Source organism: Rattus norvegicus, chromosome 9 (assembly GCF_036323735.1).
Source record: "Rattus norvegicus strain BN/NHsdMcwi chromosome 9, GRCr8, whole genome shotgun sequence".
NCBI classification, from domain to species: Eukaryota; Metazoa; Chordata; class Mammalia; order Rodentia; family Muridae; genus Rattus; species Rattus norvegicus.
The window spans coordinates 36,240,973-36,313,061 of record NC_086027.1 but is presented as its reverse complement, the minus strand read 5'-3'; the positions used below and the strand labels follow the sequence as shown (position 1 = coordinate 36,313,061).

The 72,089-nt window shown below is 37.4% G+C and overlaps 1 pseudogene; it reads right to left on the bottom strand.

Moving 5' to 3' along the window:
- Positions 1 to 27,454: 27,454 nt before the first annotated feature.
- On the bottom strand, positions 27,455 to 42,970 carry Hsp90ab1-ps20 (heat shock protein 90 alpha family class B member 1, pseudogene 20; annotated as a pseudogene).
- Between the last annotated feature and the right edge of the window lie 29,119 nt (positions 42,971 to 72,089).

Here is a 72,089-nt window from a genome sequence, read left to right as displayed (position 1 = left end):
GAAACTAATACTTGGCATCAAGAATTCTATCCCTGTTCTGAGCTTTCTGGAAGGTAGTATGGCAACTAAACATCAGGATAGAGCTAGCGCCCATCATGTACTCGGAACTAATAATAGCAATGTTACTGATACAGCTAGTGGTAAAAGGCTCAATCAAGAAATTTATACAAATCTTTGAAATATGTTTAATGTTATACATCACCATAGATAATGAAGATGGTAGTACAACTTTATAAGCACATTTAAATTTACACAGTATTATCCACTGTCAGAGCAGATCTTCCTATAAAATAGTCATGCAAATGACAAGTATATAGAGGAGTTTTGCCTACTACTTTAAAAAACAAAGTAGTCCAGGGCTATGTGACCTGCAAGTCACACTCATTTCAGTATAACCATGAGCGTGGCTAACACATTAGTAAATGGTTACCTCATCTTGCAAAGTTTAAACATGCTTAAACGTTTGTAGAGTGGGCCAAAGAATAAAAACAATCAACACAATATTGAGAAGTAGGCATGGAACAGGTTCTGACAGGAAAGGTTTACTATCCAATTATTCGTTAGACAGCCAAAATGGTATTCCTGGAAGAATAGATATAAAGATCAAGTGAGCAAAGGTGAGCTTGAAAAAAATATGCCCACACGAATACAGGGACAAGCAAAGTTTACCAAGGGGAAGTGGATCCATTCAGTAAATGATAAAAACTAGACATACGTGTGTAAGAAACAAGAAAAAATAGGTACCACTCTGGATCATATACCTACATATAAAAGGTAAAGTATTTTAAAATCTAGAACATAGATATTATCCGTTAAAAGAAAAAGCATTATCTACCAAAAAGGTAATGGATAAGGCGAAGTCATTAAAATTTGGCTTCTACTTCTAGCAAGTGACAGGCACTTTATTTTGTTCTTGATTCTTTGTGACATTCATATAATGGGACTCAATGCTATTCATCTTTCTGTCCCTTTACATCTACTCTATACCCTTGTAACCTCCTTGTCAAAAAAAGACTTATAGGGGTTGGGGATTTAGCTCAGTGGTAGAGCGCTTGCCTAGCAAGAGCAAGGCCCTAGCAAGGCCCTGGGTTCGGTCCCCAGCTCCGAAAAAAAAAAAAGACTTATAGAAAATGAATAGTAATAAGCAAAAATGAAACAAAAATCTTGCCATGAAAACTGCAGTGTCACAGAGTGTCACACAGTATACCTTTTTGTCCCCCCATCTTTACTTGCACATGTTCATTCCAGTGAGTTATCGATGCGGTTTGAGGCCTCTTACTCCTGCTACCCTAGCAATCCTTACTCATCATCTAGGCTGCTCATAGGTATCGTGTTATTGTGCAACTTGGGATCTACAGGACTGACCCCTTCACCTGCTCCAACAGTTCATAGATGGTCTTATTATTGGGATGAACAAACTCGGAGCCCTGATGGAAGCTGAGTTAGTCAACCCAGCTGTCCTGTGCCTGTACCATCCGGGCCAGCTCTTCCCCTCTCATGCCCTCAGGGCCAGCTCTAATGTGCTGTCCAGGGGAGAAAAGAGACCCTGCTCTCCTGAGTACTGCTGCTGGTGAGAGGCAGTTCCAGCTCTCTCTCCCTCATCCCATCAGAGTCAGCTCTCCTACACTCATGCTAACAGAGTCAGCTCTCCTGTGATTCCCATGTGTTTGTGCCAGCTTTCCTGAGGGTGGTGACCAGTGATAGGCAAGACCAACACAGTGCTTGGACATCAACATGGCCTTAAATGACTGTCCAGACCAGTGACATCCACATTGTCATTGGTGTTAACACAGACCTCTTGCATCAACACAGACCGTGGATGTGATAGGATAATGGACCCAGACATGGCTCCCTAGAATTAAACATGGCTCCCAGTGGCAGCTTGGACCTTCAGTAACAGCCTCTCTGAAAAGAATTAAAATGTTTACCAGTAAAGCCAAAGAAGTTACTTAACATGTGTATGTTTAAGGGCTTAAATTTAAACTATGAATTATGAATTGGAAAATGGGTCCAGGCATATCACCCTAGAATATATGTAAAGTCAAGGAACATGTGAAAGGATGTAGAGAAGCATACATGATTAGGGACATTCTTCTAAAACAACCTCAGATATCTCTCTACAGCTTTTATGGTGACTATATCCCAAACACTGTGCAAACCAAATGTAAGTAGGTAAGACAGCAGAAAATCGCATTTACTTCTGATCAGAATGCAATTTGGAACCACTGCTTTGGTAGGCAGCGCAGAAGCTTCTTAAACTGCTAAAAATATATTTAGTACACGACGTGGCAGGATATCTTCAAGGTATTTTCCAGTAAAATATAGACTTGTATCCTGATCACAAACATTCAGAACAGCATCATATAAAACTACTAAAATTTGGAAGTATCATGCTATCCTTTGCTAGTGTAGGCATGGTCAAGTAGTACCACACACATTTGGAATATTATGCAGTGATAACAATAAATATTTTATCAGGCCACATAAACAGAAAGATAACTTAAATTCATATTTTAATTGAAAAAAACATTGGAAATGTTTACAATATCCTCGAGTCTCATTGTGTGGGATTATAGAGAGGGGAAATGGTGAGTACTTGCAGAAATAATTTTGTAGATGTGGGGCAAAGGACAGATGAACAAATAAGGTCTTGTCATTGTCAGAGCAGTGGAAACATCCCTATATTATTGTACTCATGGTTCCATGATATGCTCTTACCAAAGCTTCAAACAGCCCAACTCAGAGCCCATCCCAATATAAACAATCTGCACATTAGTTAACAGTATTTTAATATGAAAAAATTAGTTATATCAAATATAGCATACTAACACAGTATGTTAAAATTGGAGAAATGTGTGTCTGTGCAAATACATAGGACGCTGCTGAACTTTACCCTCAATTTTTCTATATGCGAAAGTGCTTACCTGAAAATAAAATTTAAAAAAAAATGTGGGTTGCAACAAAGTCCATGAATAAAATTTGGAATAGTGAAATAAACATAACCCAACTATGCAAATTATGGTAAAGGTAACAGGTCCTGTTAACAGGAAGTGACCAGGAGATAGTCAGTATGTAGCATCAATGTCATTGGAGAGTGTAAACTACTACAGCCATTGTGGAAAATAGTATAGGGCTCGTCAAAAAGGAGAGAAGTGCTATAAAGTAACCTTTTGTATATGACATAGCTGAGGCACTAACAAACAAACTCGGCTATGTTTACCTAAACTCTGCAAGATGAAGCCAATTCAAATTACAGAATTGTGTAGGGAGGAATCATGATGCTTCACCCCTTAGCTGAGAAGCCCTTTCTTGTGAGTGGCAGAGGGAATCATTTCTCTGCAAAAAATGTGGTCACTGGTAGGTTGACCATGCTCCTCCAGATGGTCATGCACATACATATATCCATAAGCTGAGTTGGTATACCATAAAAGGAATTAATATGAAGAAGAGAATGGAGCTGTATTTGAGAATGTTTGGAGTTGAGCAAAGAGAAGTGAGAAAACTTATAATCATATTAATATATTAAACATTAATGAAGAAGTCAGGAGGTGATGACGCAGGCATTTAATCCCAGTATTCAGAGGCAGGAGAATATTTAAGTTTAAGGTTAACCTCCCATACAGAGTTCAAGAATAGTCAAGGCTATATAGAGAAACATTGACTCAAAAAACCTAGAGAGGGGGAGGGAAGGGGGAAGGGGAGAGGGAGAGAAGGAAAGGGAGAAGAAGACGGAGAGGGAGAGGGAGAGGGAGAGGGAGAGGGAGAAGGAGAGGGAGAGGGAGAGGGAGAGGGAGAAAAACAGGAAATTGTGAGGAAGACATGTTGGGTGTGTTATGAACTGAGTCGAAAGTGGAGAAGAAAAATATGAACTAATAACAATGTGTCCATGTAGAGGATAAAAAATGAGAAATAAAACCAGCACGTGATTAGTAATCCATTCTTGGATATTAAACCACAAAAAAAATTATATGACTATGTCAAAGAAACCTATACCTTTCTATTTATAAAATCACTATTTGTAGTAACTAAAAGAAAGAAAACAACCTCCTTTCCACCAAAGGATAAGTGGATAAATAATATATAGTAAGAAAATGTGATACACATGTACATTGTTCACATACATGCACTCACGCATGCACGCACACACGCACGTGCCCCACTCCAAGCATCTGAGAACTATTTATTCATGAAAAAATAGAAAACTGTTAGTATATGCATAGAGGTTGTAGTCATATTACATAGAATCAGCCAGGTGTGATACGGGAAGATAATTAACATAGTGTTCACATCTGAAATCTGAAAAGTTTATATTATCAAAGTTAAGAGAAAAATAACTGACAGCAGGCACTAGAAAAGGTTGGCAGGGAAAAGTATGAATAGAGGTATTGACTCATGCAAGTTTCAGTCAGAGAGGAGAAGGGCTCCTCGAGTATTATTTAATAGGGTGGCTGTGGGAATCTGGACACCTAGTGTACTTCAAAATCCTTTTTACAAAAGAAATTTAGATGTTTAAACTAAAAATAAGTGAGAAGGTAAGTCTGTTTAACTTGAAATGAAGACCACACACATGAACACAGCAGAATGACCTATACCCCGATCCATGAACATTATAATTCCTAAGTTCTTAGTTCCCTTTTAAACTACTTACTTACATAATCTAAACGGTTCAGTGCATAGTTAGCCTCTTTGTATTAATTAGTTTGCTAATATTGTGAGGGATTCTTCTCTAATTACACATGGATTTCTAAATCAGTGAGCAAAATATCAAAAGAAAAAATAAATAAAACTAGAGCTAAAATGGTCCAATGAAATTTAAAATCCTCTTAGAATGTGGTGATAAGATCAGATATAATGAGGATTCTTTTTAATGAATAAAAAAGAGGCAGTCATTGCGAAAGAGCAAGCTCTAAGCATTTTCAAATTGTTGGACAGTTTGATTTTGAATACCCTGGCTTTGGAAGGGAAGTGACTTTGAAATGAAAGTATAAAATCCCTTCGCATCGAAGTCTTCAATTGTGTGCCTGAAAATATTTTGATTTCTTTGTGTAAGTGCTTTGGCATATCATTGCCTCTAACTACATGCTTACCACAGCATTTGAAAATTGAGCTGGCAATTTACATAGCATATCACAAGTGAAGCAAAGCAGGAGAATATTAAATGGTATGCAAATTGAGTCATGAATATGAATAGTATTCCAAGTTACAGATACTGTCATAACATCACAGAACTTAAAATGGGATTTTATTACAATGGCTTGATTTCTGTAGAATAAAGTATAGCAAATATGACTGATGATCCTAATGTGTAGAGTTCTTAAACGCTAGTTTTGTGAGACACAAACCATATGTTTTTTTAACTAGGTATTTTTAAATGAGAAAATGAAGTGGGCAGCACACAATAACAGAACCATGGCAGTTACAATTTCAAATACTTATTTGGTATGGTTAATACTTATTTGGTATGGTTAATAACCATTACATCATCTATATTCTGTGAATTACTGTAATGAAAATGTGTCATGGATTCTCTGGTACTGCCAGGTAATAAGACAGGGTCTGGTCCATCTATTTACATATAAGTAAATTTTAGCTTACAATATGTTTTTCAATTAAGAAATTTACACTTGCTTATGTATGCATGTATGCATGCATGTACACACATTCATGTGTGTGATGTGATGACATGCTGATTGGAAGAAGAAGACAAGACTCAGTAATCTTCTAAACGTTGTTTTCTTTGCTGTTTTCCAGGTTTGTTGAGTATCACTTGAGACATTGAACATTATTTGACTCTCTGACTGTGTCCTGGAGATTAAATTATGTGACTGTTTTCCTCCACACACGAGAAAGTCTATCAATCAGATCATTACTAAGAACACAGACAGACTGTGGACCCTGCTGAGGCCAGGGGCTATGTTGATACTTGTATCTCATCTTACCACTGAAGACCATTGAAGTCCCTGGTTTTTACTGCCACCTGAAGCCATGCTGATGTCTGTGGCCAGTGCTGTAGCCAGAAACCATGTAGAAATCCATGGTCAATGCTGTTACTGATGATAAATGGCAAGAAAGATTCTTTTTGCAGTCATATCAATGACTGCAGACTCAAAGTTGAGAATGACAGACACAGAAGGCATCTGTAACACCCCCATAACCCACAAAAGAGACAGTCTACACAGGAAGCCATTGATGAAAACTCTTCAACCGTGAGGGTGTTGAGGTGGAGTTCTTCACAGTTGATGGCTTCTGTCAGGGGTGAGTGTGGGGAAGGGCTCAGTTTTCTTTAACTTGCTGACCACTGGCATTTTGACCATGCTCCAGTGAATATAAGAACAAATTACACAACTTGGACTTATTTTCTGTTAGTTTATTTGTTTTGTTTTGTTTTGCTGGAAGTCACAAGGATGGCAGTGGGCCTGAGAGGACAGAGAAGTGAATGGTATAATTGGGGTGCATTATATAAAATTTCCAATAAAGATGCCATGTTACAATAAAAATTATAAATAAATAGCAGTCCCCTAAATAAATCAACAGTGTCCACAGGGAGGGGCAAATAGATATCTTAGAGGCCCCAGATCAGCTCCTTTCTGAAGGGAACATGTAGGTATCTTTGAGGCATCAGGAACCACCAAGAACATGAGAAAGTAGATCATACATTGTAATCATACAGTTGAGTGAGGAGCATGTGGCAAAAAGGAGCTGCAGTAGTTCCAGTATATTCTATGCCAGTCCCAGATTCCCACTGTGAGCAGCTTTCCCCATTGTGTCATTATATGTAGCTGAAAGTATTTAACTATTATGTAAATATGTCAAGGCCTCAACTCCCAGCTTCCATAAGCCTTCACAAACATAAATTTGCAACCAATAGAGGATCAAATTATTACACACAAATTTGAGATACTTTAGTCTGTGATTCTTTCTAATTCCAATCAAACACGTGAGGATGCTTACAAGCCTGCAGGCAATCACCCTCACTCTACACTGTAACTTCAGAAAGCCTAGAGTTCTTTCATTTGCCCTTCTTTCCCCACAAACCCTGCCCTTTCTATTTTTTTCATTGGAAATACTATATAAGATGAAAACCATCTCTCTTTTTCCTAGAGTTGTGACACAAAATGTCATGGCCAGTGAGATATGTAGGTACCCCACCACAGACACAGAGGCAGGCCTTGGATTTATTTCCTTGTGCATCAATCATTCGTTCTCTTCCACAGTCTGTCCACTACATTCCTCATGAAAATGACTGGGCACTATGTTCTGTAAGGAAAATGTCTCTAAGGCTTTTCCAGTGAAGGCCACTGTAGTCTTACCATAGCCTACAAGGAAAATGGCTGAACATTTGCTAGGAGTAGGGATTTCCATCAGCTATCTTTCCCAGTTTCTGAGTTTGCAGCCCCATTAGACCTTCAGTAGTTGGCCTCCACTCTTCTGGACTTCTTGCTGTTTCAGAAGCAAAATTGCTTTGTTAAAAAGTGACAGATAATTATACACTTTCAATATATAGGATATAATTTGCATTGGATATATACATTGTGGACTCGTTATTTCTATGTAATTAATAAACGCATTACCTCCCATAGTTAATCATTGTGCGGTTCAATTTGCTTTAAGGCTGCTTGTTTCCTGGTCTTTCTTTTCTACCTCTAATAGGATTGCCCTTTTGTTCCCAGCTCACCAAGAAACGTTGTACTTATGTCTGAAACTCAGTGCAATTGTCACTTTGTGTGGATAGCCTTTCACATCCCTCCTCTTTGTGCTGGAGCTGTCCTTTGTATATAATTCTATTATTGCACCTTTTCAATGCTATTGCCATTATTTGTTCTTGTGTCTAAACATGCCCGGTTTCATCTAGATGGTCTCTCTGGAAACAGTGAAATAGAGAGATACTTGAGTTCATAGGATCTTGGCCAGTTATTTTAATGAGATGACTTTTAAAATAAACATGAAAAAATTACTTAATGTCAAGCTGTCTGTGTTGGCAGGGGATGTGCATAATGGCAGATAATGTCACTTTTCCATTTAAGCTCATTCTAGTGTCTGAAGGGGAAGAGTCAGATGTAGGAAAATGACTAAACAGGTCATGTCAACAGGGTCATCTGGCCAAAGAAAACTGTGTCATAGAGGAATTGAGGACATTTTCCCACAAGAAAACATTAAACCTTGCGTCATATGTATGTGTGTTAGTGCTATGACAGTATTGAGTCAACATATATCACATACACCTCCTTATCTATAATATTTCTCACATGTTCCTTCAATATGTTCTATCCAAGCATGAAAATGTTAGAAGACTATCATTAACCAGAAATGAACTTAGAGAACTAAAACACACATGAAGGTTAAATGTACCAGGGATCTGTCATAGGCCAGAATTTGAAAAAAATATTTTTTCAATATTAGAGCTCTAAATATTATTAGACACTAGTCTAATCCCTCCTATGAAATTTTGGAAGCATGGCGGTACTGCATATTTATCTTTGTATTGTATCTGTACTGTGCTTTACAGATAAGAGTATGAGATATTTTCTTTTTCCCCATGGGAATAGTTTTGGCATCACTGTGAAAGAATACCTTAAAAACTATCATTTACAACATTGTTGCCTAGAAACAGAAACAATAGAAACTTTTACTTTCATTGCCTTAACTTGTGTTATTTCAAGATAAGATACAGCGAAATGCAGCTGGAATACTGGAGGGTAGCTATCAGGTCTAGGGCCTTCTACCTTGACTTTCATCTCTTGCAATGAGAATTACAATTGAGAATTGGTACAAACTGCTTTTATTTTCAAGCTCAAGTCCCCTACAATGTTGACAAAGCTGGTAATCAGGCACTCAGCTCAACTTCTGAGGAGGGTCAACTCAGTATTTGCTTTTAGTTTGTATATTCTAGTGGCAGCAGAATATTAATTTGTGCCCTCAAACTGTAAGCTTGATATTTTTCCTAGCTTCTCAGGCATGGAAATGGGGGGCAAGACATGATTGAAAACCATTCTAATGAAGGGAAAGGAAGATTTCAATGCCAAGTTGTATATAATTTATATTATACAGACTCATATGCTCTTGATTTTTATTTTCACCCAATAAATCCATATAAATTTTCCAAGATATAAAGGAGTCTCAATCTGTTCTCCTTACTGGCAGTCAAAATTAATAAAAAACAAATAGGTTTTCATTTGTTATATAAGGAATCTGTGAGTCAACAAATAACACATATTTATTGGGAAACACTTTTATGCCTATGAACCACAATTACCAGCTTGGGATGATAACTCTGAACTATAGCAGTGGCACAAATGAGTAGGCTTAGATTGTTTTCAAAACTTACTTTATTTAGGCTTCTTAAATGCTTCAACCTCTTTTCTAATACACTGCTACCAGTAGGAGAGAAAGAAGGTTAATAGAGAAAGAGAGTTGTGGGCCTCTTTGGAAGTAGTTTTGGAGAGCAGTTCCACTCTTACTTGTCATAATACCAGTGGTCCAATTCAATGGTAAACACCAACCAAGAATCAGTAGCAGATGCATGATCGAGTAGAAAGAGAAATCTAGCAAATCATCAAAATCAGGGAAAGCAGCCAAAAGCAGCAGAAATGCCATAAGATCTTTGGCATGTTTCTTACTATGGAGTGAAAACCAGCAAAGACCAGCAAAGAAGCTAAGCATTGTGCAACTTAGCAATGCAAGAATGTCCTCTCACTGTTTGTAGGCTTCTATGTATATTCTTTATAAACATCATGCACTCTTGCAAATGTCTGTTTGCAGAAAAATATTACATACCCTTTCACAAGACAGCTTCCAGAAAAACATTATATAACCCAATGGAGATGTTAAAGAAACCAGACATTTCCACTTCACACACACTTTGGTGGTAACCTACAGTACCCAAATTGGACGAAAATTCTGAACAACAACAGAGAAATACTTTTTGGTACTGGAAACATAGCCAACTGCCTAGATATAATGAAGTCTTGGATCTTAGAGAAGACCCTACAACTACCACTGTAATAAACCAGCATCATCCCTCTCTAACTGCATTAGAAATATTTGTCATTATAATACCCACAGGTAGTCTTATACCTCATCAATAAAATTTCTTTTTCCAACAGAATGAGGCCATTATAAAAAGCCACAAACAATCAGAATGTATAGTTGTAGAACATAATATGTGTGTGTGTGTGTGTGTGTGTGTGTGTGTGTGTGTGTGTGTGTGTGTGTGTGTAATACCTACATCTAAGGCTGAGGGAACAATTTGGAGGTGGAGGCAGGAAGGTTTTAAGAGCCTGGAAATCAGAAAGTTCATAGGAATACTGTGTCTCATAGAAGTTTCTGAAGCTATGCTCACATGGTGTCACAAATCTGATTGCATAAACATGTGCTAAATAAGGATGATATCAATAGACAAAGAAGGAGAGAAAAAGTTCATGAGGCTTCAACCCTACAGAAAGAACTACAGACAAATAAGGAGACTTAAAGAAAGTCTTCTCTAAGGAAGAAACACCAATTGGTTATCTACTAGCCAATGGTCAACTTTAAAAACATAGATATAAATAACACTATCCAGACTGAGAAGAAGATATTTACCTATTTAGGAAAATGTGCATATATACCTATGTTACATAGCAATGATTAATGAAAAACATGCTCAAAATTTGAAAGAGCGAGAAGCAATATATGTGAAGGCTTGGAGAGAGGAGAAGGCAAGAAAGATGATGTGATTATTTTATAACCTCAAAAGTAAAAGAAATAGTGGAGTTTTTTATTTTTTATGAGATATATTTCTTTACTTACATTTCAAACATTATTCCCCTTCCTGGTTTCCTGTTCATAAGCCCCTGTTCCCTCCCCTCCCCTTCCCCCATATGGGTATTCTCCCTATACATCCCTCTTATTGACCCCCCCATATTCCCCTGCACTGGGGGTCCAACCTTGGCAGAACCAAGGGCTTCCCCTACCACTGGTGCCCCAACAAGCCTATTCTCTGCTACGTATGAAGTTGGAGCCCTGGGTCAGTCCATGTTATAGTCTTTCGGTAGTGGTTTAGTCCCTGGAAGCTCTGGTTTGTTGGCACTGTTGTTTTTATGGGGTGGCAAGTTTCTTCAACTCTTGCAATCCTTCCTCTAATTCCCCCCAAGGAGGTCCTATTCTCAGTTCTGTGGCTACATGCATTATGATAAATGGTACTGAAAATATTTAAAATAATTGTCAAAAGAATGACCTTGAAGTTCAGGATTGCTTTAAAACATTTCTCCATTCCCTAAAGGTAATTACAATCACAAAGAGATCACACAGTACTGCCATCCCCCAGTTTCTCTTATTTTATGTTTTTTGACTGAAGTTATACTCCCTACATATTGAGACTTACTGTGATTGGCATTCTGACTCTTGTTTTTATCAAGAAAGTTTCAAAATTAAAGTTCTTTCCATATTATGCTGTCTACATATAGCTATACAACCTGAAAAATATGATTGCTTACACTCTGGGATGCAGTTCTCCCTCATACTTCTTAGTTTTCCACATTTTTCCAACAGATCTTCAAATTCTTTTGATTTCTTGGGTCACTTAGGTAAAGTTAGGAACTTTGTAGAAATGGTAGTAGGGCCTGAAAATAAAAACGATCTACACCTTCAAATATTAGTGTTACTAACAGATAAAACAACTACCTACAAGATTTTGCTCAGGTCTGTGGTTCAGACCTAGCATCCCAAATGAACTTGGATGTGATTTTTATGGTACATATGTAATTTGCTTCCGGTAAATTATTTTAACAAATGATAGATTTCAAAAGCCCAATCCCAATGAACATATCTACAAAACCTAAGGCCTAAAAAAGCCTACCTAAAGCCCAGGGAACATTGTGAAGAAGTGGGCAGAAATATTGTAGGAGGCAGAGGATCAGGAAGATTGCAGTGAGATTGTCTCTTAGGAATGTGAGATGATGTGCCTATAAATCTCAGAAACATGATTTCCCAAAGACCCTGAAAAGGACAACAATAACATAGCAAAATCGATACTGAAAAGCCCATGAAGACTGGGCCCTCAACAAAGACATACAGGCAACTAAGGAATGCTAAGAATAGAAGATATAGTCTATAGTCTTCCCCATGGAAGAGCACTCCAATTAATTGTCCAATACTCAATAGTCAGCACTGAAAACATATAAAGAAGGAACATGGGGTGGGTATATATATATATATATATATATATATATATATATATATATATAGAGAGAGAGAGAGAGAGAGAGAGGCACACACATATAAATCAATAAAGGAAGAGGCAATGAATTTGAAGGAGACTAGAGAGGAGTTAGTAGGAGTGTTTAGAGGGAGTAAAGGGGACGGAGACATTTTTAAATTACATTATAAGCTAATAGTTTAAAATGAAAAATAAAAAGTTGGAGAAATATTTAAAACTCTTGTTTGTCTCTGTGTGTGTCTGTGAATGAGTACGTGTTAGAGAGTGTGTGAGTGTATGTATGTGTAAGTCTGTAATTATATATGTGTATGAGTGTATATGTGAGTGTATGTGTGAGTACATGTGAGTATGTATTAGTGTGTGTAGATTGTGTATAGGTTAGTGTGTGAGTTTGTGTGTATAGATGTGTGTGTGTGTGTGTGTGTGTGTGTGTGTGTGTGAGAGAGAGAGAGAGAGAGAGAGAGAGAGAGAGTTTGTGAGTGTGTGTATAGAAAAGATCCTCTCTCTCAGTTTTCCCAGTACTGCGCTTGCAGGTACACACCACCACAAGAAACTAAGCTGGAGATTTAAATCAAGGTCCACATGCTTTTGTCACAAGGATTGATCAACTGAGTCATCTCTAAGCTTCCTTAAAACTGATATATAAGCTATGTAAAAGGCTGTTTCCTAGCATCAGAAAGAAAACAAGATCTGGTAGGCATGATGAAGAATGTTCTCTTCAGAGGCAGGGATCCTTGAGAGGGAGCAGATGAGAACAATTTTCAGAACATTATCTTCTATGTGTCTCAGGGATGGAATCGCAAGTATTTTACTTGAAAGTAAAATACTTCCCAAGAAAATACTTAGTCTTGGTCAGAAAATGAGAAATAAAGTAGTTGCCAAACTGACCTGGATTAGAAAGTCACTTTCTAACCCAAACATGAACTGCAGGCTGAAGAAGACTAGTATGTTTACACATTAAAATCTTCTTCTGAGGGTCGGTATGACCCAAACCATATTAGAGCAGCGAGCAGAATGAGCGGTGGCCATGCCAGCCCTGAGGAGCACAACCAGCCATTCACATACAGGGGAATTGGAGACAAAGAGCAGTCAATTGTTGACCATAAAGCCTTTGACCCACATCAAAGTCTAAAGAAAGGAATGGACTGTGGCTGCCTTATGAATCCCAACGAGAACCATCCAGTCAAGTGCAGGAGAACTGGAAGCCAGGAGCAGTCAGCTGCTGCTGCCCAGGGAGACTCTGGCCCAGATGAAATTAGAACAAAGAGTGGAAAGGAGTTCTGTCCACCTAGAAGCCCTGAGATGCATAGCCATTCACTCAGATACAGAGAAACTGGAGACAAACTGCAGCCATGCGTTAATGCCCAGAGAGTCTGTGACCACCATCCCTACAGTGTAAAGAGAATGGTCTTTGACCAACTCCCCACTCCCCAGGGAAACAACCATCCACACAGGTCCAGGGGAACTGGAGAGAAGCAGCAGTCAGGTCTTGCTGACCAGAGAACCTGTGACCCAGGTCAAATTAGGAGTAGTAGAATGGACTGCTACCCACATAGAAGCCCTGAGGAGTACCACCATTCATTCAGGTACAAAGAAAGTGGAGGCAAACAGCACCCAGGAATTGTCCATAGAGCCTGTGACCTACATCAAAGTACAAAGGAAGGAATGGGCTGTGGTCATCTTATGAGTCCCAAAGCGATTCATCCAATCAAGCACACAGGAACTAGACTCAAGGAGCAGTCAGATTTTGCTGCCCAGGGAGCCTCTGACCCCAGGTTCAGAAATACAGACCAGTATCACCAAGGAGTATGACAGCACTCAGACAGGCATGGCTTGGTGCAGGAGGAACTGATCTTCATTCGAAGATCATCCTCTAGAAGAAGAATGGCTTCCAAGGAGCTAGAATGAGGGTCTTACACCCACAATGACACAGTTCCTCCAACAAGGCCACATCAATTTCAACAAGGCCATACCTCCTAATAGTGCCACCCTCTGGGTCAAGCATATACAAACCATCATCTGATTACAGTTTCCCCTCACTCTACTCCTCCCAATTCCTCCCTGACCCCCTCCCACCCAGATTCACTTCCTTTCTGTCTCTCTTTAGAAATTCTATTCTGAGAGATAACAAACAAACATGACAAAATAAAATATAAAACAAACAAACAAACAAAAAAAACTGGAGTCCTTGCCAAGTGAAGCAAGGGCAGACGGCCCATAAAATCTCAGGGTGGAGGGTGGAGGGTGGAGGGTGGGGGTTAGGCGGTGGGGGTTGGGGGTGTTGAAATAGCATTTGAATCAGGCTCAGTCTGACTCCAGTTTAAATCAAAGTCCATTCAAAATTCCATTCAAGCTTGTTTCTTCCAACATCTTACAACTTTTTATTCATTATTATTGTTTTTATTTTAATTGCATTTTATTTACAATTTAAATGTTATCCCATTTCCTGCTTTCTCCTCCAGAAACCGCTATCCCAGTCCCCTGCTTCTATGTGCTCCCTCACCCACCCTCCCACTCCTTCCCACATTCCTGCCCTGACACGGCCCTAGAAAAGCAAGGAGAGACACACTCTATAGTTCTCATGGCTAACAAACATTAACTCAAATCAGAATTCAAGTACATCTCAGCAACAACTTCAAACATCCAGTAGGTATCCTGGAATCCTCACCCAAAAAGACGGAGTAAGGTGTTGAAGCCTTGACCCCACTTAAAGCACAGTTCCGAATATGTGTACTCTGACTTTGAAAGTCCAAGGCATACGTAGAGTGCAAAAGAAAAAAGATCTTTCCATTCTAATCCTTCAATCTGTGAAAGCTAAGAACACCACAGGAAGCAGCAAACAAATAATGACTTAATCCTTCCTAAGGGAGAAACAAATATAAAAAGTATAATATTTCTCAGAGTACCTCTATCCCTCAAGTGAAGGTGGACACCAGAAGGTTCCTATAAAGGGGGCCCATAGTGATAAGCCATTTTCTCAATAACATTAGCACAACCATTTAATCATGAATCAAATCTATGGGCTTTCAGCCCAGAACATGTTCATAGTTGGGCTTGATGGAATTTCCCTAAGGGTTCATGTTGGTAAATAATAATGAAAAAATTATTGAATTACACTGTGGACATCATAATTACACAGAAAAGTGTTTAAAACTGTATGTATCAAAGAGAGATAAGCAAAATCTAGCTTTTCTTACCAATCCAGTTTTGTAATTTCTATGAAATCCAACAACAAAAACTGTGACCAATCAGATACAAGTGGTTAATCCTTTTTAATATAAGGGAAACCTGTCAAAATTCATCTTAAGACCTAAATCATTTCATTTAATATTTCTTGGTTTCTATCATATAGACAGAGAACCTACAAAATAGTCCAAGCTAAGAGAATATTTTCAGTATCAAAGAAAACATCCAGATCTCAATGTGATTCCATATAAATTACAGGTTTTGCAAGAAGACCAATAAAGCGGCATAGTTATAGAATATATAAAATAATATATATATAAAATATATAACAATATCTCAAATTCCTAAAAATGTCCTCCTATATATTTCTGTTCCTCCTATCCTCAGTCAACTTAATAAACTTAACTGGGAATATTATTTAACAATCCATCATATTTTTCATTATAAGTAATATAAACATAAAACATTACTAAATATTCAGTAAATTACAAACAAAAGAAAATTCTTTACTACTAACTCCCAAAATAAATACTCGTAATTCCTTTGTGTTTTCTAACTACAATTCATACCTTTTAGAATTTCACTATTTTGCACGATTATAATCACACCTAGCCTATAATTTTATCAGTTGTTAATAATAATTAATCAATTATAAAATAAGTGGATTATAGAATTGATCTTGAAGACAAATATTGCTAGCACATTATTTTCCTCAAGTTAAAGTTTTTTTTTAAAAAATATCAGTTTTTTGATGAAGATTAGAAGATGGAGAGAGTAATTCTTATTTACTTAGTGATAAAAATGTTCCACATAAGGCTGGAGGGGATGCCCATGGTTAAGAGAACTTGATCTTACAGAAAACCCTGTTTTTGTTCTGAACATGCATAGAGTGGCTCAGAGTGATCCATAACTACAGTTCCTGGAAAGCCAATACCTTCTTCCAAATTTTGCAGTCTCCAGCTCTGACCATGGTGAACATAAATACATACATACATGTACATAAAAGATTCAAATGCTCTTATGTGTTTAATAAATAAACCCATGTATTTGATAAACAAATACTTCTAAAGAGGCATTTTTAAAAAGTGCCTTGCACAGATACACTCCCACGAAATTTTTATGAGAAAAGATTCGAAGAGGAAGTAAAAGAACATATATTCTCCCAGCATAATAACTTGCTTCAGTAAACGATGAAGTAGTCAGGTACTGGTTATATTCTGAAAGGTTTTATGTATGCCAATTAATGCATGTATAGACTTTAAAGAATGCATCATGAAGAATATATTCTCAGAATCGAAAGGAAGTTCTTCCTGAAGATCCAGCTATACCACTCTTGGACATATACCCAAAAGATGCCCCACATACCACAAAGACACATGGTCTACCATGTTGATAGCAGCCTTATTTGTAATAGCCAGGAGCTGAAAACAACTCAGATGTTCCTCAAATGAAGAATGGATACAGAAAATGTGTTTCATTTAAACAATGGAATATTATTCAGCTATTAAAATTAAGGACATAAAAAATTTTGCAGACAAATGGATGGAGCTAGAAAATAACATCCTGAGAGTGGTGATTCGGATCCAAAGGAACATGCATGGTATGTAGTCACTGATAAGTGGATATTGACCAAAAGTTACAGAATATGTAGGATGCAACCTACAGAAATATAGCAAGCAGAAAAGGCCTAGTGAGGAGTCTTCACAGAAGCAGAGAAGGAAATAATCATAGGAGGCAGAAGGAGGAAGGCACCTGGGTGAGAGAGGGGAGGGGGAGGAAAAAAGGGGAAGAGGATCAGAAATGGTCAGATATGGGGCGGGGCAGGAGAGAAGACCTGAGGCCAACAAAATGAAAGGAAATAAGCAGGCTTGGTGGTAGGAGGTGAAGGGACCTTATAGAAAGGATCAGAGAGCCAGAAGGTGATACGATTTCAGGACTCATTGGGGGTGACCTTAGACAAAATGACTAACATTGGTGAGAGGGAACCTGACAAGTCCACCTCCAGTAGGTATACAGGGCCTCAAGTGGAGGGACAGACTTACTAACCCACAATCAGCATTTCTTACCCAGAATTGTTCTGTCTAAAAGAACTGCAGGGACAAAAATGGAAAAGAGATTGAAGGAAAGGCAGATCAGTGACCGACCTAAGTTGGGATAAATCTCATGGGGGAATACCAAGACCAAACACTACTTTGTTATGATATGCTTACATACAGAAACTTGGCATGGTTGTCCTCTGAGAAGCTCTACCAGCAGTGGACATAGAAGAAGCAGATATCAACACCCAAATATTGGACTGAAGTTTGGGAACTCCTAATGTTGAATTAAGGGAAGAATTGAAGAATTTGAAGTTGGGCAACCCCATAGGAAGACTAGCATACTCAACTAACCAAGACTTCACGGAGCTTCCAGAGACTCAGCTACTAACAAGAGCCTACAGGGGCCAGTCTGAGATACCTGGCACATACATACATACATACACACACACACATACATACATCATACATACACACACACATACATACATACATCATACATACACACACACACACAAACTCTCCCTCTCTGTCACAAACACACACACACACACACACACACACATACATACATACATCATACATACACACACACACACACAAACTCTCTCTCTCTGTCACACACACACACATACATACATACATCATACCTACACACACATACATACATACATCATACATACACACACATACATACATACATCATACATACACACACATACATACATCATACATACACACACACAAACTCTCTCTCTGTCACACACACACATACATACATACATCATACATACACACACACACATCATACATACACACACACACAAACTCTCTCTCTCTGTCACACACACATACATACATACATCATACATACACACACACATACATACATCATACATACACACACACATACATACATCATACATACACACACATACATACATCATACATACACACACAAACTCTCTCTCTGTCACACACACACACATACATACATACATCATACATACACACACGCAAACTCTCTCTCTCTCTGTCACACACACATACACATACATACATACATCATACATACACACACATACATACATACATCATACATACACACACATACATACATACATCATACATACACACACACAAACTCTCTCTCTCTGTCACACACACATACATACATCATACATACACACACACACAAACTCTCTCTCTCTGTCACACACACACATACATACATACATCATACATACACACACATACATACATACAGCATACATACACATACATACATCATACATACACACACATACATACATCATACATACACACACAAACTCTCTCTCTGTCATACACACACACACACATACATACATACATCAAACATACACACACACACAAACTCTCTCTCTGTCTCACACACACACACACACACACACACACACACACACACACACACACACACATCAGAGGTCTGACTTGTCTGTCCTCAGTGGAAAAAGACTTGCTTAATCTTGCAGAGACTTGAGTCTCCAGGGAAAGGGGGTATCTTAGTAAGGAGGTAAGCCCCCTCTTAGAGGAAGGGGGAAGAGGAATGGGATGAAGAACTGTTGGAGTGACTGAGGGGGAAAACTGTAATATAAATAAATAAAATAATTAAGTAAAATTAAAGAAACTATGATCTCCTGAAGCATAAATCACAGTACTCACAGTACATTGCAATTACAACGTAAAGGAAGCACTCTAATCCTTCAAACTAAACCATGCCCTGCAGACATTTCTTCTTTAATGAGACATTGTCATCAAGTAATCTCACAGTACATTGGAATGTTCGCTATTCACGTATCTTAATTTGAAATATCTTTCTTCTTGACACATCAGCCCCTATAATCTATCATTGATTTCAGCACAATTCGTGTGAAAATTTCATCACATATATTCATGGCTTCCCTTGCTTTACTCTACCTTAACAATGCTAATTAGGATATGGTGTTGCTCAGTCTAGGGTAATTCTCCAACTTCAGGAAAAGCAACAATATCCCATACAATTGCCAAGGCTAAGGGCCAATTCTTATGCACTCTATCAGAAAAATACACCAGGAATAGTGAAACATTTTGCAGAAGAACCAATGATGCATGCAGCTCTATAGCTGACTGTGATCTCTCCTGCACGGGGTGTTTGTTTTGTTCATGTTTTTTGTTTGTTTGGTTGGTTGGTTACACAGATTTTAATGAAGAGTTCATTCAGTTCACATGAGTTCATCCATCTGTTCATCCATTCTTCCTATATAGCAAATAGGAACTAGGGCTATGGATAGGTAATTAAGGTGATGCATTTCCAAGATGTCCAGCTTTTTCTCACCCTCCTAACCTGAGACAAAAGCCTGGCAGTTTAAAACAAAGGCCTTGTAGGCTCTTGAATTCTACCAGCAGGCTACCTGCTGATTAACAGGCTCAATAAATTCAGGACCTGCTACCAGGACACATCATACAAATATTCTGAGCCAATGAAATATTCTAGCTTTCTTCAAAGTGACCAACCCCAAATTAGGGGGAAAAACTGCAGAAGCTTTAAAACCCCCAGACCATGAAAAATTACTAGATATTTTGACTCTCAGAGTTTAGCCACCACCACCACCACCACCACCCCAGTTAATTTAAAAGTACAATGAGAAAGTCCATTGACCCAAATCATCATGGCCAAATTAATTAAAGCAAGCAATTAAATATAAAAAAGCAAGCTCTTTTCACTGCTGTGAACAGGCTCTCTCCCTATAAAGCAGAGTTCAAGAGGTCAGCATTGGACATGGGACATGGTTAAAATAAAGTTTTTATAGCTCAGAATTGGGGGTTGTGGAAGGTTCAAATAGGTAATTTGGCAAGTAAATAGGTAGAGTTACAGGAGCAGAATATAAGCATAAATTGGTCATAACAACCTTCTGAAACAAAGACTTAATTGCAAGGTGATCATAAGGTTGTCATAACAACAAGTAGTCATAACAACAGTTAGTTATAGGAGGTCATATAACCTTTTGAAAGAAGGGCATGGTTGTAGTTTACTAGAACAGTATACAGTCCTTTGTGGTTGAGGTTACAGGTAGGCCATAGGCCTTTTTTTTTCTTTTGGAGAAACAAAAATTTAATCATAAACAGGAATGAACCTGGTCTATCTTTGCTATAAGATAGCTCTCAAGTCTAAGACAGGCTGTTTCATCAGAGATTGGTACAGTGTCATTTTCTTTATGTGCCTAATGTATGTGTGGATTTGTTTGTCCTCACCAAATGCTTTTCCTCAAATTTAGGTTCTGACTTCTGCTGCTACATGATGTGCTTCAGACTTTTCCTGAATTTTAATTAACTTGCAATATCTGTCTTTTTCATTCTATCCCCAAAGTCTTTCAAACACAGTATATACAAGCACACAAACATACACAAACTCTCTCTCTCTTTCTCTCTCTCTCTCTCTCTCTCTCTCTCTCTCTCTCTCTCTCACACACACACACACACACACACACATATGCACACACGCACTAAAATTCTTATGTTTTTCTTTTATTGAAAACAATTTTTTCATACCATATACATTCTTTATATTCTTCAATTAGCATAGTGCTAATTAGACTCCAAATACTTCATTAAATTGGTATAGGTAGAGTGGTCAACCATGTCTTGCTCCTGATTTTAGTGGAATTGGTTTGTGTCTCTATTATATAAATTGATGTTGGAGATGGGCTTTTGGTAAACTCCTTTCATTTTAATGTGGTATGTCCCCTTTATTCCTGGTCTCATCAAAATTTTATAATAAAGAGATGTTTGTTCTTTGTCAAAGGCTTTTTCTGCATCTGATGAGGTGATATAGTGATTTTTGTATTTCTGCATGCTTCTGTAATGGATGCTATTATTGATATATATATGTTGACCCATCCTTGCATCTCTTCAGTGAAGGCTACTTGGTCATGGTGGATGGTCTTGCTGATGTGTTCTTGAATTTGGTTTGCAAATATTTATGAGAAAATTTTGCATTTATGCTCATAATAGAAATTGGAACTTAGTTCTCTTTCCTTTTGGGTCTTTATATGCTTTGGGTATCAAAGTAACTGTGGCCTCATATAATAAGCTGTGAATATTTCTCTTGTTTTCATTTTATGAAAGAAATTGATGAATTTTGACATTATGCCTTCTTTGAAAGTCTCCAACTATTAGACACTAAAAGAATCTGACTCCATGCTTATTTTGGTTGGAAGATTTTCAAATTTCTACTTCACTAGGGTTTGAGTGTCTATTTAAACGTTTATCTAATCTTGGTTAAAATGTGATATGTGATATCTACACATAAAATTATCCCTTTCATGAAATGAGTCTCTAGGATTCTTTGAACTTTCTCAATGCATGTTGTTATGACCTCTTCACCTTAAGTTTTATTACTTTGAATCTTTTTCTCTCTGTCTTTTAGACAATTCAGCTAATGGTTTGTAAAATTATTAACTTAAAGATCTGACTCCATTTCAATGATATTGTTGCTTGTGTTGGCAGTGTTTTTATCTTATTGGTTTCATATCTGAATTTTATTATAATTTTTATTCACTTCCTATGACATTTCATCTATTTTTAGTTCTCAGGCATGCTAGAAAGTTACTGATATGACATCTCTTCAAAATTTGTTCTCTCTCTCTCTCTCTCTCTCTCTCTCTCTCTCTCTCTGTGTGTGTGTGTGTGTGTGTGTGTGTGTGTATGTGTGTGTATAGGCACTGAGTACTATATGCTCAACTCTTAAAACTTCCTTCATTGTATCCCCCTGTTTTGGGTATGGTTTGCTTTCATTTCCATTTAATTCTTGAAAGGTTTAATTACTTTCTGAATTACTGTCTTCACCCATTGTTATTCAGTAGTAGGTTGTTCGGTTTCCAATAATTTGTAAGCTTGTGTTGCTTATGTAGTTGTAGCTATCCGGTTTTCATCCATGGTGGTCATTGTTTTTGATAGATGAGTAGTACTTCATTGTGTAGATGTACCACAATTTCTGTATCCATTCCTCTGATGAAGGGCATCTGGGTTGTTTCCTATTTCTGGCTATTATAAATAAGGCTGCTCTGTACATAGTGGAACATGTGTCTTTGTTATATGTTGGAGCATCTTTTGGGTATATGCCCAGGAGAGGTATAGCTGGGTCCTCTGGTAGCACAATGTCCAATTTTCTGAGGAACCTCCAGACTGATTTCCAGAATGGTTGTACCAGTCTGCAATCCCACCATCAGTGGAGGAGTGTTCCTCTTTCTCCACATCCTCGCCAGCATTTGCTGTCACCTGAGTTTTTGATCTTAGCCATTCTGACTGGTGTGAGGTGAATTCTCAGTGTTGTTTTGATTTACATTTTTCCAGTGACTAAGGATGATGAACATTTCTTAAGGTATATCATGGCAAATCAGTATTTCTCAGTTGAGAATTCTTTGTTTAGCTCTGTATCCCATTTTTAACAGGGTTATTTGATCCTCTGGGGTCTAACTTCTTAAATTCTTTGTATATATTGGATATTAGCCTTCTATCAAATGAAGGATTAGTAAACATATTTTTTTCAATCTGTTGGTTGCTATTTCGTCCAAATGACAGTGTCTTTTGCCTTCCAGAAGTTTGCAATTTTATCATGTCCCATTTGTTGATTCTTGATCTTAGAGCATAAGTCAATGGTGGTCTCTTCAGGAAATTTTCCCCTGTGCCCATTTGTTCAAGGCTCTTTCAAACTTTCTCTTTGATTAGTTTCAGTAATCTGGTTGTATGTGGAGGTCCTTGATCCACCTGGACTTGAGCTTTGTACAAGGAGATAAGAATGGATAGATTTGTATTTTCTATATGCTGACAGCCAATTGAACTAACACAGGTGTGGAAAATGTTGTATTTTTTTCCCATTGGATGATTTTAGCTTCTTTGTCAAAGATCAAGTGACCATAGATGTTTGGGTTCCTTTCTGGGTCTTCAATTCTATACCACTGATCGACTTGCCTGTCTATGTACCAATACCATACAGTTTTTAGTGCTATTGCTCTGTAATACTGCTTGATCCTGGACTTTGTTATTCAAAATGAATTTGTAAATTGCTCTCTCTAACTCTATGAAGAATTGAATTGGAAATTTGATGGCGATTGCATTGAATCTGTAGATTGGTTTTGGCAAGGTGGCCATTTTTACTATATTAAACCTGTCAATCCATGAGCATGGGAGATCTTTCCATCTTCTGAGATCTTCAATTTCTTTCTTCAGAAACTTGAAATTCTTGTCATACAGATCTTCCACTTGCTTGGTTAAAGTCACACGGAAGTATTGTATATTATTTGGGACTATTGTGAAGGGTGTCATTTCCCTAGTTTCTTTCTCAGCCTGTTTATCATTTGAGTAGAGGAAGGCTACAGACTTGTTTAAGTTAATAGCATACACAGACACTTTGCTGAAGTTGTCAATCAGGTTTAGAATTTCTCTGGAAGAACATTTGGGGTCACTTAGGAAAATTATCATACCACCTGCAAATTGTGATATTTTGACTTCTTTCTTTCCAATTTGTATCCCCTTGACCTCCTTTTGTTGTCTAATTGCTCTGGCTAGGACTTTAAGTACTACAACCTATTCTCAACAAAACTGGAAACCCTGGATCAAATGGACAATTTTCTAGACAGATACCAGGTACCAAATTTAAATAAGGATCAGATAAACCATATAAACAGTTACATAACCCCTAAAGAATTAGAAGCATTCATTAAATGTCTCTCAACCAAAAAAAGCCCAGGAATAGATGATTTTAGTGCAGAATTCAAAGAAGACTTAATACCAATACTCTTCAAACTTCTACAAAATAGAAACAGAGGGAATACTACCCAATTTGTTCTATGAAGCCACAATCACAGTTATACCTAAACCACATAAATCCCCAACAAAGAAAGAGAACTTCAGATCAATTTCCCGTATGAATATGAATGTAAAAATAGTCAATTAAATTCCCTCAAACTGACTCCAAGATGATTATTCTTCATGATCAAATAGTCTTCATCCCAGGGATGCAGGGATGATTCAATATACAGGAAATCCTTCAATGTAATATATAAACAAACTCAAAGGAAGAAAAACAGATGATCATCTTATTAGACGCTGAGAAAGAATTTGGCAAAATCCAACACCATTCATGATAAAAGTGTTAGAAAGATCAAGAGTTCAAGGCCCATACACAAACATAGTAAAATCAATATACAGCAAACCAGTAGCCAAAATTAAGCCAAATGGAAAGAAACTTGAAGCAATTTCACTAAAATCAGGGACTAACAACTCCAATTTTTATTCAATACTTCTGGATGTGAAAACATCCACTGGAGTATAATTGACTTGTAAGTTGCTTTAATGATAAACACACACACACACACACACACACACACAGAGAGAGAGAGAGAGAGAGAGAGAGAGAGAGAGAGAGAGAGAGAGAGAGAGAGAAGGAGGGAGAGGGAGAGAGGGAGAAATAGAGACAGAGGAAGAGACAGAGACAGAGAGACAGTGAATTACATCTATTGTCTTGTCCATAGTTCCTCAGTGAGTGGAAGGAGGTCATGAACCTTCTCCCATCTATGCTAAAATTTTGACTTGCTTGATCTTGAGAGGTCATATGCAGACAACACAGCTTCTGTTAGTTCATGTGTATGGCAGTTATGTAAAGCCCAGGATACACTGTTTTATTTTTCTGAGTCTTAACTCTCTTTGGCTCTCACAATATTTTAGAACTTCTTCTACAATAGTCTCCAATCCTTGAGAGGGGTGTCATATAGATGTCTCATTGGTGGATGAGAACACAAACACAATCTCAGTATTTTGAATAGTTGTGTGTTTCTTCATTAGCCATCATTTACTCTAGAAAGAAAATCCTGTGATGATGTCTAGGCCTAATCTACACACACACACACACACACACACACACACACACACACACATGTACATACTCAAAAACACCATTTGTACTTCTGTACCAAAACCAAACATATGGAGAAAAAGTGAGGAAACAATCCATTCACAGTAACTTCCAATATAAAATATCTCAAACTAAATCTAACGCAGGAAGTGAATTTTTTACAGTAAAATCTTGAAGCACTGTAAAAATAATTTGAAGAAGATTCCAGAAAATTAAAAGACCTCCCATGGTCATGCACAGGTAAGTTAAGAAAATGCCATTAAATCATAAGCTACATATGGATTTAGTGCAATATCCATGAAAATTCCAGCAACTTTTTTATAGAAATAAAAAAAAACTTTTAAAATTCATATGAAAGCACAAAAAGTATCAACCCAAACAATCTTGAATAATAAAAACTCTGGGGGAGAGGTCACTAGACCCAATTTCAAGTTATATTTAAGAAACCATACCAGTAGAAACAACATTATACTGGTACAGAAACTGTCATTTCTATGATTGAAAGAAAATTGAGGTCCCGCATGAGTCTTTGCATGTACAAGTCCTACCTCAATTTTCATAAAGATGTCAAAAACATGCATTGCAGAAAGGTTGCATTTTTACAAATAATGTCGGGAAACCAGGATATTCATCTGTATATACCTACTTTAAAAAATAAAGCTGATTCCTCTTATTCACCCTGCACACTATCTAATTCCAAATAAATCACAGCTAGCAACATTATACCTGAGACTCTGAAACTTATGGAGGAAAGGGTCGGGAGTACACTTCCTGATATAGTCATAGGTCAGGATATCTAAATAGGAATATAGCCACCATCTGAATTTTTATGGCACTTGTAGTGAATCTATACATTGACTTCAGCATTACTGTCATTTCCATTGTATTAATTTTGGTAAGACATATGCAGGTATGGTCTTTTCCCCTTGAGTGTCTTCATATTTTTGTTTTTTCTCAAATGATGTATAGACACCCTTGCTTTCATTTTTTCAGATATTCATTATTTATTTATACAATATATTAATTGTTATGTGCTGATTTTTTCTCATGGGTACCTGCTAGAAAGTCATGGCTATCATTTTTCTGGTAGAGAGTTAGGGCCTTTTACTTTTTATCTTAAAAAATGCATAATATGGTAATTTCCTATATGTATGTTTTATTTATTTTTCTCGCTTTATTATTTTAGATAAAATTTCAAGTATTATATTGATTAACAATAAAGGGAGTGGATATTTTAACTCCATCTTGATTTGGAGTTAAAGAGAGTACTTTCTAGAGGACATAATTTAGGAAACCATACCAGTAGAAACAACATTATACTGGTACAAAATTAGCTTTTCCTTTTTTAATTAGTATAATGTTATTTATAGATTGGTACTACATGCTTTCATTATGTTATGGTATATTCTTGAATTACTAGTTTCTTTAGGCATTTATCATAAAAGGATTTAGGACTTCGCCAACGTTTTCTATATATTTAGATGAACATGTTCTTACAGTTCTTGATTCATATTATGATCTCTATTACATGTGTTGATTTGCAGTTTTGATCCAGAGTTGATTTGTGAAATGAAAATACTGGTGTCATACTTCAGGGACTTTCATGTATTTTCTTGATTTGCAAGCTCATAGATAATCTTTGTATATTATTTTCTCTTTATGGTATTTATAATAATTTTGCTGTCAAGATGATTTTCATAATATTTCAGGTAATACTTTCTTTTCTGTTATATGTGATTGTTTGAGAAGCTGAAGCTGTTCTTGATTTTTCATTTTTGGCTCTTTTTGTTTGGTCCAGGATCTCTACATGTATCAGATTTTTGTTGAGCATTATATATAGCACTATATTTTATCTCCAGGCCTGGTCTTAAACTCAAAGCAAATATTTTTGCTTTAATTTTCTTGTCCGAGAACAACAGAATGAACCATCATACCAGGCTGGTATTAGCATTTCTTTATTGGTCTGGTAGATTCCAATTGAAAAAATCTATGTAATATTGAGTCTTTCTTTTAAAAGAAACTGCATCTCCTTTATTTTGCAAACAAAAAACATAACCCACAATACCCAACCCCTGCTATGGGAGGGGATCTTCCTGCCTTAAGGCACTAGGACAGGATGGAAGAGATTCTTCTAGACATGATCATAGAGACAGGTGGATCAGGGCCAGGAAAGCTTGCAAGCCACAGTGAAGCTATACAGAGGGTATGGGCATTCCATAGGAGCCTGTAATCTGCTTCATCCATGTGAGAGGCATCCTCATTGTGCTCAAGTGGGACGATTTCATCAAGAAGAGAAGCACTTGGCTTCACTTCTGTCACCTCATCTTCAGCAATGCCCAAGCGTGATTGAATTATGCAGTAGATGCAAGTGGACTGAGATTGGGGATCCTCAAGCAAGAAACCAGAGAGAGGAACAGTTTCAAATAGCACCATCAACTGGTCCTTGAGAGCTTTGTCATTTTTGTCTGCCTCAGCCTTCACTGGCAGGGTCTCCACAATGGGGTGATCAGGATTGTTCTGTACGTGTTTATTTGACTGTCGTGTAGCCTACTGTAGAGTTGTTCTGCAGTGCCTGTGCCTTCATGATCTGTTCCGTGTTGACTGTCTATTTGTGCTTGTTATAATACAGCAGGGTAAAGACACAAGCCTACTGGAGGTTGGTACTTTTTTCACCACCCTTCTTGTCCAAGATCTCCTTCATGAGCTTGCAGTGATTCTCAAACTTTGCCTTTTTCTCCTCCATTTTCTTCCTCTCTTCCTCACCCTCTAGTAGTAAGGTCCTTCTTAGGCTCTGAGACTAGGCTCTTCCCGAAAATTCCTTCAGCTGCTGCATGCAGCACTCATCAGTAGGCTCAGTCATACACATCACCTCTAAGCCACACTCTCGTACATGATTCACAAAGGCAGGGTTGGCCACTTGATCTTTGCACTCGCCAGTGATATATTAGATAGACGACTGTGTCTCCTTCATGCAAGACACATACTTTGACAGGGAAGTCATCTCACCTCCAGACTGAGAGATGTGATACCGAAAGGAGCTCAGAGAGGCGGTGACAATTAGTGGAACCTTCATGGATTCGAACTTTTTTTTTTCAGTTCTTCTTCTTCTTCTTCTTCTTCTTCTTCTTCTTCTTCTTCTTCTTCTTCTTCTTCTTCTTCTTCTTCTTCTTCTTCTTCTTCTTCTTCTTCTTCTTCCTCTCCTTCTTCTTCTTCTTCTTCTTCTTCTTCTTCTTCTTCTTCTTCTTCTTCTTCTTCTTCTTCTTCTTCTTCTTCTTCTTCTTCTTCTTCTTCTTCTTCTTTCTCCTTCTCCTTCTCTTTCTCCTTCTCCTTCTCCTTCTCCTTCTCCTTCTCCTTCTCCTTCTCCTTCTCCTTCTCCTTCTCCTTCTCCTTCTCCTTCTCCTTCTCCTTCTCCTTCTCCTTCTCCTTCTCCTTCTTCTTCTTCTTCTTCTTCTTCTTCTTCTTCTTCTTCTTCTTCTTCTTCTTCTTCTTCTTAATAACTTGAGTATTTCATATTTACATTTCAAATGTTATTCCCTTTCCTGGTTTCCGGGCAAACATCCCCCTAATCCCTCCCCATCCTCTTCTTTACGGGTGTTCCCCTCCCTATCCTCCCCACATTGCCGCCCTCCCCACAACAATCATGTTCACTGAGGGTCCAGTCTTAGCAGGACCAAAGGCTTTCCCTTCCACTGCTGCTCTTACTAGAATATTCATTGCTACCTATGAGGTCAGAGTCCAGGGTCAGTCCATGTATAGTCTTTAGGTAGTGGCTTAGTCCCTGGAAGCTCTGGTTGATGGGCATTGTTGTTCATATGGGGTCTCAAGCCCCTTCAAGCTCTTCCAGTTCTTTCTCTGATTCCTTCAACGGAGGTCCTATTCTCAGTTCATTGGTTTCCGGTTGGCATTCGCCTCTGTATTTGCTGTATTCTGGCTGTGTCTCTCAGGAGAGATCTACATCCGGCTCCTGTCTGCCTGCACTTCTTTGCTTCATCCATCTTGTCTAATGCGGTGGCTGTATATGTATGGGCCACATGTGGGAAGGCTGGGAATGGGTATTCCTTCTGTGTCAGTTTTAATCTTTGCCTCTCTATTCCCTGCCAAGGATATTCTTGTTCCCCTTTTAAAGAAGGAGTGAAGCATTCACATTTTGATCATCCATCTTGAGTTTCATGTGTTCTATGCGTCTAGGGTAATTCAAGCATTAGGGCTAATAGCCACTTATCAATGAGTGCATACCATGTGTGTTTTTCTGTGATTGGGTTAGCTCACTCAGGATGATATTTTCCAGTTCCAATCATTTGTCTATGAATTTCATAAAGGCATTGTTTTTGATAGCTGAGTAATATTCCATTGGGTAGATGTACCCCACTTTCTGTATCCATTCCTCTCTAGAAGGGCATCTGGGTTCTTTCCAGCTTCTGGCTATTATAAATAAGGCTGCTATGAACATAGGGGAGCACGTGTCTTGGTTATATGTTGGGGCATCTTGTGGGTATATGCCCAAGAGAGGTATAGCTGGATCCTCAGGTAGTTCAATGTCCAATTTTCTGAGAAACCTCCAGACTGATTTCCAGAATGGTTTTACCAGTCTGCAATCCCACTAACAATGGAGGAGTGTTCCTCTTTCTCCACATCCTCGCCAGCATTTGATATCACCTGAGGTTTTGATCTTAGCCATTCTCACTGGTGTGAGGTGAAATCTCAGGGTTGTTTTGATTTGCATTTCCCATATGACTAAACATGTTGAACATTTCTTTAGGTGTTTCTCAGCTATTTGGCATTCCTCAGCTGTGAATTCTTTGTTTAGTTCTGAACCCCATTTTTAATAGGGTTATTTGTCTCCCTGCGTCTACCTTCTTGAGTTCTTTGTATAATTTGGATATAAGGCCTCTATCTGTTATAGGATTGGTAAAGATCTTTTCCCAATCTGTTGGTTGCCGTTTTGTCCTAACCACAGTGTCCTTTGCCTTACAGAAGCTTTGCAGTTTTATGAGATCCCATTTGTCGATTCTTGATCTTACAGCATAAGCCATTGGTGTTTTGTTCAGGAAATTTTTTCAAGTGCCCATGTGTTCGAGATGCTGCCTTAGTTTTTCTTCTATTAGTTTGAGTGTGTCTGGTTTGATGTGGAGGTCCTTGATCCACTTGGACTTAAGCTTTGTACAGGGTGATAAGCATGGATCGATTTTCATTCTTCTACATGTTGACCTCCAGTTGAACCAGCACCATTTGCTGAAAATGCTATCTTTTTTCCATTGGATGGTTTTGGCTCCTTTGTCAAAAATCAAGTGTCCATAGGTGTGTGTGTTCATTTCTGGGTCCTCAATTCTGTTCAACTGGTCTATCTGTCCGTCTCTGTACCAATACCATGAAGTTTTTATCACTATTGCTCTGTAATACTGCTTGAGTTCAAAAATAGTGATCCCCCCTGAAGTCCTTTTATTGTTGAGAAGAATTTTAGCTATCCTGGGTTTTTTGTTATTCCAGATGAATTTGCAAATTCTTCTGTCTAACTCTTGGAAGAATTGGATTGGTATTCTGATGGGGATTGCATTGAATCTGTAGATCGCTTTTGGTAAAATGGCCATTTTTACTATATTAAGCCTGCCAATCCATGAGCATGGGAGATTATTCCAACTTCTGAATTCTTCTTCAATTTCATTCTTCAGAGTCTTAAAGTTCTTATTGTACAGATCTTTTACTTGCTTGGTTAAAGTCACACTGAGGTCCTTTATATAGTTTGGGTCTATTATGAAGGGTGTCATTTCCTTAATTTCTTTCTCGGCTTGTTTTTCTTTTGTTTAGAGGAAGGCTACTGATTTATTTGAGTTAATTTTATACCCAGCCACTTTGCTGAAGTTGTTTATCAGCTTTAGTAGTTCTCTGGTGGAACTTTTGGATCACTTAAATATACTATCATATCATCTGCAAATAGTGATATTTTGACTTCTTCTTTTCCAATCTGTATCCCCTTGATTTCCTTTTGTTGTCTGATTGCTCTGGCTAGAAATTCAAGAACTATATTGAATAAGTAGGGCGAGAGTGAGCAGCCTTGTCTAGTCCCTGATTTTAGTGGGATTGCTTCAAGTTTCTCTCCATTTAGTTTAATGTTAGCAACTGGTTTGCTGTATATGGCTTTTACTATGTTTAGGTATTGGCCTTGAATTCCTATTCTTTCCAGGACTTTTATCATGAAGGGGTGTTGAATTTTGTCAAATGCTTTCTCAGCATTTAATAAGATGATCATGTGGTTTTGTTCTTTCAGTTTGTTTACATAATGGATCACATTGATGGTTTTCCGTATATTAAACCATCCCTGCATGCCTGGGAGGAAGCCTACTTGATCATGGTGGATGATTGTTTTGATATGCTCTTGGATTCGGTTTGCCAAAATTTTCTTGAGTATTTTTGCGTCGATATTCATAAGGGAAATTGGTCTGAAGTTCTCTTTCTTTGTTGGGTCTTTGTGTGGTTTAGGTATAAGAGTAATTGTGGATTCATAGAAGGAATTCGGTAGTGCTCCATCTGTTTCAATTTTGTGGAATAGTTTGGATAGTATTGGTATGAGGTCTTCTATGAAGGTCTGATAGAATTCTGCACTAAACCTGTCTGGACCTGGGCTCTTTTTGGTTGCGAGACCTTTAATGACTGCTTCTATTTCCTTAGGAGTTATGGGGTTGTTTAACTGGTTTATCTGGTCCTGATTTAACTTTGGTACCTGTATCTGTCTAGGAAATTGTCCATTTCCTGCAGATTTTCAAGTTTTATTGAATATAGGCTTTTATAATATCTGATGATTTTTTCAATTTCCTCTGAATCTGTAGTTATGTCTCCCTTTTCATTTCTGATTTTGTTAATTCGGAAACACTCTCTGTGTCCTCTCATTAGTCTGGTAAGGGTTTATCTATCTTGTTGATTTTCTCAAAGAACCAACTTTTGGTTCTGTTGATTCTTTCTATGGTCCTTTTTGTTTCTACTTGGCTGATTTCAGCTCAGAGTTTGATTATTTCCAGTCTTCTACTCCTCCTGGGTGTATTTGCTTCTTTTTGTTCTAGAGCTTTTAGGTGTGCTGTCAAGCTGCTGACATATGCTCTTTCCTGTTTCTTTCTGCAGGCACTCAGAGCTATGAGTTTTCCTCTTAGCACAGCTTTCATTGTGTCCCATAATTTTGGGTACGTTTTACCTTCATTTTCATTAAATTCTAAGAAGTCTTTAATTTCTTTCTTTATTTCTTCCTTGACCAGGTTATCGTTGAGTAGAGCATTGTTCAACTTACACGTATATGTTGGCGTTCTTCCCTTATTGTTATTGAAGACCAGCTTTAGGCAGTGGTGGTTTGATAGCACGCATGGGATTATTTCTATCTTTCTGTACCTGTTGAGGCCCGTTTTTTGACCAATTAAATGGTCAATTTTGGAGAAAGTACCATGAGGAGCTGAGAAGAAGGTATATCCTTTTGCTTTAGGATAGAATGTTCTATAAATATCTATTAAGTCCATTTGGTTCATGGCTACTCTTAGTCTGTCTACGTCTCTGCTTAATTTCTGTTTCCATGATCTGTCCATTGATGAGAGTGGGGTGTTGAAATCTCCTACTATTATTGTGTGAGGTGCAATGTGTGTTTTTAGCTTTAGTAAGGTTTCTTTTATGTATGTAGGTGCCCTTGTATTTGGGGCATAGATATTTAGGATTGAGAGTTCATCTTGGTGGATTTTTCCTTTGATGAAAATGAAGTGTCCTTCCTTATCTCTTTTGATGACTTTTAGTTGAAAATTGATTTTATTTGATATTAGAATGGCTACTCCAGCATGCTTGTTCCGACCATTAGGTTGAAAAGTTATTTTCCAGCCTTTCACTCTGAGGTAGTGTCTGTCTTTGTCTCTGAGGTGTGTTTCCTGTAGGCAGCAGAATGCAGGGTCCTCATTGTGTATCCAGTTTGTTAATCTATGTCTTTTTATTGGGGAGTTGAGATCATTGATATTGAGAGATATTAAGGAATAGTGATTATTGTTTCCTATTATATTCATATTTGGATGTGAGGTTATGTTTGTGTGCTTTTCTTCTCTTTGTTTTGTTGCCAAGATGATTAATTTCTTGCTTTTTCTAGGGTGTAGCTTGCCTCCTTATGTTGGGCTTTACCATTTATTATCCTTTGTAGTGCTGGATTTGTAGAAAGATATTATGTAAATTTGGTTTTGTCATGGAATATCTTGGTTTCTCCATCTATGTTAATTGAGAGTTTTGCAGGATACAGTAACCTGGGCTGGCATTTGTGTTCTCTTAGGGTCTGTATTACATCTGTCCAGGATCTTCTGACTTTCATAGTCTCTGGCGAAAACTCTGGTGTGATTGTGATAGGTCTGCCTTTATATGTTACTTAACCTTTTTCCCTTACTGCTTTTAATATTCTTTCTTTATTTTGTGCATTTGGTGTTTTGACTATTATATGATGGGAGGTGTTTCTTTTCTGGTCCAATCTATTTTGAGTTCTGTAGGCGTCTTGTATGCCTATGGGTATCTCTTTCTTTAGGTTAGGGACGTTTTCTTCTATGATTTTGTTGAGGATATTTACTTGTCCTTTGAGCTGGGAGTCTTCACTCTCTTCTATACCTATTATCCTTAGGTTTGATCTTCTCATTGAGTCCTAGATTTCCTGTATGTTTTGGACCAGTAGCTTTTTCTGCTTTTCATTATCTTTGACTGTTGAGTCGATGATTTCTATGGAATCTTCTGCTCCTGAGATTCTCTCTTCTATCTCTTGTATTCTGTTGGTGAAGCTTGTATCTACGGATCCTTGTCTCTTACTTTGGTTTTCTATATCCAGGGTTGTTTCCATGTGTTCTTCCTTGATTGCTTCTATTTCCATGTTTAATTCCTTCAACTGTTTGATTGTGTTTTCCTGGAATTCTTTCATGGATTTTTGTGATTCCTCTCTATAGGCTTCTACTTGTTTCTTTATGTTTTCCTGGAATTCTTTCGGGGATTTTTGTGATTCCTCTCTGTAGGCTTCTACTTGTTTATTAATGTTTTCCTGTGTTTCTCTAAGGGAGTTCTTCATGTCTTTCTTGAAGTCCTCCAGCATCATGATCAAATATGATTTTGAAACTAGATCTTGCTTTTCTGGTGTGTTTGGATATTCTGTGTTTGCTTTGGTGGGAGAATTGGGCTCCGATGATGCCCTGTAGTCTTGGTTTCTGTTGCTTGGGTTCCTGCGCTTGCCTCTCACCATCAGATTATCTCTAGTGTTACTTTGTTCTGCTATTTCTGACAGTGGCTAGATTGTTCTATAAGCCTGTGTGTCAGGAGTGCTGTAGACCTGTTTTCCTGTTTTCTTTCAGCCAGTTATGGGAACAGAGTGTTCTGCTTTTGGGCGTGTAGTTTTTCCTATCTACAGGTCTTCAGCTCTTCCTGTGGGCATGTGTCTTCAGTTCACCAGGCAGGTCCCTTGGAGCAGGAAGGTTTGTCTTACCTGTGGTCCCAAGGCTCAAGTTTGCTCAAGGGGTGTTGCTTATGAGCTCTCTGCGGGGGCAGCAACCAAGAAAATCTGCGCCGCCATTTCAGGGAGCTTCCGTGCACCAGGGTTCCAGATGGCGTTTGGTGTTTTCCTCTGGAATCAGTAATGTGGGTAAAGTGTAGTCTTTTCTGGTTTCCCAGGCGTGTCTGCCTCTCTGAAGGTTTAGCTCTCCCTCCCACGAGATTTGAGTCCAGAGAACTGTTTATCCAGTCGGTCCCTTCAGGTTCCGGTGGTGTCTCAGACCCAGGGGACCTGCTGCTCCTGTGCTCTTATCTCCAGGAACCCAGAGGCCATATACAGTTCCCTCTTGGGCCAGGGATGTGGGCAGGGGTGGGCAGTGTTGGTGGTCTCTTCCGCTCTGCAGTCTCAGGAGTGCCCACCTGTCTCTCCCACGGGGTTTGGGAGCTGTGAGCTGGAGGCAGGGAGCTCGAGATTAGGTCTCCCGCTAAAGGGATTTGAACTTTTAAATTCTTGGAGAATACCTCATAAATTTTCCTGTAGTTCTCTTTGTTTTCAGCCAACTCAGAAAGGAGCTCAAGGTTCTACTTCACAATGTTTTTATAGATGACTTTCAGGATCTTGCTATGCTGGAACATTTCTCATGAGGTGTGCAGGGCAGGTCCTTGGGGTCAACCACATCAAGGATAAATTAGATGTAATCAAGTATCAGTTCATCACCTCTGTCCATGATGAACATACAACATACATACATTTTGATCTTCCTCTTCCCTCTTCCCCCTCTTCCTTCTCTTCCCCCTCCCTCTCCTCCCTTCCTCCCCTCCTCCTCCTCCTTTTCCTCCTCCTTCTTCCTCCTCCCTCTTCCTCCTCTTCCTCCTCCTCTTCCTCCTCCACCTCCTCCTCTTCTTCTTCTTCTTTACTTCTTTTTCTCCTTCTCAGAAAGGACAAAGGAACCCCTCTGGAAGTGAAAAACAATGCCATGAATTCCAACTGATCTACAGAGAAGTGCTTGACTGCCAAATTTTCCTCTCAATCATTGATGAGGCACATAGAATTCCTCTTGAAGTGACATCATCTGAGTTTCTGTAGATACAAAGTTTCCTTTTAGAGCATCATGTCTCCGCAGATATTCAATCAATATGTTTTCATTTTTAATTAAATCAACCTTTGAATTATTGAATTTCCTTTCTGATTTCTTCAATAACCCACTTATAAACTTTCAGTATATTATTCAATTTCCATGTTTCTATAATTACTTTAGGTTTTTTGTTATTGATATTAACTTTACTGTACTAGGATATGATGAAATATATATCTAATTATCTAAATATTATCTAATTTAGATTTACTTTAGTGAAAGTTTCTAGGGCTACTGAGAGTTTTATTCTAAATCTCTTATTTAGACTAGTCTTTTGATTCAAGTAATTTGATCCTTTGTGTATGTTAGGTCTAAAGCTTATTTGTTTATTTAATTTTTAGTCTGGATTATGTAACAATTGATGGGTCACCTGTTATTAGTGTGCATGTGGCTCTCTTTTATTTTTCATTGTTGTCCATTTGTGAATTTGAAAAATCTAACCTTTGAAAAATATGTAATATTATATATAATTGATATACCATCTTGATAGAATACTCTCTTTAGTGAGTATGCTTCATCACTTCTGATAAGCTTTGCATTGGAATCTACTTCAACATAAATAAGTCACCTATGTCAATTCATTTGATCCATTTCCTTGGCATAATGACATCGATTCTTTAATTCTCTCTTCATCTCTACTTTTGCTACTGAAGAGCATTTTTTTTCTCAAAATAACAGATAGTTGGACCCTGCTTTTTCATCCCGTTAAGTCAGTCTTTGTTGTTAGTTGTCAATTTAAAACTATTTCCATTTCATAAACTCGTTGTTTTTGATAGCTGAGTAATATTCCATTGTGTAGATGTACCACATTTTCTGTATCCATTCCTCTGTTGAAGGGCATCTGGGTTCTTTCCATTTTCTGGCTATTATAAATAAGGCTGTGATGAACATAGTGGAGCACGTGTCTCTTTTATATGTTGAGGCATCTTTTGGGTATATGCCCAAGAGAGGTATAGCTGGATCCTCAGGCAGTTCAATGTCCAATTTTCTGAGGAACCTCCAGACTGATTTCCAGAATGGTTTTACCAGTCTGCAATCCCACCAACAATGGAGGAGTGTTCCTCTTTCTCCACATCCTCGCCAGCATCTGCTGTCACCTGAGTTTTTGATCTTAGCCATTCTCACTGGTGTGAGGTGAAATCTCAGGGTTGTTTTGATTTGCATTTCCCTTATGACTAAAGATGTTGAACATTTCTTTAGGTGTTTCTCAGCCATTCGGCATTCCTCAGCTGTGAATTCTTTGTTTAGCTCTGAACCCCATTTTTAAATAGGGTTATTTGTTTCCCTGCGGTCTACCTTCTTGAGTTCTTTGTATATTTTGGATATAAGGCCTCTATCTGTTGTAGGATTGGTAAAGATCTTTTCCCAATCTGTTGGTTGCCGTTTTGTCCTAACCACAGTGTCCTTTGCCTTACAGAAACTTTGCAGTAATGGTTGGAACTGGAAAATATCATCCTGAGTGAGCTAACCCAATCACAGAAAGACATACATGGTATGCACTCATTGATAAGTGGCTATTAGCCCAAATGCTTGAATTACCCTAGATCCCTAGAACAAACGAAACTCAAGACGGATGATCAAAATGTGAATGCTTCACTCCTTCTTTAAATGAGGAAAAAGAATACCCTTGGCTGGGAAGGGAGAGGCAAAGATTAAAACAGAGACTGAAGGAACACCCATTCAGAGCCTGCCCCACAGGTGGCCCATACATATACAGCCACCCAATTGGACAAGATGGATGAAGCAAAGAAGTGCAGACCGACAGGAGCCGGATGTAGATCGCTCCTGAGAGACACAGCCAGAATACAGCAAATACAGAGGCGAATGCCAGCAGCAAACCACTGAACTGAGAATAGGTCCCCCGTTGAAGGAATCAGAAAAGAACTGGAAGAGCTTGAAGGGGCTCAAGACCCCAAAAGTACAACAATGTCAAACAACCAGAGCTTCCAGGGACTAAGCCACTACCTAAAGACTATACATGGACTGACCCTGGACTCTGACCCCATAGGTAGCAATGAATATCCTAGTAAGAGCACCAGTGGAAGGGGAAGCCCTGGGTCCTGCTAAGACTGAACCCCCAGTGAACTAGACTATGGGGGGAGGGCGGCAATGGGGGAAGGGTTGGGAGGGGGCACCCATAAGGAAGGGGAGGGGGGAGGGGGATGTTTGCCCGGAAACCGGGAAAGGGAATAACACTTGAAATGTATATAAGAAATACTCAAGTTAATAAAAAGAAAGAAAAAAATTAATAAACAAGCTAGAAGCAGAAAAAAAATAAAACTATTTCCATTTAGGGCTACTCTTGAGAAATAATTACACATTCTAGTTATTGGTTGTTTCTTGTTGGCTGACTGCTTGAAGAAACTCATAATCTTCCTTGCGTCTTCCACATTCACAGTAGGGTTTGCTAGCTTACTAAATTGTCATAACTGATTATTTCCTTGTCTACCTGTACTCATCTATACTCTCAATCACTTTATTCTTTCTTGATCTCTCATAATTGATACTATCTTACTCCTTTTGATAGGAGTCCTTTGAGTGTTTTTTATGGCTTAGCATTCACAATTGCTCATTTGTTCTTGCTTTGAAATGTTCTTTTTTTCTCCAAGGTTAAAAGATTTCTTTGCTGGTTAGATGAATGTTGTTGTAAAAATAAAAAAATAAAAAATGTATTGTTGTCTTTTACCTTGCTAGATTCAGCACTGCAGTGCCCAAGATATCTGCTAGATATCTTGGCAGAAACACATCCCAACTCCATGGCGGCCCAGTTTCTCCAGGCACAGCACACTTTCCTACACTCAAACCGTCACATAAAAGAACACACAAGACAATAATTTTTGACCCAATTGGTAAGATATAATTGCCCACTTAAACATACAAATCCCGGTACCATCCACCCCTTAAGAACATTAATAACAACCTGTAAATACACAGAGCGGAATCTTAACATCTGCCTCCACTGTCCTGCCATGGCTTCTCTCCTTCTCCCCCCACCCCTCCTCCTTTTCATTCCAGTCTCCTCCTCTTCCTTCAGACTTCTCTCCTGCCCATCCTTCCTTCTCCTTCAATGACAGGCCTCCTTCTATTCTGTACCTGCCCCACAGCTGTATTTTACAAATTCAATGGGGAGAAGGTTCTGGTGAAGTCACCTGATTCCTGAGTAAGTGACTAGGCAGCTGTCCTTGGGGCAGTGGAATTAGCATCAAAATACAGGTAACTCCAGGGCAAACCACAACAGATGAATTTTCCGTGAATTATTTATTTGCAAAGTTTTGAATATATCATTATCTGTTTTATAGAACTCAGAGTCAATATTAAAGGTTTTAACATTCTGATGTATTTTTCTTTTGTGAGTCAACTGGAGTTATTTCCTAATAACTTATATATTTAATTTTGTAGTCTGGGGATTCTGATTATTATGACATGGAGAATTTAATCTGTTCATGACTAATTGAAGTGTTCTATGCCTCCATTTCTTTCCCTAGATTTAAAAGTCTATATATTATAAATTACATTGGGTTATTATTCCTTTAGTTTTTCTCAGCTTCTTCTTAAATATTGTGAATTCTTAATTTTTTTCTCTTGGATATAGCTCAGAAATTTTGGAACTATGGTCATGCTCATTGTTTTTATTTATTATCTAACCATAATTCTTGTTTGACCCTAACATGCATCATTGACATCTTTCTTCTGAAGTGCTTGTTTTATTTCTAAGGCTTTCAACTATGTCCATTGTCTGATTCATTGAATTTTTTACTACCAATATTTCTATTTATTTCATCCTGTCCAAATGTGCTGAGACCATTTTGGTTGCAATTCAATTGTTCAACATTGTTCTATTCACTCTAGAGTTAGTTTCCTTGGTGCATCAGAAGCCACTTTGGATCACCTAGAGTTTTAGAGACTATATACCAGGTAGTCTCACTCCGGATATTTTCCACACTGTGCACTTTGAGGTGACAAACTTCTAAAACAAAGCATGCATTCTGAGTTAGGATGTGGGGGAAGGAGCAAGAACAGTGAGATCTGTTATTACAGGGCTCAGTTCTGTGATTTGTGAGCCACTGGCTACAGATATTTTCACAGCTGGAATTTCCAGCTCTCTGAGCTCCTCAGCGTCTCTGCATTCAGTGCTGCCTTGATTCATGCAGTCTCCACACCCAGCCATTTCAGACCCATTGGTCTGAATAAGATGATGTAGGCTGCCTGAAATGAAATTGTCCCTTTTGTCATGCACTAGTACAGCTGAATCTTAAACAATAGTTTTCTCCCAAGAATCTGCCCAGTCACATTCTTCTGAGACTAGGGTATGACAGTACAGATAGCTTTACTACAGCTAACTAACATCAGAACAGTCGCCATTTCAACCAAGCCATGTCTTATTTGGGGCACAGGAGGGCAATGGCATTGTCCTCTAGCCAGGGCTGCAAATAAGTTTCACTATTTATGTTCATATTATAGATTAGATGAAGCATCTGTTTTCTCTCTTCCCAGTGGGGATCCACTTGGATGTGTGCTACTTCTAGTGTTTCATAGAGTACTCCTTCTGTTTCAACATCCTGGTCAGCAGTTCTATCACAACCTTTGCAATTTGCAATATCCACTCTTCTTCATTTTAAACAGAATTCAGTGTTTTCTAGGCATCCTACTTTCATCCACTGTGGCAAACAAAAATGCAGACTGTGTCCTTTCAACAGGCATCTCCCAAACTCTTTTACATGTTTAAAATTTGCAGTATTGCCAAGTATTGCCTTACACTAGAGAAATGTACATATGCTCATTAGCTGTAATACAATTCTAAGACCAAGTGCTATTTTATTATTGAGAGAAAAGTTACTATGAGAACCTTGGCATGCCATATATATATATATATATATATATATATATATATATATATATATATATACCTGTTCAAGTCACAGAGAAAACTCAATATTATTAAGACAGAAAACTACTTTTGTTTTTTACAGTAGGTAACAGCACGGAACAAGCCGTCATATTAATTTTTATTTGCTGACTATGGAATGAAATGCAAATGGAAATTGCATGTTGCACAAGCAATAGACACATTAGAATAAGAAATCAGAACTGGGAAACTTTAGAATTGATGATCTTTCAGCAGTTGAAGAAATTTCAGATTCAGGATGATAGCTTTTTGAATATATAGTCACGCATTCAACAATAAGTAAAACTATGCTTGAGGCTTTAAGTATGTAGGTAAAAGGCATTAAGTTTCACTACAATTCATACACTATGACAAAATACTTTTATGAAACTAGCACAAAAATTACTTTAAAAATTATTTATTTATTCACTTTACTTTCTTATCACAGCCCCCCATCCCTCCTCTCTTCCCAGTCACATCCTTACAAATTCTTCTCCCTATTATCCCCTCACCTTCTCCTCAGAGATGAGTGAGTGCCTTTGGTTTCCACCTCACCCTAGAACATCCATTTGCTTTAGGCCTAAATGCATTCTCTCCCACTGAGGACCAACTAGGTATTCCAGTTAAGGGAAAGGGATCCAATGGCAGGCAATTGAGTCAAAGACAGCCCCTGCTTCAATTATAAAGGAACCCATATTATGACCAATTTGCACATCTGCTACAAATGTGTAGGGGCCTAGGTCCAGCCCCTGCATAGCATTTTTTTGGTGGTTCAGTCTCTGTGAGTCCCCGATAGGCCCAGGCTAACTGACTCTGTTGGTATTTTTGTGGTGTCCTTGACCACTCCAGTTCTCTCAATTCTATTTCCCACTTTTCCACAAGAGTCACTGAGCATCACTTGATGTGTGTCTCTGCATTTATTCACTGCTGGATGAAGCTTCTTGGGAGACAGTTATGCCAGGCTCATGTCTGGACCAGAGAAGAGTATCATTAATAGTGTCAGGGGCTGCCTACCTTACAATGAGTGGGTTTCAAGTTGAGCCAGGCATTGGCTGGCTATTCCCTCAATCACTTTGCCATCTTTATCCCTGTGCATCTTGTAGGCAGGACAAATTTGGTATCGAAGGTTTTGTGGGTGGGTTAATGTCTCCATCCGTCCACTGGAACTTCCCCCTGACTACAGGAAGTGGTCACTTCAGTCTTGAGATCTCTGTCCCCTGCTAGTAGGAATCTCAGCTAGAATTTCTACAAGTGGTCTCCCTGGAACAACACCCTTCCCTGTTACAGGTTTCCAATTACATCTATTGATGCCCCCTGATCGATTTCAGTCCCCTCTCCCACACCCACCCATCCCCATTCACCTTATCAACCCATCTCCCTCAGTGCCTTCCCTTCAACCATCTGCAATGATTATGAAAAATAACATTTAAAACTCTGAAGACAAGTGATTCAGGTGTAGCACCAGAGAGAACAAATCCTCCCCCTTTCCTGTTGGTTCTTTCTGTGTTTTCAATATCACAACACTGATTTCACAGATTCAGATAGATGTCTTCACAGGCAAGTTTGAATATGGGAGACAAGGTTGAGCTCGAAAGAAAACCTGGTAAAGTAAATTGTGCTACTTTGTTTAACAGTATAAAATAACTTATTTTATTCTAATAGACAAGAGAAAAAAAGAACACTCCATCATATAAAGGGATGTGACTATGAATACAACTCAGGATTTATATAAATGGTATTCTCTTCTTATTTTGAAGAAGAAACGACAATTGTAAATGGAGAGAGGGGGAATGAGGGAGAAGGAGGGAGTGGAGAGAGAGAGGGAGAGAGAGAGAGAAAAGAATAAATATTGTTGTATTTGCCTGTTAGCAATATCGTAGCATGGAAAAAATTGCTGGATTCATATATTCTACTTGTTTTCCACAAGCAAACTTAGAATTCTTTCTCAATTTTGAGCCACTAGAGTGATAGGATTTACTTCAAGTAGTTGTTTCCGAAATTGTTTTCAATTACTTCAATAAGTGTGTTCCTCAGGCAGCTCAGAGTTTGACTTTCTGAAGGGGTGTATTTGTAGTAAATTGGCTCACCGATGCCTTTGCCTGAAAGATGATACAGCAACGTAGACATCGTCTCAGGGTTAACATGGTTGGGGGAATGAATGTTTTGGCTATTATAAAGCAAACACTTAGCGATACACAAACTCACTCTTTTAGTCCATGTTATTAATTCAGTAAGTCCATGATCAAATTGATCAAGCTTACTGTTAGGTAAACAGCAACACAAATAATTATATAGTATAAAAATTAAACCATAGGCATTTTCTTCAACACATAAAGAATACAATCATATAAGTTTCATATACAAGATTTTCTTATTTTTTTGATTTATAATCTTAATTATGAGAATAACTGAAAATAAAAAGTACTACAATATACCCTGTAGCTGAAAGGATACTACTTTATAAAGGAGACAATAAAGTCTTATGTCATGTGTCCTACTTATGTGATTAAAACTAACTTTGCAATTTGTTGTATTAAAGAAAATCCACAGTCCTACTTACTAATTTTGCCAGCATTTAATGTGATTACTACAACCTAAGAATATCCATTGGCTTTCACACATCATTGCTTTCATTTGCATTTCTGTTCCCTCACATTGTAACTTAGGAATATCCCAACAAATAATCCCATTCTTTCACATAACTATGGGGTTGTACATAATAGACTCCAGAAATTGAAAGCATTCATATTGCCCTTCTTAATTAGTATACACACCCACAAGGCAAACTGCAAGATTTGTGTGTGATGAGCATAGAGACCTCTAGTCCATATCCCTTTGTCCACAAAACTCAATGAATCAGGATCCCAGAAATTCCCTATAACCATATAACCAAATGGTTTCATGAGGTATTCCTCTATCTCTTCATCTCTATTGGTCTATAATTGGGCTGTGGAAATTCATGCACATGCGCAGGCTTGAAAAGTTGCCTAGCAACACAGCTCTCTGTGGGAAACGTGAAGTACACATAATATCATTGCAGGCAGGAGTGAGCATAATCACCAGAGAAGATGTGTTATGGTGTACCAAAGAAGGGAAGAGCTGAGAGTTGGCTCTTTATTTGCACAGTTTTCCTGTCCAATACACAGGAATAAATCAGAGTAGTGGATACCTCTAATAAAATTAAATTGCCACAAGGGGAAAAGACAGAGATAGAGATGGGAAATCAGAATAAAGGCATGGATGTATTCAATGGCAAATTGTATAAAAACCTTAATAAAAGCCTAAATAGCAACTATTTAATAGACTTTTCTTTTTAAAGGGCAGTTAATTGTTCATTGTTGTTATTTTTATAAATCTGAAGTTTTGAATCAAACCCAGAGGATAACACACATTCACCACAAAGTCAGCTACTAAGCTATACTTTTAATTTAGAGCACTAATTTTTCTTACAATGATCTATGAACCAATTAATTCATTAGCTTTATTATAGTAAAAGAAATGGCAATATGGGAATGAAATATAGGTCATTTTCCCTTGTGATCAAAAGACTCAAAATATGAACAAATCAATGTAGAAATATTTTAATTAATGAAATCTAATAAAATAGGAAGGAATCAAATGGAAATAATATTGAAAATTCAATAAAAATAATAAAAAGAACTGGGTGCCCAAAATTGCATTAAATGTAAGAAAAATGATTTTGATTTATTTCAGGGAGGGTTAATCAGAGGAAGTTGGAAACAGTAAAAGTATTATTAATACTATAATTTATATGTCAATGTTTTGAAAAGTAACCCACCATACATTTAGGGTCTTTCTCTCTTCTGCCTGTCTTTATGTGGCATTAAAAATTTCATGAGCAATAAAAGAATAATGAATACAGAAAGAAAGAGAGAAAGAAAGGAATAAAGAAAGAAAGAAAAAAGAAAGAAAGAAAAGAAAGAAATAGAAAGAGGAGAAGGTCTTCAAAGGGTGAATCTTAAACGTTGAAGATTTATGTTCTGATATTGAGCCCCAAAACTGAGTTTTTGATTGGGTACATTTTGCTGTCTGTTGAAAGATGATAAGGAGGGAGAGCTACACTAATCTGTGGGTTTAAGGACAAATGTTTGCAGACTGTTGTTAGGAATCATGCTAGGTTAGTAAATTAGTATTTGTAGGTTCTCTTCCAATAAGCATGACTTTACCAGCACTAAATACCTAGCTATGCTTCTGAGGTCATTCATGGTTTCCCACTTGCTTAGAAGGTTTTAAGTCTAATTGGAGAGATTTTTGTCACTGCCAAGGTGTGTGTGTGTGCGACACCACCGTACCCTTAGAGACACTGTGCCTTGCTAGACTTTGATGTGTTTCAGACGTTCACAGGTGGGTAAAATTGTTTAATCTCTTCCTTTGGTAACTTGCATGGTGCCTTCTGGTACCACAAATAATTTTCAGTGAAGGACACGCCCATCAGTTAGGGCTCAGGGTTTTTGGGCCCTGTTTTGGAAGTGCATGGTGTCTTCAGCAATAGGTATTTTTGCAGGGAAGGAGAGTAAACCAAGGCAAAAGCAATAGACTGTACATTTAGGGAATCTCTTGAACAACCCTGGCCAGCGTCTCAAAAGAGGAATCTGTATGTCTTTTATGGGGATATTTGTCAGGTAGCCCTAAAGACAACACATTCAGCCAAGGTTCAGAGAGTTCACGAAAACTGTATATGCATATATATATGTATATATATGTATATATATATGAAATTGCATATATTATAGGTTTTATAAGGCAAATATCCAATGGTGTGATCCTTGTGAATTTTCACTCATCATTATTTTTATTTTACCCACCATCATCTTCTATATTTAATTCTCTCCATCACTGTTTTCCCATTCTCTGGGTCAGGTCACTTGTATCTCACTAGTTCTTTTACCTTCCCTCCACTTTCTTTTGTATTTACCTCACTTGCTTCCCTAAAGAATCTCTTCCTTTCCAACATAATGAAGAACGACTCAAGGTGGTCCTTGGGTAAAGTATTAAGAAGGAGAGTCCAGTTGCCCTTAATCTATGGGAAAAAACATACAAACTAAACAGGAAACAGAACAAAACAAAAAACTTACTTGGAAGCATACATTGTAATCCAAACTCTAGAAATATAGGTGTTGAGATTTGGCCTGTTGCTATGTATTGTAATGCTAAGTGCATAGGAGCCCCCAAAGACTTGGTTATCCAAGGGTTAACCAAGAGATTCTTACAGAGACCCAAGTGATGCTATGTGACCTAGCCCCGACTTGTGGTACTTTTTAGAATTGAATCTATTTGTGGGGTATATTTATTATTTCAAAAGTTTTACGAATACACATTATAGTAAACAGTATAATTCCACAATGTAGCATAGTTTTAAATACTCTTTAACAAAGGCAAAGCCCCCTCTCACTTTCTCTCCCTCTCTTTCTACATTTCTCTATCCTTTTTCTCTACTTCTGTCAGTCTGTTTGTCTGCCATTTCTCTTATACCTATTTAGATCATATATATCTGTCTATCTATCCATCTCTCACCTACCTCTCTATCTATCTCTCATCTATCTGTCTATCCATCATTTATCATCTGTCTATCCATCTATTATCTGTGTAACATCTATTTGTCTGTCTATCCATCTATCTCTCTATCTCTCATCTATCAATCTATCATCTATCTATCTATCTATGTATTTATGTATCCTATCTATCTATATATCTATCTATCTATCTATCTATCTATCTATCTATCTATCTATCTATCTCTATCCAACTCATATTCTAAATATATGTGCTCAAGCATATCTTGTATATACTTTAAATTTTATTCTTCATGAGATCATTCTAAATACTAGTTAACAAAACTGATTGATGAAATAACAATAACAACACAAAAACTGATGTTGACCCTTATATGTTTGATAAAATTCGATTCACTTTGTAAACTAAACAGGTTTTCAAAAAGGCAATATAATCCCACAAAAGGTATATTGACTTAATATGCAAATATTTTGATTAGAGCTATTAATAATTATATACAAATTTCAAAATGGAGCACCAATCCCAGAATACATAAATATTTAACTATGTTCAGCAGTAGGCCATGAAATTGTTGCATCACCAATTCCAAAATATTATATATAAAGTGATTAGACAGGTGATTAAAGAGAAATATTTTCTCAGTTGGGCCTTGTGTTATTGACCATTTTGAGAAACTTTCTAGGAGAGTAAATCTATGTGGAAAAAATGAGATAAGATTTGTAAAGCCTGTAGAATAATTAGAGTTCTGAAACCAAAATTGGCATGACACTAAATATTTAATTTATGTATGTATTTATGTTTCTGTTCATATATTTATATATCTGCTTATGTAGTACTATATGTAACCATACACACAAAATTTGTTTATAAAAAACCTCTTACTAATTAACTGTTACTAACAGTGTGAGTATTCATAGTTCCCAAATGTTGTCATTTAATAAAATTTCCTGTCAAAATATTTTACAAGGCCTTTTGAGAAATAGTTACGAAAGCATTCTGGTACAAAAGTATCTTGAAATAGAGGATAAAAATATCAAGGTTTTGAGATCAGAGAACGGCTCAGTGTTTAGTAGTACAGAGTGCTCTTCCAGAGTACTGAACTTTTGTTCTCATCAGTCATATAAGAAGAGCACAACCACTTGTAACTTCATGTCCAAAAACATCTAATGCCTCTTGCCTGCACAGGCAATAGACATATTTATACAAAGCAATCATTTAAATTTTATTTTTAAAATATATTAAGCTATTAAAGACAATGACAGTCATGTAAACAACACAACCATCAGGAAGATCCCACTGGCCCATGACATAAAATTTTCAATTCTATTAAGGCAAGAATTATGATGATATAAAATTAATAATACATATTTAAATCTGTGAGGGTCTAAGCATTAGTTGGTCCCTCTCATCAGTGAAAGCACTAATTCATTATATTAAACGTTAAGAAAGTGAAATAATAAAATTGATCACTATTTGTAATTTTCTTAGAGGAAATAAACTGAATAGAAATAATAATAAAAGCAAATTGACATGAAGTTATTCTGTAAGTACAAAGCAAACGCATAATTAGAATATCAATGTTTCATGTCCTGTGTTGCCAGTCAGTCGGCTGCAACCTCTTCTTTTTCTCTAAACACACCAAAACCAGAACTGTGATGTCTCCTGAAGAGGACCTATACACCTCAAGGGTTTTATTAAAAAATAAAATTTCTAGATTAAGTTCTGTATCCAGCTGCAAATAAGATAGCACAGAAAAACATGTTTAAGTTTCCAAGAAAACACATCAACATTCTCAGCACTTGGTCCCTCACCTACTAAAATGCTCATGTGTTACACGGTGTATCTGGTCTCAGTTCGAAGTGTTTCTTAGAAGAATTTCACTCAGCGAAGCCTAACCATATGGAAGTTGTGTAGGTGGTCTCACCTTAGTTTCCTTCAGGTTTGCATAGGTTCTTCCTTACTTGCAAATACCCTTAATACCTTTTGGTTATACTGTTATTTGAAGACTGAAATAGAATCATACTTGAATACATTGAATTTTGTTAAAAATCATAGTGCATCACTCTATGTCTTTTCTTTCTTTATCTTTGAGATTATAATATAATGACATTTCTTTCTTCCATGTCCTCTGTTCAAACTCTCCCTTATAGCTTTTGGCATTCTTCTTCAAATTCATGGATTCTTTTGACTAATTGTCAGTTCAGTTATGTATGTGTATGTGTTTATACATTTATTACTAAATATATTCAGTTTAGTCCATATAACACTACTTGTATTCATAAAATTTAAAACATATCTTATTTTATTGTTGTTGTCATTAAGTTGCTTAAAAATGTAAGAATACTCAGAATGGCCTTGCCTTTTCCATTAGATTTAATTTTGCTTTGTTGGTAGATTAAAAATTAAATTATTGTAAAGCTGAATTTTCCAAATGCTTCTTGTAGAAGAAATTTAATTCAGCAACATGAGTGTGCTGGATGGAATATAGACGCACCCATAGTACAAATAATCCCAAGCAATGTACGTATGGTTAATTTGTAAAAGGCAGCACCCATGTTTGAAAGTGACATCTACTGAGGGGCAGGCAAACTGAGTAATCAAAGACAGATTTCACAAAATGAATCAAAGATAAGATTTTCCCAGCTCTCATGAAAACAAACAGGATAGAGTGTCTACTTAAGTTCAATGTTAGGGGAGAGAGTCAGTCCTGTTATTAAGTTCAGATCGGTGCGGTGGAGTTCTGTTGTTTAGGAGACAGTGCTGCAAGTACAATACAGTGGAGTTGAGTTTGTTTGTGAGTTCATGCAGTTGAGTTCATGTCCGCAAAAGCAGGTGAAGCCAGAGAATAAGAAGGAACCAGAAGATTAGAACAAATTGCCGGAGTTAGTTTGCAGCAAGGAAGATGAAGTCACTGAGAAGCAGAGAGAAGCCAGATAGAAACAGCCATTTTGGAGAGAAATTTGTACCAGAACAGCTGACTTGAACCTGCCAGCCAAATTTCAGAACGAATTAGAAAGGACGAATTTATTCAACAGTAAGCCTCTGAGATGACAATTACGTGAGACAAATACAAGTTACATTTACAGTTTTTTTTTTCTGGTCCAAAGTATATGATTTGGCAATATTAGCTTACACCAGCACTTTTGATTAACTTTTATGAATTAAGGTTGATAATTAGTCTATTACTTTATGTGTTTATATTTATGCACACACACACACACACAGACACAAACACTCACGCACGCACACACACACACACTTCCTAGGTTGTCATTTCCCCAAATAAAAATTCCATTTACAGTGCTTATTAGTGTAACTCTAGCTAATAATCCTCTGTTGCGTAAAAACTTTTTCAGAAATGGTATTGACATGTCATTCAAAACAGCCATCCTAAGTACCTACCGTATAACTCAGGATTCAGGACAATTTTACAGCCATTTATTTGAACTTTTATTTAAAGGACAATGAGTTCAATTTCAATTTCAAATTATTACAGGTTGCAGTGACCAGATGCAAAAGGAAAGACATTTGGAAGGTTTGAAGAGAGAATCATAATTTTCAAATATGAGTTTTATGCTACTACCATGTAAAATTCATTCACAAAATCCACGTGAAGAGGCGCCAAGCCTCATTAACTTCAACTTTGTTTGACTGTAATGAATTCTCCAGATGCCTTGTTCTTCCTTCATGAAAGTGTCTGTTTACCCTTACCCTTGATATCCATTATGTTGACTGTGTGTTCATAAATACCAGCACTCCGGTCTGAATGCTTGCACCTCTGTTTATCTCACTCCACTGATAATATTTGCATCTTAATTAAATTTGTAACATTTCTACAATAGAACGTTCAAGCAGAACTTAAATTCTCTGCAACAAATTCTAGCTGGTGAACATAGAAATAATCAGCCTCTCTATGAAGGACACCCAACTAATAAGTCTCAATATAAACACATCACTTTACATCACAGAATTCTAATCATCCTACAAAGGGTCAGGTAAGTTTGGTGAAAAAAATCACTGACTCAAATCAGCATGAAATTAATATCTCAATCCAGTCTCTTTTCCTAATACTACCGTCTAATGTACTAAAACCTTATTTTTAAGGTTATTTATATTTGAAATGATGGATATCGTATGCATTCATCATTGAAATAAAGGCCGGCTTTTACTTTCATGGTGTGAATGAATTCTCTGTGTCCCACATTAGTAGCCATCACATTAGGATTAACATCAACTCAATTTGCTGTGTTCCACACCTTTTTTTCCTATTAGAATGGCAAAACACATCTCTGGCTGGCCTCTTAGTCCATATCCCACTGTCCCTCCCTTGGTCTCTTGGTTTTTCATTATCTGTAATAAAAGATTTCCCTTTAGTATTAATGGGATGTGCTGTTTATAAACTAAGCAATAAAGATAAGTAAACATGCCATCCAATGATCCCCTGCCTGCACTATTCCGTCCCTGGGGCCACTTCCTCAAATGCCAATTTTAGCAATTGCATTTATTGCTCTAGCTCTATAGCATTAAAAATCGGACATTTTTTCTTGACTAGTGAACAGTAGAAACTACTGATTGAGTTTCCTTTATAAAAGATGGTTAATTCACTCATGTATCCAATACTTATCTCCCTTTCTCTGTAGAAACCTACCTCCATAGAAGTAGATTAAATTTCAACTTTGATATGCAATGCTCTTCTTTATCTCCTCCGTATTTAATGCATTAAATAATAATTTTTTTCACTTCTTTCTTTTTCTTTTCAGTACTTGATTTTCCATAATGTACAACAGTAATTTTTGTAGTTTTCTGAAGAGTTTTTTTTTAGTAATTATTTTATTTACACTTAAAGTGTTGTCCCCCCTTTTAGTCCCTCCTCCATGAAACCTCCACCATATCACCCCGCCCTTTTCCTATAAGAAGGTTCTCCCCCACTCACTCAGCCACTTTCACCTTGCCCTTCTAGCATTCCCCTACTCTGGGGCATTAAGCTTCCTCATGACCAAGTGTATTCTCTCCCATGAAGGTCAGATAAGGAAGTCCTCTATTAATCTTATATGAGCATCTTTTCATATACATTTTGTATTTCAAATTACAGCCCCAAATATTTGATAAATACAACTTGTACATAGATGTTTGCTAACATGGTAAAATTGGGTCAAAAAGAGGAAGCTTGAGATGACCATCTGTGTAAACACTTGGACATCCACTTCCCAAACTGCCATCAATGTTAAAGACTAGGGATAAAAAAAATGAAGAGAACCGTGAAGATATAGGCAAAACCAGACAGGAGTGGGACAGGAGAACAAAGTACCTAGAACTGTGTACAGAGAGGTCCAGAAACAGAGCGATAGGTACTCTTGTGCACAAAGCTCAATATCTGAGGATACCAGACATAAAAGTGCTGTGCAAGAGATAAGCAGATCCAAATGTTTTAAGGTGAACTAAATCTAATGTGTAAAGATTAGTTAATATTTTGGAAAGTACATGTACTTTATATAAGTTCTACTATCATTTGACACATGAAGGTGATAATTTAAAATATGAAAAAACCAAAGAAATAAAAAGATTAAACCGAATATCAGGAAGAAACATTCTGTAGAAGCAAAACAAGAAATGATCTAAATGTTGATATTATCAGGCTAGTAAACATGTAAAAGTGCCTCTCAGTAAAGCCTAAACATATGTATGCATACTAAGGGGTGCCCTATGTAAAAATGAAAGACATGAAAAATATCAATTGGAATGAGAAAAGCTTACCAACTGAATCCAGAGGTAAGTATCAGTAAACTTAAAGAAAAGTAAACAGAACTTATCAAACTAAGTTGCAAATAAAACTCCCAGAGCAATCAATTGACCTGAGCGTTGGATAACTGTAAATCATAAGGTTAAAAAATTAACCATGAATAACAAGTCCAATACATCCTTAAATATTAAATAAAGATAAAATGTATACAATGATATCTTGTGAAAATGTACAAAAAACGATAAAATTAAATTCTTTACAAAGCTCCTGACATGAGCCTGACATGGATGTCTCCTGAGAGGCTCTGCTGGAGCCTTACTGATACAGATGAGGGTGCTTGCAACTAACCATCGAACTCAGCACGGGACCTCAATGGAGGAGTTAGAGAAAGGAGCTGAAGGAGTTTCCAACCCCATAAGAACAACAACAACATCAACCAACCAGACTCCCCAGAGCTAACAGAGACTAAACCACCAACCAAAGAGTACACATGGAGTGACCCATGGCTCCAGCTGCATATGTAGCAGAGGATGGCATTGTCTGGCATCACTTAGTTCTGTGAAGGCCCCATATGCCCAGTATAGGGGAATGCCAGGGTGGTGACGTGGGAGTGGGTGAGTGGGAGGGGAAGCACCCTCATAAAAGCAGGAGGAGGCAGGATGGGAGAGGAGGGAACTGGGAAAGGGGGTAACATTTGAAATGTAAATACATAAAATATCCAAGAAAGAAAAAAAGGAAGGAAGGAAGGAAGGAAGGAAGGAAGGAAGGAAGGAAGGAAGAAAGGAAGGAAGGAAGAACTTCGTTTTCTTCAGAAGCAATGAAAGAAACAAGGGAAAAAGGGAAATTTTTGTAAATTCTAAGATTGCTAGAAAAGAATCACTTTATGTTCAGAAATAACTTCTTCCCAAGTAAAAACCAAAAGACAAAATATATGAAACTTGAAATGAAAATCAAGACATGCTTTCAGGTTTGAGCATTAAAAGCAATGTGAGGTATCAAATCTCAAGAAATAAAATAAGAATGGATCAAAAGTAAAGTAGCATAACTTTAAATTTTGACCCCTGAAACTTATATCATTTGTTATTCAAAGTAAAAGTGATATTATATACTCCATATGACCTTCGTTATTTGCAGTTGTAAATCATGTGACAATTTCCATAAAGCATACAGACAAGACTATAATCTAGTCACTTGTATATATACTTTGTACAAAGGAATACACGGAAATGGTAATATATGAAATCATGATCAAATCGGAGAACTATAAAGGAACTAAAATAGAAAAACAACAAGATACTACAAATTGTTTTAAAAGTAAAATAATGTGACCAAATATGGTCACAATTGGAATTTACCAAGGTGTGTTAATATATTGGAATGCTATTCTTATATTTATCATATGTACCCACTGATTGCTATTCAAACATTAAAACGAAACAAATAAAAATAATATGGCTATATGAATTCAAAAGTATTTAGTTCATGCTCATAAGGGAGTGCATTTTCTACTACATTTTCAGTATGATACTACAGGAAGCAAACACAGGATACATGCAGAAACGGATATGACCGTCTGGTACTAAGAAAAGCTGAAGATTTTCTCCAGAAGAGACAAGATTAAAAATATGGAAGATAAGATGACCTACATCAACATAAGGATGAAGGCTTATGTGCATATGCAAATTAAAATACTATAATTTACTGTGTATCTCTATATATCCAAATGTTTTAATATACACAAATACATAGACACAGGCATGATGTTACACATGTTAAAATACAACATTTAGAAGATGAAAGCAGGAGAAAAAGGAGTTCAAGATCTTGAATTTTATAGAGATTTTGAGGCCAACCTAGGTTACATGAGATATAATCTCATAAATATTGACTCACGGATTATGATTTTGTGGCTGAAGAAAGATGAGAGACTATAAAATAATTTGTTTGTTTTATTTAACTTGATTGGCATGATTTTTAGCCAAAATTATTTAAAAAATACTCCATACTGAGAAAAACAGTTACGGACAATATTTTCTTTCATAATTCATAAAATATATATGATATATTCACAGAACACAAGCCAATTTTCAATCATTTTACTTGTTTGTTGTTACTGATGGCTGAAATCCCCTATTCTTCTAAGCATCTTCCTTTCAAGGGGAACTGTTCTAAGGTGTACCATTCTCCTGTTTAGCCCAGGTCAACAATTATAACTGCACTTAACTGATTCGTATAAACATTTCTAGAAGTTGCTTTAAAACACTTGAACCAAAGGAGTATATATATCAGATTTCTTTATCTACACTCTGTTCCATACATTGACTCATACCCTTCTTCTCCTCCCTTGTCTTTCTCCCTCTTTTTTCTTCTCCACCTTGTCTAATGATTTTGCTCCTTTTGTTGACCCTTGCCAGTTCTTCTATATAAAGCCCCTCTCTCTGCTGCTTTTCTGTACTTTCACTCTGTCTGATGTGTGCCCTGTGTTCTTTAAGATATTTTTACTCTGGATATACTGTATAGACTAAATGTTCTGGCTTCCTGCTGATCTGTTTTTTTAAAATTGATTGTATCCTTTCTGTTAGTTTTTCTTATATGTTTGTGAATTCCAGTGGCTGTTTTCAAACTTACAGAGGTGCATTCTGTTTTCTAAATTCACAGGTTAAGAGTGCTCTGCTCTTACTGTTTCTCTGATGACTTTTTATCTTCTTATCTGAAAGGAAAGAATGGGACTTCTGAAGAGCACTGATACACTTTCCTGGCTCATTGTATTTCAAACTTTGCTTCAGTGTATGATGCAGAGAACAGACATTCTGCACTCACATTTATATGTGCACACATACATGTGTGTATGCTAAGTATAAAAGCTAAAAAATAAAATTTTGATTATTTTTTTCTGGAATCTAAATAGCACATTGCTTTCATCTATCTCTTTGTGGAAATCTGAGAGCAAACTATATACAAGTTTTAATTATATCTTCCTATCATCTCCCATGTCTTGTGTCTTATCCTGACTTTTATCAGGAATAAAAGCTTCTAATTTTACTACACTCCCACCCAGTGCATATAGCAGAAGGTGCATGTTTCCTCAGTTTTATATATCTGAATATTTCACATACCTCCGTTGCCTCTAGAAAATGTTCACTATATAGCCAATTCTTCCCTTCTGATTCACCACCACTATCATCCAATGAAAAACGTTGAGGGGAAAAGTATATACTCTATAACTGCTTTCAGAGGAAAGGAAGGAACAGAAACCAAGAAACCAAGCAAGAAAAAAGAAAGAAAGGAAAAATAGAAAGAAAGGAAGGAAGGAAGGAAGGAAGGAAGGAAGGAAGGAAGGAAGAAAGAAAGAAAGAAAGAAGGAAAGAAAGAAAGAAAGAAAGAGATAAAGAAACCTTTTGCTACAGAATTTAACAGCCTTATGATTTGACTTTAAAGTGTTATCAGATTACACATGACTCTAATAGTCTCACAGTCATAAACAGAAAATAATTTTGCTATCTAATAAAATTACATGAAAAATGTGTTGAAGTTATACCTTCAGAAAAATCATTTATTTCCATAAGGCAGTTTTCATATTTTATAAAGTATATAAAAAAACCATGGAACTTCCAAGAGAATCTAGGAGGGTTAGACCAAATGAGGCATGCAAAAGAATTTAGCATTCTGTCTGGTACTTACTAAGCTTTGAACAAATTTTATGCGTAAATGCTATCGCCCATTGCCTCTTTCATTCCTCTGCAAAATGTTGTGGGCTGCAACAAAGTTAGAAATTAGCACTACTTATTCAAAACATTATTATTCCTACATTAAATTAACCATGTGGATAATTATTGAACAGTACATTCGAATAATTGCATTTTTATCTATCTAACCTAAAATTGAAGTAATCTATCCACTCTACAGTCAGCTGCCATGAATTTAAAAATCCCACTTTGGAAATTATTGCTCATGAACTTTGTTACATTTACCTAACTTTAGATTTGTGATTTTCACAAGATTTTTGAAACCGAGGTCCAATATTTTTGGTGTATTTCTAATTCTCCACATGCATCCCCATCTCATAGTCTTCCATTATTAAGGCATCTGAAATTCTACTGTGTAATAACACAATTTTCTCATGGCATTTTCAAGATGAAACAATTGTTCTTTTTCAATATTAACATGTTCTTAATCATAGTACTACATAGTAGTACTGAAAACACGCTCCACACCACATTCTGTTTGATTTGTTATCTAGTTGATTTGTGTTTTTTTTTAAACTAGTTGATAAATGATGTGTTAATCCCTTGTTCTTTGTTCAAAGTACAATCTAGAAACAAATCTGTTGCTAGGAAGTGTATCAAACGGGCTGGATTATACAACTAAGACTGCATGTGATTTTGCAGCAATGTGTGTTTGGCTTGCAGGCTTGCTATCAATGTTTCAAAATCTATGTTGTAAGCAGCCAACACGGTGACTACAAGAGAACATACATAATCCTTGAATCCAGGTCAATGCTTGACACTTGCCTAAAATACCCTAGAATTATACGAAATAACCCCTCAAATGGGCTTAATTTGAGTTTTTCTCTAATGCTAAAAAATAGCTACTTTAAAATTATATAAAATCGATGGCACATAGAAGCTCCCACTCTTTCTTAAAAGGGGAAAAAATCCATAGGAGGGGATATGGAAGCAAAGTTTAGAGCAGCCACTCAAAGAATGGCCATTCAGAGCCTGCCCCCCTTGTGGCCCATATATATACAGCCACCAAATCTCTAAGATAAGATTGATGAAGCTAGAAAATGCATGCTGAAAGGGACTGGATAAAGATCTCTCCTGAGAGACACATCCAGAGCATGTCCAATACAGAGGTCAATGCTAGCAGCAAACCACCGAACTGAGAATAGTACCCCACTTGGGAGGAATTAGAGGAAGGATTGAAAGAGTTGAAGGAGCTTGCAACCCCATAAAAGCAACAATGCCAACCAACCAGAGCTTCCAGAGACTAAACCACTACCGAAAGACTGTACATGGACTGACCCAGGGCTCCAACTGCATATGTAACAGAGAATAGCCTTGTTAGGGCAGCAGTGGAAAGGGAAGCTCTTGGTCGTGCCAAGGTTGGACCCCCAGTGCAGGGGAATGTCAAGGGGGCGGGCAATTAGGGGTGTGGGAGGGGAGGGAATGGGGGCTTATGGACAGGAAACTGTGAAGGGGAATAACGTTTGAAATGTAAGTAAAGAAATATATCTAATAAAAAAAAGTAATTTTAAAAAAAGAAGTCAATATAATACATAATAGTAAGAAAGTAGTTACAAATTTTACTGAATAAAGAAGGGTTACCAAATAAAATTTGTTTCCAATTTGCTCTTATTTTTTTTTTATTCTCATATATTACAATGAAATACCAAGGGAAAATTTAATTGAATTTCAACAGCAATTTATCAAATATTTTGCATTTTAAGTGTGGAAAGTTTTTGTTGTTGGCAGTGTTGTTGGTAGTTTTGGGGGTTTTTTGTTTTGTTTTGGTTTGGTTTTTTGTTTTGTTTTGTTTTGTTTTTTGGTACATGAACAGCTCTATATTACAAATTATAAGACCTTTAAAACTCTCCAGTTTTATATAAAAGCAGGTTTTATTTCAACAATAGCATGGCAGATCACATTAAGTAATGAAGTATATCACCTACTTTCAGTAGGAGGTACATCCTTGTTCAGGGCCCATCACATCGGTGACTCATGTGTCAGTAGTATATTGCATTGTTAGTTGTGACCGACTTACTAGATGGCATCTGGAAAACATGTTATATCTCACATCAAAGAAGACTTTAAAAGATCACATCCCCTTCAATGGCTCCCCTATTAAGAGGAAGGCAACCTTTCAGACAGGGCTGCCCATCCCCATGAGGTGTGTGTAAAGGATACATACTGTAAACATCTAAGAAGCTTGTGATTGCTGACATAGTGTGAACGAGATAGAAATAGTTGTTAGCCTACCCTCCAGAGTGGTTAAAATGTGGAACGGCCATGCTGAACTTTGTCAATCTCTTGCCAACAATAAGTTTAGAGTCACAATTGTAGGATTACACTTCCCACATCAAACTGTGTGCACACTCCAAAGTTTAAGGGGGATAAATCATGATAAGATGTTTAGAAGTCAAGGAACTAGTGTGTTACTGGTTGTTACTATTTTTTCTTGGATCTCTCTCCAGGGTGTTTTTATGCTGCAATGCAGTTTGCACACTGTGGCAATCTCATGCATGGATTAAAATTAGAAAAAACCCATTTTGGAAATTATCTTTGCCTTCAGCAGCATTGCCAGTATGTATTGAACTAACAACTCCCCACCTTTTGTGTGATAGCTCACTTTAAAGTACTTTTGAAATGATGCTGATTTTTTCATGTAGTTGTCTCGTGATTTTTTTTTTCTTGTGGTGTTAAATGGTCCACTTCTCACTGACTCCCTTCTGGGCAGGTCTCTGGCACTTAGATTTCCGATCTGCAGGTTCTTCAGCTGCTTCCTATGCAACAAAGACATCCTAGCAAAACTATCTGCAATTGCCACTCTCCAAAACTATTTTATGGGAGAGAATTGGAAGGGATACATTTTCTTTATTCTTTCTGTATAACGTAAGGTAAAGAAGTGAAATGTCTTCGATTTACAAAATTTTAAAAATTATTTTAATAAATTCACTCATTCTGAGTTCTATTTGTAGAGTAAAGGGTACGTTCTCTGCACTGGGTCTATTAATATTGCACTTGAATGAATTGCCCTCCCTGCTCTTTCTATTGCCGTTGCGTTTGTTTAGACATCTTTGGGTTGTAGTTCAACTGCATTTGGACATGTGTACTCTGATTTATTGATTGTGTTTTACCATAGAGCTTCATATTAATCACAGAACACCATCTGGTAGATGGAAGTTGCACAGTTAATTTTTGCTGAATCTAGTGGGAATTTAAGAAGCCAGCATCCATCACCTAACTCTTCCTAAACTGTAGGTGAGGGTTAGTGCCAAGCGATATGCATAGGAATAGGAGGACTAAAAAGACTAAACTTTCATCACTTTGTTCTTTCACTTTTACTGACGTGTGTGTGTGTGTGTGTGTGTGTGTGTGTGTGTGTGTGTGTGTGTGTGTGCTCATACCCATGCCATAATACAACTGCGGAGGTCAAGAAGGATTTGAAGAAGTCAGTTTTCTCCTTCTAACATGTGGACCCCCTGGAATCACTCAGGTCATCAGTCCTGACCACAAATGCCTTTACGATCTTTTTCACTTACTGAAAAAGTTAATTTAACTAGATTGTAATCTCAGAGTTCAGATATGCGCACAGAGATTTTTATATGGGTTCTAGGAATCCAAACTTGGATACTCAAGCACTTAACCAGTAATCCGTGCTCATTACCTTCCTGAATTGACATTTTAAAGGCAGATTTTCCTGGTATGTTTCTTGCTATGTAAGGTAAAGCAATTAGACAGCGAGTTTAAAAAGGAGATAGTTCTGTGTGTCAACTTAATTTTGGTCACACTGAATGCCTTTCAGTTCTTGATAAAGGCTTCCCGTACTTACAGAAGGGGAAGCTAGGAGCATGGCAATTAGGAGTTGGTGAGAGAAAGGGTTGGAAATTTGAATTTCAAAACAACTCTTGAGGCTTTATTAAGACTGGAGGGGAGAGAGAGAGAGAGAAAGAGAGAGAGAGAGAGAGAGAGAGAGAGAGAGAGAGAGAGAGAGAGAGAGAGTAGAAAACTATGAGTGAGTTGTCATATATTTTATCTGGTTTCTTGTATTCATTTTCCATTCTTCAATGCTATCCTTTGCTGTCAACCCCATCCTCTGTAAAATACGATTAGTTACAATGCAGTTTTACTAAAATGTAGCTGTTGGAGATCCCCCACCTATTTAGTGCTGAGACATCTTTCTCTCCAGTTCCTAATCCAGAGATCTTTAAAATATGAATTTCAGTCAGTCAAAAACTATCATGTGCTTAATATGACCCAATTCTGATCACAGTATAATGGTAAGAGAGCAATTAATAAGGCAAGCAGTGTCTGCTTAGATTTTGATCTGAGAAAAACGTAAATGTATAAGCCTAATGACTACTGTTTCTTAATTTCAAATTATTTTTTTCTATTCATGAATCAATATTCTGCCACTTTTTACCATTGCTATGGCTTTAGCAATGAAAGACAAAAGCAAAGCCCATGGCATAAAATCTACAATTAAATTCTGAAATAGTGAATCTTGCCTAACCACTGTTAGTATAGACTTATGTACCCCTTAAAATAAATAGCTATCAATAAAACTAATCATTTTACTTCCTTTTGGGACCTAGACACAGAATGAAATCATTCTCATGCTGTTTATGGAAGGAACCTGCTAGCCTTCTGCTGAGACACTGTCACCTACTCAGTCCCTCTAAGTACCTTCACCATTTTGACTCATGGGACACTCACCCTTTCTCACACACCTTACTGACACAAAGCATGCATCAACACTGGCCCTCAAAAAGAGAATCTTATAAAGTTCTACAAAAAGAGTGAGGTAGAAAATAACCCATGAGATAATATGAAGTGAGGGGAAGAGAGGAAGAGGGAGGGGGCATGGAGAGGAAGAGAAAATGAACAATATGAATGCAACAAACTGTTAGAATCTAAAATGCAATATACCATTACAAACAAAAGCAAAGATAGAAGTTATTTGCCTCTTTCCTTTACAATTCTCCTGTTAAAAACTCCAGATACTGTGTACCGTCCCATGTTAATTTACTGTAAAGAACTACCAGACTTATGACTCATTCTATACCTCATGGCATGCCCAGACTTCAGTTAAACTAGCCAATCATGCTTCGATTATGAAGCCTTGAAAATGTCTTCTCTTCAGCTGCAGGTAAGCAGTTATCTGACTCAGAACCATGTTGAACTCCAACTTCTTTCCAATTCAAGTGAAGTAAAAATAGTGATTTTTGCAACTCTGTAACATAACAGATTTAACACCTGCGATGTTGCCATATGTAACAGCAGCTAAACCTGGACTTAATCCCAGGGGACAGAGGAACTCAGGAGAGTACCTTTTACTTTCCTGGCAGCACTCACAGCTAGACTCCTGTGCGTGGCCCTGGTGATTAAACGTGCTCCCAGGTGAGGGTTTTTTTTTTTTTTTAAAAAAAAACAGGAAGAAGTGATAGAATGCAAAAAGAGAGAAATTCAGGGATTCAAACTTCTTGTCTGGCTTAGTGGTTAATGAGGCACTGGAAGGCCCTTGCTTCGGTTCTGTCTCCCAAACTTAACTAATTAATCTTTTACATACTTTAGCTATAAATTATCTCTAAGAACTTTAGAGATGATTGAAGAAAGTATTGTGAACAACCCTGACTTCTGCCTGTATGCTCTTCATGTTTCAAATTGTCATACCATTTCCACGAGTTTAGACAATTGAAACATTTTTAAAAGGAGGAGACAACAAAATCATTTTGTTCTGTTTAGAAGACAATGACTTCCGTTATCTTTCTGATGATGTTTGTGATAAGTTATTTTTCCACCAATAAAATTGGCCATATATTTCCTCTAAGATGGCCAATTCCTCTAGCTTGTATCAGGCAGAAGTAAAACTAGCCAGTAGCGACGTTTAGAGACAGTTTCTGAGGATCCATAAGTGGCATGGGATGTTTTAATTCTTCCTTTTGACTGAAGGGAAATCCTCTGTGTTTTCCTTCTCACCCCTGTGTAATCAAGAAAATGTGTAATAGGTTAAATTGGCTATTGCCTTCCAGAGAAGGTTCCAGAGAGTCTTAGTGAACAGTACCGTCCATCTCCGTGAGATAATAATGGGCAGCAGCTGAAATCGGAAGTCCTTTTCTGCTTGGATCTTTTTTGAATATCTCTCATACCATCTGGCCTGAAATTTTCTCGTCTGAAAATCAGAATGGGCTTGGTTATTTCTTCCTTCGCTTACATTCTCCATGAGCGCTTACTAAAGCTGGCAGATTATGAAGGCACACCACTCCACAGAGCTGCTTCTCATAAAGGAAGAAAAAGGAAATTTATTCATTTATGCCTGTTATTTAAAAGTATATAAGAACTTATATATAAATATTTGCATTCAGTGTAAGTATCCTTTTTACTAATATACAACTAGTTAAAGCAGCAAAAGCTACAGGGAGTAGGTTATGTTTCCTATCTCAGTGAACTAAAATGAAATTTTCTGGAAATGAATTGAAGAAAAAGATTGCAAGTGTAGACTAGAAAATCCAAGTAAAGTATTACTAGAGAAACCTTCTCTTCTGCATGTTGGTCCATTCTCTTTACAAAAGGAAACTCTGTTTGAAGATTTATCCTTTTCCTATGAATACAAATGGAAAAAAGAACTCTGATTTATACCTTTAATCCCAGATAATGAGAAATGTCTTACCTGTAAAGATATTTCAAACATTTATACTGCACATATACCCTGACTTCCAAATAAAAGCCAAGCACTGTATGTCATTTTTCATTGTTGTTGTTATATTATTTTTCTATTATTGGATATTTTTCTTTATTTACATTTCAAATGTTATCCCCTTTCCAGATTTCACCTCTGGCAGCCCCCTATCCCATACCCCTTCCCCCTGCCTCTATGAGGATGCTCCCCAACCCACCCACCCAATCCTGCCTCCCTGCTCTGGCATTCCCCTAAACTGGGACAACCAGCCTTCACAGGACCAAGGGCCCCTCCTCCCACTGATGCCAGACAATGCCATCCTCTGCTGCAAGGCTGGAGCCATGAATCCCTCCATGTGTTCTCTGGATGGTGATTTAGTCCCTAGGTGCTCTGAGGGGTTTGGTTGGTTGATATTGTTGCTCTACCTATGGGGTTGCAAACCCCTTCAGCTCCTTCAGTCCTTTCTCTAACATCTCCATTGAGGACCCCATTCTCAGTCCAATGGTTGGCCGTGAGCATCCGCCTCTATATTTGTCAGGCTCTATTGTTTTTATTCTCTTTATACCGTGGATAGTGCTAGCCACGATAAGTTTCTCTTATGTGCTTTCACTGGATTCAAACTGTTTAGTTTCAGACACTGGGCAAAGTATTGAGGTGCATATTTTACATACCAAAGCAGACGTAGCCTCCAGATTCTCCCAGCATTTCTCAGTCCCTACATGGCATACCCTGTCCCCAATCCTGATCTTCCCAGCCCTTCTTGCAAAGCTCTTCCCTATATATTCCCAGACATTTTGGTCTCTCCTTTCTATTCTTCTCTCTGCTGGCGTGCTCTTCTGTATCTCTCTCTTCCCTTTCCATCTCTCTCCCTTCCCGTGGTAATTTCCCCGACCTCCTTTCTTGTGGCCAGTAAACTCACCCACCAGAGAGCACCTTCCCAATGATGGACATGGGAGGGCTCAGCCCATTCTGGGTAGAGCCAACTCTGGACTGGTAGTCCTGGATTGTGTAAGAAAGCAGGAGATCAAGCAGCACCCTTCCATCGCTTCTGCATCAGCTCCAGCTCCCAGGTTCCTGCCCTACATGAATTTCTGTCCTGACGTCCTTCAGTGATGAACAGCACTGTAGAACGTTAAGCCAGATAAAGCCGTTCCACAGAAAGTTGCTTTGGCCATGATGTTTCGCCACAGGAATAATAAACTGAATTTAGATAAGTGCCACCTCTTCTTTAGTGTCTTAATCCCTTGGTTCATAATCAGGGTATTTGTACAAGTTGTAAATTATTGGGGGAGGGGGGTACCTGGTTTACCTAAAGTGAGAAAGAGGTGATAGAAACATTGGGAGATCCAGAAATAGTAATTATTTCTGTATCAAAATAATATTTGCAGGACATGGCAAGGCTATTCCATGCATGAGCTCACAGCAACTTGATAGAATGCGCAAAACCTGAAGAGGAATGAGCCAAGCAGAACCCAGTGTGATTAGGAAAGTGTCTTCCCTTGTCCAGTAACTATTTGCAATTGATGTTTGCTAAGGTAGGGAGAGTGAGTTTTCTTCCAGGATATGGTTCCTAATAGGCTGTTCATGTGTTATTTGATGATCTTACACACCTGCACATATAGGCAACTGTAAGTGTATTTTTGAAAATTAAAGAACACATGAGGATGGGAAGAAAACATAGTGAGGGGCAGAAAGAAAACAGGAGGGGGTAACTACAGTAATTTGATCAAAGCACATAAGCATGTATTAAATTCTGAAACAATAAAAATTAAGATTACAAGCAGGTAGAGCAATTAAATAGGCTGGAAGATTGGAAATTAAAAGGGAAATTAAAAAGAAACAGTAGGAGTTAGAACCTAGAGTAAATTTTCCATGAATTCCCAAACCACCAAAATAGTTTATAAAAATAAAACAACGAAACAAAACAAAACAAAAAACCTGAGGAGAAATAAGCCACAAAACAGGAGAAGAAAACATGGATTATCTGCCTCTGTATTAGTTAAGTCCAATGAAGGGCTAGGGGAAGGACTGAAGAAACTGAAGGGGTTGCAACCCTATAGGAAAAACAATATCAACCAACCTGATACCCTAGAGCTCCCAGGGTCTAAACTGCCAACCAAAGAGTACACAAGGAGGGACCCATGACTCCAGATACACATGGAGCAAAGGACGACGGCCTTATCTGGCATTAATGGGAGTGGGGGCCCTTGGTCCTATGGAGGCTTGATACCCAGCATAGCAGAATGCTAAAGCATTGACGCCAGAGTAAGTGAGAGAGTAGAAAACAGCAAAACCCAAAACATGGATTACTGTTCAAGGCTGAGTTTAAATAACCATGGTTAACATCGGATAGATATACTGACTTACTTCATGGTGGCTTCATGAATGCTTAAATGTGTTTATAGTGACTGATTTATTCACAATTCAGGTTGTGAATGTAACAAGTTTTTTCTCAATGAAGATTAAAATTTTCATATAATCGAATATGCATGAATATATCAAATCACAACACCAAGTAGCATATTGTGATAGTTAATCTTGGTTGTCTCTCTTGTTACATCCAGAATCAATTAAAATTCAAGTAGCTGGGCACAGTGTTAATGATATTTTTGATTGGATCATACGAAGTGTAATGAACCATTCTATATCGGACCACACTTTCTGGTGGAATCAATATAAAAGACTGTGAAAAGGAGGAAACTTCCCTTTTGCCTACTTGCCCTGGTTCTCACTAGCAAGCTTATCTACACTGTTGCTGATAACATCCTTTCAATTGTATTAAAACCCACTTTTTCAGTATTTTAACATGCACGAAAGACTAACAGCTTTCTTTCTTGAAGTTGCCCAGATGCCAACACCAAATTGGACTTGCTGAGAGATGATCAGGTTTCTCCAGGGATGAACCCTTGGATAAGTTAATCAACCACGTGGTATCATGCCTAAAGACATGAGATTACTAAATGAACTTATCAGGTTACATTTATAAATGTATATGCCACAGTAATAGTTAAAGACTACAGAAAGCATTTTAATTTCTCTTTCAATGCAACTTCTTAAAACATTAGATTTTCTTTTTTTATGTCATTCATGATTCTTTACAGACTTTTTCTCCAAAAGGATCTTTCTTCTTTCATATAGTCATACTCCAAAAATAGCATCAGTTTTGTCTCATAATTTCAAGCCTGATAATTAGTGATATCATGAGCAACTTACAAATTTATTAAAATAGAAACAGATTGTTATAAAGTTCTTTTATACAATTGTCCAATAATCTAGAAAATTTTGTTACAGTTTAACACAATAATTCATATAGTTAAGATCTAAATACATAGGCATATGCATGGACTTTCATCTTGATTTCTGAACCTTATTAAGTTCTCACCATGGTTAATATTTCATCTGGTTTGTTTCCTAGCTCTAAGTCTGTTTTGAGTGTCTTATAGCATTACTCTATGCAGTCTGTTTTACAAGTTATTGCAAAGCAAGCCCAAATGTTCTTTGCTTGTCTTTGATCATGCTCAACAACTTGGTCTCAAAGACTGTTGACAAATTATCCCAGTTAAAGGAAACTGCCTCAGGGTTCCTATTAATTCTTCCATAAAGATCCAAGTCCTAGAATGTACAACTGTGGCAAGCAACACAACTATGTTTTAAATATATTCCTGGGACTTACAACTGAAAAAAAGGCAGAATTATAGAACTGAAATATGTTTTATGGATTTACCAAAAACTGGGGCAGGTTTTGATTTTCCCACAGACATGAAACAATTGTAGTTAACTGGATGAAGGGATTATCTTTCCTCACATCTCAATATATTATTGGTTGTGCTTTTATCTCTTACTATAATACAGGTTATATCGACATGTGATATTTTAATTGATGCTTTCTCTAATTGTGAATAATTGTAAGATCAAAACAACACTATTTAAGACTGAGTAGATATTACCTCATTTGGAAATATATTCTTCCTTTAAATATAACATATCTATTTATTTCTCATGACAAGTTCACAAGAAGATAACTTCAACGTGCCTTAAGGAACATTGGAACATTGCTATTTTCATGAGCTAATGATGGATTATTACATTAATAACCATTATATTAATAACCAGTGCAATTTCTGAGTTAATCCTTTAAGTGTTCAATGTCCAATATTTTGGTCATTAACTTATATACCCAGTTAAATTTAAATGAAGTAAAATTAGTTTTGATTCTTCTATAATACTAGCATACCTAAAATATTTAGTAACTACATGTTTTCAGTGGCCATTTAATTAGATTCGGAAGGCAGAAAATATTCGTTCCTATAGACAACTTTTGCTAATGTAATTCCATGGTGTTATGAATTCTGATTTTCAGAAGATAAAACCAGACCTTAGGTACAGCTACATCTTCAAATGTGTAGTCAGTTAAACATCAGGACTGAATTATTTCACCGAATAACACTATGTTTATTGGTTAAAGGAGGAAGGAATTATTTACTGCATGATTTCAGAGGTCCCAGCTTGTGGCTATGTGCATACTTAAGTTTGAAGCTTGAGACAAATGGTGACAGGAACATGTTTTACAGTGAGGCAAAAGGAAGGAAGGAAGGAAGGAAGGAAGGAAGGAAGGAAGAAAGGAAGGAAAGAGGGAAAGAAGGAAGGAAGGACACACACTCTCTCTTTCTCACACACACACACACACAAACACACACATACACACACAGAGAGAGAGAGAGAGAGAGAGAGAGAGAGTGAGTGAGTGAGTTTGTAGCAAGATGGACCCATTCAAGGGCCTATTTCATCATCTAAACCTCACCTAAAGTTTATTTAATTATTATGAACATGAATTTACTTGTTAGTTAAATTTACCTTTTAGTGATCAAATTATTAATTATATCTCAGTAGTACCACCAATTGTGGAACTTCTAGGGAGATACCACAATATCATATAAGAAACTCTATGGTTTTCCTTCTCTCTTTCTTTCTTTCTTTCTTTCTTTCTTTCTTTCTTTCTTTTTTTCTTTCTTCCTTTCTTTCTTTCTTTCTTTTTTTCTTTTTTTCTTTTTTTCCCCATAATTATCATGGATATTCTCTAGAGTTTGGACCTTGATCCAGAATATGTCATTAAGTTGGAGAAATCATGACTCTATCAGGCCTTGTTAGGTTGTAGGTTTTGGCCCTCATAAGAGATTAGTGAATTTCTCTCAGGACTCTAGTCAGTGGCCAGGAGCAAGCTTAGGCTCTGAATTTCTCTGGCTCCCTATTTGATCATAATTCCTTGCATGAAAGCACTTCCTTCCTTATTGTGATGCTGCTGAGGGAGCTTGCTCAGAGGTCAAATTGCTAAAGCCTAAATCTGGATTTTCAGTCTTCCAAATGATTATCTTCCTACATTTACTTTAAAACTTACAGACATTTTAACCTTAATCATTGAATGTACATGTGGGGGTGAGAATAAATACACACTTTTTATTTTGGTTTGTAAATATTTTATACCTATGAAAGAAGTATCTATGGGGTAGATGAAGATCTTTTATACTTTTCCTCTGTATGGAGGTCCTGTCAGTTGAAAGCTGCTGAAGAAAACAGTCATATTTCTTAGGAAGAAGGCCACTGATAGATTCCTGTGCCCAGAGAAATGATCCAAACCCATGGACATACTGGAAAGCACAAATTTCCTCATGTGTAAAAGTAAGTAAATAAGTTATTACAGAAGGAAGACAGGAAGTTGAAAGGAAGTAGTGTTGGGGGCAGGTTGGAGAATAAAATGTCTAATTAAGGATGATTATAATAAAGATATATTGTGTGCATATATGATATTTTCAAATATTTAGTAAAAAATAAAATTCAAACATTGAAAGGTTGTGCTGGTGTTGTTATTCTGAGACAAAGACTTACTACCCAGGTCAGGCAGATTCTGAATTCTGATCCTGACTCTGCTTAACAAAATTAATATTAAAGATGTAATATGCCAAAACCAAACTAAAGTAACACTGTATATTTCTGTCAAAGAATGACCTTCTAAAACTCCATATTTTTTAATTGGATATTCTTAATTTACATATCAAATGCTATCTCCTTCCCTGGTTTCTTGTTCATTAACCCCCTATGCCATTTCCCTTCTCCCTACCTTCTTCTATGAGGGTGTTCCCTCACCCAACCATCTACCCCTTCCTGCTTCCTCGTCCTGACATTCCTCTACACTGGGGGGTCTAGCCTTGGCAGGACCAAGAGCTTCTCATCCCGTTGATGCCCAACAAGGCCATCCTCTGCTACATATGTAGCTGGACCTATGCATCAGTCCATGTGTACTCTTTGGGTGGTGGTTTAGTCCCTGGGAGCTCTGGTTGATTGACATTGTTGTTCTTATGAATTTGCAAACCCCTCCAGCTCCTTCAATCCTTTCTCTAACTTCTCCAATGGTGATCCCATTCTCAGTTCAATGGTAGGCTGTGAGCACCCACCTCTGTATTTGTAGGAACTAAGAATATTGTCTGCATCAAGTCAATATCAGAAGAATTTTCCCATTCCATTTCCACCAAGGAAAGCAAAGTGTTTTGTTAGCTCACCCAGAACTTTGTATCTGTTTAAAAATGAAGAGATAGGACAGTAAAGAGGAAAGATCAAATAGACCAGAAGAGGAGTTTTCATCCAAAGACCGCAGTAAAATATCTACCATGCAAGGGCATAACTGTGGGAGTTACAGGTACTTTCACAGAGGGAAAAAAAGGCATTTGGAAGAAACTTAGTCACTTCTTCACCTTGAGAGTTTATGTTCACAGCATCATTTAGAAGATGTATAGTAATGGTTGAATTACTACAATTACAGAATGGCTTCTGAATTGTTTTCCACTGTCTGAGCCTGGTTCTCTCAGGAACTGGTGTTTAAATTGTAGTTAGTGGCACATGCTTAAATGGCAAGATTTAAAAATATACCAGCACATTAAAAATGCCACACCCCCAGTGTACGGGATTGTTGGGGGGAGGGTAGTAATGGGGGGAGGGTGGGGAGGGGAACACCCATAGAGAAGGGGAGGAGGAGGGGTTAGGGGGATGTTGGCCCGGAAACTGGGAAGGGGAATAACAATCGAAATGTAAATAAGAAATACTCAAGTTAATAAAGATGGGGGGGGGAGGAAAATACATGAAAACCATAATAAAAAAAATGCCACACAAAAAAGTAAAGATTATGTTGCAAAGAGATAAATATGGCCATCATCAGAAAAACTTCCTCCTGCATTGAATGGGAACAGGTACAGAGACCCACAAAGAGACAATGTAGTGGAAGTGATAGATTCTTCTCCCAGACAATCATGGCCACAGTTTCCTCTCCCTCTCCTCCTCTAAGCTCCCTTGACTCTCTCTCCATCTGTCTCCCTTCATAGAAAAGCAGGCCCCCAAGAGACAACCAAACATGACAAAGAATGTAATACAGTAAGACCAAAAAAAGCTTTTAAATTGAAGAGGGATAGAAAAACCCAATAGGAAGAAAGAGTCCCAGTAGCAGGTAAAAGAGTCAAAGTCCCTTTCCACTATTAGAAGTCCACAAAAACACCACGCTACTAGCTATTACAAATACATAAAGGACCTGGTGCAGACTCATGCAGGCCCTGGGCATGTTGCTTTGATCTCTGTGAGGCTCTTAAGCCCTGTTTTGTTGATTCAATAGCCTACATTTTTCTGGAATCCACCATTCCCTCTGACTCCTATAATCTTCCCTTCTTCTCCTGCAAGGGTTTTCCCCTAACTTCCAAAGGCTGTGGCATGAGGGAAGCCTCAAATCTAGATTCTTTCTCTGCATAGTGTCTGACTCTGCATGTCTACACCTACTCCAGGTTGCTACCAAGTTAAGTCTCTTTTGATGACTGGACAAGATACAGATATATGATGACTATAGCAGAATATCATTATGAATCATTTCTTTGATTTCGATAGTTATGGTAGTTTCTGCCCTAAGTGTCTAGGCTATCCTGTCTCTGGTTCCTAGTCATCAAGGCAGTGTGGATTCTTCATGTGGCATGGGCCACAAGTTAAACCTGATATTGTTTGGTCAGTGCCGCAAGTTCTATGCTATCATTGGTCCATTTCATCTTGGAGGCCAAACAGCTTCTAGGTAGGGTATTATGTGGCTGGGTTGGTGTTCAGGTTTCTCTTTCCTTAAGCTAGAGAGTGCCCACACCAAAGAGACCATACCATGGGGGTTAAGACTTCATGTAGGAGGTCACCATTCACAAACTCAATCTCTCTACATTCAGTGAAATATTTGGATGCTAAACTCAGCAATGTGGCCCCTGAGGTTGTTTTTCAAGAGTTACCCTGTGCCCCGGCAATAGCCTGGGATGTTTAGAGTTCTTCACTGGACCCCCTTAGTAACAATTCAACGAGTACACCTAGTCTGTTAGTTTCACCATTGTAAGCCTACTTCAGATTCCTTATCCTCTATTACTAAGTCATTCCAGGAACTTTGCACCGCACTCAGTTTCCAACCCTCTACCTCATCCTCCCCCTAAATTCAAGCTGTTGTTCCCCTTCACTCAACAATTACTCTCTCTATTCTTCCTCTCACCTAATCTCTCTTTCTCTGGTCTCCACCTGTACCTAATCTACCAGTAAAATCTATTCTAATTCCCCTGTGCAGGAAGAACAATGCATACCCCAAGAACACCCCTCTTTACCTAACCCCTCTGGGTCAGTGGATTATAGCTTGATTACCATTTACATAAGAACTAAAATCCACTTATAAGTGAAGGCATACCCATATTTGTCTTTCTGGCTCTGCATTACCTCATTCAGGATGATTTCTTTTCTAGCAGTTTCCATGTATGTGCAAGTTTCATGGTGTAACTTTTTAACAGCTGAGGAATATCTGAGAATAACTGCATTTTATATTTACATCAACAGTAGCAGCTCAAAATTGGTTGAAAAGTGGTAAATATATTCTTTCTCTTTCCCTAAACACACCAAATATATATTGTCAGCGTCATCATTGAATACAATATTATAAAAATGAGAGTATTCTTTGTACCACTAACTTTGAGAAAGAGTTTATGTTGGTCTGTCTAGCTCTAATTGTGAGGTTTTTCCTTGTCAAGCTAGATTCTCAACGTTCTTAAAAATAGATAAGAAGAAAATGAAAAGCAAACATCTAATAGAATGCACAGAAGCCTTCATTTTCAAAGTCCACAGTATGTGAAATGGGCATGTTATGTTACAGTATGATCTACAATATAAAGTAATATTATAATGATAACAAGCACAAGCAGACTTCTTAAGGGAGATGCTCTGCCTAAATTATTTTATAATACTATTTTAAAATACAAATGCCCAGTGGCTATTTTCCCAAGACAGATTAGAGTCTTTAAGTTGTTTCTCTACATTTTAACTCATTGTGCATTAAGCTTTGACACAGCCTTGCCTGTAATCATCCCTGCTTATTGACTTTACACAGTATATACAAAATCTATACACACAACAATGCATGACACAAAATGCACTCAGCACTTTCTTTTTAAACAACTAAGTGTTCTTGGGGTCTTAGGGTTTGCTACTGAATAAATGGAAATGGAGTTTTTTTGTTCTTGAGCACTC